We start from the raw sequence: 72,089 nt of genomic DNA, 5'->3' as shown, positions 1-72,089 counted from the left end.
CACGTTATGATAATTTCGTATCTCGCTAATTAGCTTGTGCCCATGTTACGGTTCCACGTTATGATAACTTCGGAATTTAATCGTCCATCTTATGATAATTTTGTTCTTAAAATTGGAATAGAAAAAGAACCACATCGAATTTCGAAAAATCGCTTCGAGGTGCACAGCCCCATGCTACAAACTAACTTTGTGCCAAATTTCATGAAAATCGGCCGAACGGTCTAGGCGCTATGCGCGTCACAGAGATCTGACATCCAGACATCCTCCGGACATCCAGACAGAGAGACTTTCAGCTTTAATATTATTGCTATCTTCATCGTATATACTAACTTTTTATTGATGTTAAGTTTTGTTGTGCAAAAATAGAAAACATTTTTACTCTACGGTTTTTTACTGTTTATTGAAAGTATAATGCTTCAATGCAGCTAAGGTTTTGAGGAACCCTTATTTGTCCCTCGTTTTAGTCATTTTGAGGTTTATCCACGATTTTTATTATCCGCGGCACTTGAGCCACCCAATTCCGTGGATAATCGGGAATTTACTGTATTTGAAAAACTTGGGGACACTTTAAAAAAATCTAGCGTAGACCCCACATTATTTCCTTTTACGACTATTGAAAAACCAGTTTTTAATAATTTAAAAGAAACGTTGTGTGTACTTATGTATGAATAGTAGAAGCAACACTTCTTAAATAAATAGATTTTTAGACATTTTCCTGCAAACATTAAAGTATAGTGAACGTAGAGAATTTTACTTTCAAATGTAAAGAGAGTTGATGTTTTTACTAGCGACTGTAATTTAGAGTTGCATAAAACTGCGAAACGTATAAAAAGAACAAAAATACATTATACTGTTTGACCATGGATTGTATGTAATGCGGCAATCTGCCAAGTAAAGACGATTCCATCTGAAAGAATCTAGCAGGGGAGAAGGGAAAATAGCGATGGGATTTAGATGCACGCTTTTTATAATGCCACTAGTGCCTTATTCATTTATTGCATTCTCTAAAATAAAATAAGGGGAAACAAAAATAGTTACCATGGAAACAACAAAAAGAAAAGAAAATATTTCCATTTCGTTCGGGAACGTAAAAGCACAGTGGTAAGCTCAAAAACTTTGTTGTGAATAAAAAAATCAATTCATTTTTGCCGTGAAAACATAGATCGAGTATACTTTAGATTTAAAAAATGTTGCTGTGAGCAAATTTTCATTTTTACAAAACTAAGGCTAAATAATAGAGAGTCAAAAGTGCACATCTGAAACAAACCAACTAACATCCCTATAAGCTAATAGATACGTCCATTTCCGCCTATAAACCGGATATTAGCCTTTCCATGTAAACGATGGTCATACAGTAATAGTGAGCAAGAAAACACTTTAAACGATTGCACCTTTAGTTTGTCGCGAGTCGATAAAAAAAAGTGTTTTACAGTTTTTTCTTCCAAATATCGACAATTTACTTATAGTTGGGGCAGACCTCACCTGGCGTGTCGCGATACTGCAATTGGGATCTGCGTAGCCTTGGCAATGCTGTCAAATGTCATTTCAAATCTAACCCAAAAGGGTGAACATTATTTTACCTCCCCCCCCCCTCACCTCCATAATTGTCGTCTCTCCGAGATTTAACCATCTCACTGGATTTAACCAGTAAACTTCCCTCGAAATTAGACTTGCTCGAACTATAGTTGAGAGGGTAAAGCCTATCACTGCACTGGGGCTAGGATAGAAAACTGGCTCTGGATGACAGAAAATGTGATTAAAACTTATTTTTGCATACCTATTGACAAAAATTGAAGGATCCCGAGGCACGATCTGGCTAGTAATCCTGTAATTAATGAAAGGCTCATGTAGTTGGCAGATTATTTTACATACCAATGGAATTTTTAACGCTATTTAATGTTTTTAAACTTATTTGCCGGATTATTTTACATTTCAATGATATTTATTCACTTATTATTTTTTTAATTTTGCGGATTATTTTAGTTTTAATCTTGTTCAATGACTTGCTTTAATTAAATGTACCCCACAAAGACAAAATAATTTACGATGCCGCCCAGTAAGCTTCGACCAAAGATGGCGGTAAATACAAGAGTTGCCATGCAGTCGTAGAACTTCGCCAACTAGAAAATTGTTAATTTCCAGTATAGGAATAAATCTACTACATTGTCAGTATACCATTGCCTAACCTACACTCTTGATAAATTGTTCTATCATTCCTCTTGTATTAATCAAACCATCTGTAATTTTATGGTGATTTTTCTGATGCCTCAAAAGTCCTTCTTTTCTATCACACACCAAGAAGTTATACAATTCGGACATCAGACATAATAGAAAAGGATGTCATCCGCCATCGTGAAAATGCAAACAACTTAAGGATTTAATTTCGGTGCGAAAAGTTTTGACAGCTCATTAGACGAAAATGCGATCTAGTTACGTAATATTTCACTTCATTTTCGCACAAATTGTCTCTTTCAGAAAATTCGTCGCGATGCAGCAAATCAGGGAAATAGCCACGTTTCCACGAGATTGGTCGTTGATTGCAAATCTTCTGATTGGCTAACGGCTAGCATTTGGGAGCGCTTTTTGAATTAATAATTTTAAATCGGTATGTCATGGCTAGGAACAGTATTAACATCTTTAATTTTCTTATTCTCTTTAATAAATTGGTTGGACAAATAAACATCATTTCTAGGATATTTTTCGACTTTAATTTTTTGTCTCATTTTCAATACGTTCACTTCTGACTGTATTCGGTATTTTCTGATTATTATTTCGTAATTTGAGAATTTTGAGAGACTTTTCTGAAGAGATGGTGAAGCAAAGAGAAAAATACTGGGGCAATTTTTTTAGGTTTTTTTTTATTGGAAACTTTATGGACATCTTACAACAGTACTGCAGTTTTTTTTTTTTTACAGTGTTACGTATAACCACTTTGCAACACCTAGACACTACGTTTATGAATATGGCTAGGGTAAAAGTGGGAGAGACACCGTATGAGGAGAGAAGTCATATCTTCAGAAAATCAATGTTGAAGAACGAGATAGCTATTTTTTTCTCACTGTTTTTATTTAGTCGCTAGCTGCGTCGCCCGGCTTTGCACGGTCTACCTCGAAAATAAAAGTTATGTCAAGGGACACGTGTCCAACAATCAGGTTTCAAATAGAGAAAAAAAATACTGCAAAATTTCCCGTCAAAATAATTATTCTTAAAGAAAGAAAACGGTAACTCAAAAATTCCCAAATGAATTAAACGCAACTCTCTATTAATACACCAAAATTCCTAAAAAAAAAAAAAAAGAAAGAAGTTAAATCGCCAAGTAATAATCAAAAGGGGAAATTTTTAGCTCGAAACAAAAACAAAATTTTATTTAGTCACAGTCGAGTGGCAACCTTCTGAATGGCTTTATTTAAAATGAGATCACGCAAATGATAATTTTCCGATATGAATTTCTGTTTCATTAGGCTTAGTAATGCTTTTAATTTTTTTCCCGGTGATTTTACAACACTGTCTTTTTTGGAAATTCGAAGGAATTAATTCAATTTCAGGGGTATTTTTCGCGGGCTTTCGAATGGTGCTAAATTTGAACTGATCGGATAGTTATTTCGGGTAGAAAGAGCCATTTAATGCCATTTTCGGGTTCTAAAACTAAAATTCAAACGGTTCGGAACTTATTCGGCATTTGAACTCACCCCTCCCTACGTTTCTTCCCGTATGCCCAAGTACCTCCCTGTCAAATTTGGACGAGATCCGACGTAAACTGTGGATTTGTGTATTGAATACACACACACACACACACATATATATTCTCTGTTTTATTTATATAGATTCGTAAACTTTTTAGTCTGTTGCATAAATTTGTAAAGTACACGTGTGGAAAAAATATGAAATAAACATTTTGATGTTCAGTTCTCTAAATTAACTAAAACTAAACTTTGGAGTTCGATAAGTGGGATCCTCGGCAGTTTTCTCTATTGTCGCCAAAGATTTTGACACCAAATACTAAGAGAAAACGCCTGAGGGCCAAAATATATTAAAATACAATATATTATACAATAAAAAAAGCAATTAAATAATTTGATATGTCATTGGTAGATGGCATATATTTCTATTCCAGATGTGATATACAGTGACTCCCAAAAGTTGTTCGTACACCTACGACTTTCAATGAAATAGGGCCCTATTCATTGGTTAGAATTAATATTTCAGAATAGGTATTTAATTATAGGATCTATGATCAATTTTCAACAAAACTACATGAAAGTTTTTTAAAAAATATTAAAACTTATTTTTTTTTTAAATCAAAAGCCAAAAAATGCCGGAAATTTTATCTCACAAAAGTTTTCGTACACCTTAAAAAATGTCTGTACAATATTATTGAATAATTTGACTTTTTACTAAGTTATTATTTAGTAGATTATTATGCAATATCAACAACACCTTTTAAACGTCTGTAGGAATAGATTTCATTCTTTTTTCATTCTTTTTTTTTGCGTAACTTCTGATCAACCACATTTAGAGTCTTACTGTTTCTAGCTGTATTTTCGTTTCAAAGCCGTATTTTCTTAATCTAGCCTCCAGATATCTCTTAATAAGTTACATTAAATTCAAATCTGGAGATTGAAGGGGTATTTTCTAAAATTTAAGACAATTTTTGAGGCACTAGACACAAACGTTGAAAACCATGTATTTCTTATCGTTACCTTGATAAAAAACAAAGTTTTTTTCCGATAACCAAATTTTTGGCTAAGAGTTTAAAATTGGTTTTGAAAATATTTAAATGAACAGCATGATTCGTTATTTCATCAAAAAATTCCAAACTACCAAGTCCTGATGCTGATACGCACCATCACACAAGAACACCTTCACCGTCTTGATCAACTGGTTCAACTAAACTCTTAAGATTAAATTCCTAATTTTTTCTTCTACTTACAACTATTCAACAATTTGACCAAAAATGTTGAATTCATTTTTATCTGTTTTAAGACGTAATTCCAAAACGTTTTGAGCTTATTTTATCATTGGTTTTGCGACGAAAAGCGTAGCTTTCTAATGTTCGCACAACCAAGAAAATTTCTGCGGGATGAGGTCCCATTTGATCCAGCTAATCAGAGAACTTGGCGAACAATTTTAGGTAAAATTAAATGTAAAAATTTTCATTTAACTTTTCAGAAACTTTTACAGCACTCAAATGTGTATTTTTCATAAATTTTTTAACTGTAAATCTCCGATCACGCTTTATCAACTTTTCCGGTTGAACTTTCATTAGCTTGTTTTTGGTCCGATTCTTTTCTTTAAAGCATTTTATCAAGCACTTTACTATAGAATGGAATAAATTAACCAGAGACTAATAATAAGAGTAGACCGAGCTATGACAACCCTTTTGCTGCTCATAAACCAAACCATGTGACTGGTGGATATCCTAGCAACAGCGGGCGTTGATCGTAGCAGACGATCAACGACCACGAGAAATAAAATAAATAGAATCGATGGAACACGGAAGAATGATCTTTTATGGAGTCCGATTTGTAAAATTGTTATTCTAAGTTGTAAATATTTTGTTAATATAGTGAGTTTTTCGTTTAGATAGTACTGTGCATTTTCTTTAGTCATTTTCAATAACTCTCTAAGCAATTAAAGATGCAAGCGCCCAAAAAGAATCGGCAAACGGTAAGATTTTTACCTACAATTTCAATTTAAGATACCGATTAGTACATTTTTGCGTTAACGAAAAACGTTTACGCCATTCCGTTCACGCTAACGCTAACGTAGGAGTTCCAAATGAAATAAAAGTTACTGAAAACTGTGATCAAAAACTAATTACTAATGTCGAAATAATTCATAACTAAAAGAAAAACAGTTCAATCTCTGCACCTGGAAAAAAATTATAATGAAAACACATTACGTCTTAAAATACATGTCGAGTGCCAAACTATAGATAATGTTGCCATCTAGCAACCATGCTGCAAAGTTTTCGCCAAGCCTTCCACCAGTCACATGATGTATCCCATGAACCAATTTTTTTCATCAGCAAGTATGAGAAAGCTCGGTCTACTCTTATTATTAGTCTATGAAATTAACTAATTTAGAGACATTTCAAACCAATTTACCGCTACTCTGAGGAAAAAGTTCAAATTTCGATGGGAATTTGTGGTTTTTACGAATACCAGCCATTTCAAAGTAATAAGCACAATATTAAAGAATAAATAAAGAAAAAATTAAGGCCAAATGACTTTTAAGGGTCAACACAACACAAAAATAATAAAAAAACGACATATGATAATTTTAATCATGAATTTATTCAAAAATATTTGAGTGATATGACGACTTTAGTGGGTATTATTTCTCTGTCTCTTCGTTTTTCGACCCATTTCAAAAAGATGATCCGTCAATATTTTGAAAAACCTACAGGGTTTTTATTTAGAATGACATAGGAATGATGTGAAAAAATAGTGAATTTCATATTCGATTTCAGTTTCGCGTTAGTTTAATTTTACTAAAAAATTTCAAAGTGTACGAACACTTTTGGGAGCCACTGTATATGCAAAAGAAGCTGAGATAAACTTAAAACTTATCGCAAGTCTCTGTCAATATCTTATCCAAGTGTTTAAAACCGACTGCAAAATTTCACACACAGAGAGAACACTAAAAATCAGAAAATAATTATTTAAATAATAAAGGTTTCAAGTTAACATATTTTCAAAACGGAATAAAAGGTAAAAAATAATTTTTCTGGACCTCATAGAGCTTTAAAGTTCTGTATAGATTCCGAACTCCTTGCACATTGTTCGGAAAATTTGCGATTGAGAATTTTTATTAGCTACATAAGCATTTGTTGGAATTAACAAGAAGTTCTGTCTAGAACTAAACGAGCCTACTTTCCCGTATACCAATATCGACTTTCTAGTATCTAATCAGTATTCTCAAAATTAGCTAAAATCGTAAATTATTTCAAACATATTTTTTTAATATTTTATGCTGATTTCGAGAAATAAAGTATGCCTCACTCATCTAAAGAAGTAGATGCGTAAAAAATAAATAAAAGAACAAATCAAATTGCAGCACCTTTTAACAAAGCAGCTAAACACATTTTTTCCATCAAAAAAAATCTTCAACCTCTTTCAAAAAGGAAAAAAAAAAGAATTCAAATTAAAAGCTCATTAAAAGAATCATATCAAAAAAAAATCGTTTTTTTTCCCCTGTTGCCAAAAAAATTTTTAAGAATGAATTAATGTACTTTCAAAAATAAGTAAAAACAATAAAATGTCAACTTAAAGAAATAATTTATAATTTTCACTGAAAAAAAAAATCGTCTGGTCATATCTTTATGTAGAAACATAAAATACTCCGAATTTTTCCGCCAAAAACTGAATACATAAATTAAAACTTTAGTTTGAAAATAAAATCAAAACATATTTAAAACAATTATTTCACGGTAAAAACCATGGCTATGGAGTCAGAGTCGGAGTCCATCTGATTTTGAGACAAAAGAGTTAGATTCGAGAGCCGAAAGTTTTAAATTCAAAGACTCGGAGTTGAAATCGGTCATTTCGCCAAAAAGTCGGCAAGTCTGCCAATATTTGCAGTGACGGAGTAGGACTTATTATTTGATACAGGAGTTAGAGTCAGAGTCGAATATCCAAGAGTCGGAGTCAGCCATTTTTCCTCCGTGCATAAATTTTTGCCAAAGCTACGACGTCAGATTCAAAGTCGGGAAGTCGGAGTCCGAGTAATTTTCGGGCACAGGAGTCAGAGTCGGAGTCAGGAGCGCCAAAATTGTCGGAGTCGGGAGTAGGTCGTCAAGAGCTATTTCCAACAAAGTTTGTTTGAAGTAAATCCGCCTTTACAGGCCAGTGCCGATAATGTTTAGACCAAAAAAATTTAGAACACGAAAAAACCAGTTCGAAAAGTAAGAAAATCTAATAACATTAATAGGAAAAATAAATTACGGACGAGCTGAGTTCGGGAAGGGGGGGTGTAGGGGGGTTTAAGCGGTGGAACGGTTTATCACGATTTCCGGAAAAACTAAGAGTCCTATCGAAAATAAAAAAAATTACAAAGTTGTTGGTAATAAAAAGATCTACAACTTTTGTATTTGAACTTTTTTCTATAAACTCAAAATATATGCGAAAAATTCAAAAACCGACTTTTTGGTTTTTTATTTCTATCTCCCACAAAAAAAAAAATTTTTTTTTTCACTAAATTTAATGAAAAGTTACCTTATTATGTCGAAATACACTGTAATTTTTTGGATTTAAAATATTTATTTTTTCTCCTTATTTTGATTCAGTAGTAAAAAAGCATCAGAATTTTCAATCGAAAAATCTCACGTCAAAATATCTGATTTTTTTAAAAAATCGGAGCAAGTTTTTTTCGTTGGAATCTCTACTTTTTGATGGTATAAAAAACAATATACAATACTATAGAAACTTTTCGCAAAAAATGAAGAAAATCAAAAAAACTCGAATTTGAAAAAAAAAAATTATTACTATGTAAAATTTTAAGCTATTTATTAAATTTACAGCAAACACAATAATTAACAACAAACACAATTGGAAAACTGATTACTTTTCATAATATTCAAGGTAACACAGTTCGAAATTGCTGAAGTAGCTCATTTATCCCATCCTACAGTGTAGCTTGCTATTCGTAACTCCAAAAAATTATAGGGGGCACTGCAGTCACCGTCTAATGGTGGATGAGAAGGGTAAAACAAACGCATGCTGTAGTTTGATTTTTAATTATTGTAGTATATTTTTATTTTCCGTTTGTGTCAATGTAACATGGAAAATTTCATTTTTCAAGTAATTAAAGTGTACATTTTAATAAAGAGCTTAAAATTTTTACATAGTTATGACTTTTTTTTTTTTTTCAAATTCGAGTTTTTTGATTTTTTTCATTTTTTGTGAAAAGCTTCCATAGTATTGTATATTGTTTTTTATACCATCAAAAAGTAGAGATTCCAACGAAAAAAACTTGCTCCGATTTTTTAAAAAAAATCAGATATTTTGACGTGAGATTTTTTGATTGAAAATTCTCTGATGATTTTTACTACTGAATCAAAATAAGGAGAAAAAATAAATATTTTAAATCCAAAAAATTACAGTGTATTTGGGACATAACAAGGTAACTTTTCATTAAATTTAGTGAAAAAAAATTTTTGTGGGAGATAAAAATAAAAAACGAAAAAGTCGGTTTTTTGAATTTTTCGCATATATTTTGAGGTTATAGAAAAAAAGTGCAAATACAAAAGTTGTAGATCTTTTTATTACCAACAACTTTGTTGCTTAGATTTTTTCGATAGGACTCTTAGTTTTTCCGGAAATCGTGATAAACCGTTCCCCCCCTTAAACCCCCCTACACCCCCCTTCCCGAACTCAGCTCGCCCGTAATTTATTTCTCCTATTAATGTTATTAGATTTTCTCACCTTTCTAACTAGTTTTATCCTGTTCTAAATTTTTTCGACTTTTTACCACTTTCAAAGCTATTGGCACTGGCCTATTAAGTTTTGAATCTGTATTAACTTTCAGTTTCCCCTTAGGCGCTAATATTAAGAGATTTGAACTGTTCAAAATTGAACGAAAACTTGTTCAAATCAAAAAGATATTTTCGATACATGTTTTTCATCAAAAGCTTTTCCTTACAAAGTTTGTTTGGAGCCACTTCGCTTCTAAGTTCAAGATTTATTTTTGATTTGAAATTCCCCGTAAGCGCTAATGTTAAGTTTTTTTTGAACTGTTCAAAATTGAGCGAAAAATTGTTCAAATCAAAAAATGAAGTAAGGGAATGCAATGTCCTCGCCGAGATCTTTCTAACAAAAAATCATTTGTTCGAATCGGACTATTCATTCAAAAGCTATTAGGGGGGGGGGACAGACAGACAGACCGACATACCGACAGACATTTTCCCCCATCTCAATACCCTACTTTCCAATTTTTAATTTTTCAATATTTATCTAACTATTTTATTTATTTTGACTTTTTTTTTTGTTTTTCTGGATATTTTTAAGATGTATTAAGCCTTCTTTCATGCTTTTTTCTCCTTTCTGTAACTTTTACTGGGAAAGTAGGCTAAAAAGTAAACATGAGGCATATGTAGGGGAATGTGTGGGGCAAAGCAAAATAGTGGGGCAAAGTGAAATGGTGAAATATTTTGTCTGCTTTTAGCTCAACCTATCTAGTAATATTTTAACTATGTAGTAACACATGTATTCCATTCCAGCCAAGAAAAAATTACTTTTGAAAATCAAAGAATGTGATAACACAAGAAAATTTTCAAAAATTAATACTCATATTGTAATATTTATTTGTAAGTCATAAAATATATTTACTAATAAATGCTGAGTATCAATTCAGACCTACTAATATTTAGTGCAGTATTTATTTATTTAGTATTAAGCTTATTTGTATTTTAAATGCTTTGCACAGTTTGTCAAGTCTATGCGGGGCAAAGTGAAATACTTCATTCTATTTCATTCCAACCTTTATCCTATTACTTACGTATTTATTTATTAATTATTTCATTTTCATTCCTTCAATTAAAAATTCCCTTATTTATTTATTTATTCGCCTACATATTTTCTTATTCATTCACTTATTTATATTTTCTCACATACTAATTTATTTTTTCGTTATTGTTTTATTACCTTTTCATTTACTCATTCTTTTTTTTTATTTACTCATTTATTTGAAAAAAATATTTTTATCAATCGAATTAGAACATTCTCAGTCCAAAAATATTTTATTTTTCACTTTGTCCAAAAAAAATAGGAACTCAAAATTTTCCACCATTTTTTGGCACTGCAAATTTACTGTCAAAAAAAAAAAATGTTTCACAGCAAGTTTCATCATAAAATATATTGTTCTTTCTTTTTCTTTTGTACTATAATTTTCAGAACAAATTTCCAATTTATTCCTATTGAAAAATATTAGTTATCTTAACTATTTCACTTAGCCCCACATTCCCCCAACTACATAACAGTAAGATGTGTAAAGAGTAGCAATTAATGAGAAAACATACATATCAGTTAATATTATAAGGAATTATATAAAATTGTTAGTCAAATTATAAATTCATTCATTAACTTTTGTGTGTGCCAACTTTTTGCCTTTCAAATCAAAACTTGGGTGCATACAAAAGATAACGGCTGCGTTTCTAATTTAATTAACCATTTTGTTGCAGTGCGAATAACCGATGTGTAAGTTTTCTCATTGATTGCTACTCTTTACACTTTTTACACTTACGTAGTACACGAGTCCCATGTTTACCTTCTAAATCATTCAAATATTTTGATAAATAATTAAAATTCACAATCATAATTTTTCCGGATTATTTGCATGAAATTTTTATGTATATTAAGGTTTTTTAAATTTACAAGATGCTTACATAGTAATTTTTTTATTTATTTATTTTTTTTTTTGCAGTTTAGTCCTTTTTAAAAATACGATAAATTAAAATTTTTTTAAATAAATAATTATTAACAATTTATGTTTATAGCCAGAGAAAATGAAAACAACTTTCAAACGTAATAAACTTGAAACATTTAAAGGAAAAAAATTTTTTTGATTCACCTTTTCTACTCATAATAATTCTAATAATTTTTATAAAGTACGCTTATAATATAAAATTTAAGTATCTGGTACCTCTAATTAGTAACAAAACTGATAAATACTTAATATCTTTTAAATGGCGATTCTCTAATTAAAATGTTTCGTAACGCCTAACTGAATTAAAAAGTCATAACTTTTTCCGCTAGAGAGCGCTCATCAGAGCTTGGAACTTGTGAAGATCCGGGAGTAGAGGAGTAACTCAGTCGGGATATCCGGGAGATGAGTTGAAGTTCGAAAGGAAAACTGACCGGATAAATTCACTTCGCGCATTGAAACTCTATTACGTTTACATAGTTTAAACACTTTTGCTTAAAGCATTGTGATTCGTTTCATTGAATGGCTGAACATTTATTTCAAATATTTTTGGTATTCTTCAAGATTACTTAATTTCCTTTCTGATAGATTTTTAAAAATACCAAATTCAGTTCATATTTTTGAGATTGTATAAAATATAATTAGGTTTATTAATTCCTTCTTTGCATTTTTTCGGATATTCTTCAGTGTTTTAACTTTAGGAAAATAAAATAGCAGTTACGCAATTATACAAAAATACAGTATTATTTGAAGGTTACATAAGTTACGTGAAACATATGGATTTTTTTTAAAGCATGGTAATAGTTAAGTAATGCAAATAATTAGTCTCTAAGTATTGAAAATATTTAAGTTTCATAGATTGTTAAGAAACATGGATTTCGTTGTAATTTTAAAATTATTAAAAGTTATCAAAATAAAACTTTAAGATTTTTTTAGTAGTTCTGTTACACATAGAAACTGAATTCAAAGGTTAATTTTGCAAAGAAGTGCAAGTAAATAAAGCAACAAAAATATTTTTGAAACAGTTCATCGCTCGTTTTTAGTGCTTTTCCCCCACTATTGCTTTGCGTGACAAGTAAGTTCAGTATTAATGGCTAAGAAATATAGATTTTTGGTAACTCTAGCCTCAAATAAATTTTAGTCGAGAGAACAAACTAAACGGTCTTTTATAACGAGGACAGTTTCTCAAGAAAGTCATGGATTTAGAAGCAGACATTTCATGGAACAATGTCAGTTACGAAGACAGTTACGAGGAATGTTTGAACATGACAATTGCAGAGTGCCGTCTGGGGCCCCCAAGATACCCGCTCTCGACTGTCATCCCTATGACAATCGTCTACGTAGTCATTTTAATGACAGGAGTCATTGGTAACATCTGTACTTGCATTGTCATAAACAGGAAAGGCTACATGCACACGGCGACCAACTATTATCTCTTCAGTTTAGCCATTTCTGATTTGCTGCTGTTAGTTTTGGGCTTGCCGGATGAACTGTACCAGCTATGGTACCGGTACCCTTACGCTTTTGGAGAAGCATTCTGTATCCTACGTGGACTGACATCTGAGATGTCCACCAACGCTTCTATTCTGACCATAACTGCTTTTACCTTCGAACGATACGTCGCCATTTGCCATCCATTAAGTGTAAAAACGAAAGCGAATCTACCAAGAGCTGTGAAAACCATATTGGCCATCTGGTTCGTGGCTGCTTTGTGCGCATTGCCAACTGTCTTGCAGTTTGGCATCAAGTACGAGGAAGGCAGAAGTGGGGAGATTTTATGGGACACTGCCATGTGTAGCGTGAAGAATCCCCTGCCGCATATATTCGAAATTTCCACCTGTTTATTCTTTGTTCTACCAATGATATTGATGTCTGTGCTCTACGTGCTTATTGGTGTTCGTCTTAAGCAGAGTAGTGGCGGGAAACATGGAGATAGTTTGAACGAAGGAAACTCTACAGTCATGAGACAAAAAATCAGTTCCAGAAAGTCCGTGGTCAGAATGCTAGGTAAGTAACGTTTTTGACTTTCAAAATCCTTTTTTTTTCTGTCCAATTTTTGTATGTTCCTGTAACTAAGTATCAGTGACATAAAGTAAACCTTAACAAATAATGGGTTGACTAATTTACTAATGGTCTTTATTTTGGTAGCTACAGTAAAGCTTCTAATGTGCGATACATACTAACATCGATCAGATGATTTGAAATTTGAATTAGTCACCTATGAAATTGCGGGATAAAAAATGGATGGAAACGGATGAACCAACTAAGTCTAGGGATGCCGCTCAGGGAAACACAGAGTTTCGATAAGTTCAAAGGTCTAAAAGTCACTAGTGACTTTTCGGTGACTCAGACTGAACTAGGAGTGGTTTTGAAATTTGCGAAAGTGATTCAATTTTTGAGGATATATATATATATATATATATATATATATATATATATATATATATATATATATATATATATATAGATATATATATATATATATATATATATATATATATATAATCTTAATATATAAAAATCTTCTGTGCGGACTTTTGTCACCATAAGGCTTTTAAACGGCTGAACCGATTTTGATCAATTTTTTTGTGTGTAATTAAGTTGTGGCAAGCATGGTTTCGAAGCGCGATGGATCGAATCGGAAACGTTTTTGTTAATTAATTAATTAATTTAAACATTGGATGGTTATATCTCCTAAATGATTTACATTTATTTTAACCTATTGTTGCTCGAGAACTGAAATATATATTTAACCCGCTGCCAAAGGACAATAAGAAAGCCAGTTCTGCTTTTTATAATGAAATTTCCTACTGTGATATGTCAATTGAGAATAGATAAAACGTAGAGAGAGAGAGATGGTGAAGCCTTCATTTCTTGGAAGCAACGATTTTATTCCAGTGATACATTTTAAAGTAATGTACTGCAAAGTTCACAGTTCACGCAAAACGTGTATTCTGTCGTCGTAGTTGAACCATGTGACCGGATCGGTGGTTTAGGTTTTCCTAACCAAATGATCAGAAAGTACCGTATCTAGCAACATTTGTTTCTCGGCTGAAATCCATCTGAGTTTTGGCACCAATGTCAAGAATACTTTAAGGATTATCCAACTAATCAGTACATTATTAAAGGAAAAGATGATGGAATTTAAAGAAGAAACAAATTTTATTTTCGTTCAGATAAATTACAACAGGGTGGTTCTGTACACAAAAGATCAGTGCAGTGGAAGATCTTTATCTTTAGTGGAAAGAACAAATTAGGCAATATATGAAGAAAAAGTTTTGGTTCAAAAGATCGGACCGCTAATCGGTCGGAGTTGGCTTCGCTCACTGATCGGCTGGATTACAGTAACGTGATGGCTTGGCGACTTTGGCTATAAACCATAGCGCTGCGTAATCATTTTTTTTACATTTTAAAGCTACTCGTTTTTAAAGAGTATTTAGTCATTTTAATTGAAGAATGTGTTTATTTTACATCGGGAAAGGGGGGGGGGAGATGAGCGATTCTCGCTTATTCAGAAAACTGTTTTTACCTTTATCATTTTTTTAAACGATATCCTTTCGATAGTTTCATTCTTTTTCATATGAGGGATGTTGCAGCGGGATTTCCCCGTGTGTTCTAGATGGGTTGTTAGATTTTTACACTCAATATCTGAGGACGCTTTTTACCTTTCGAGTATGGCTGAAAGAACAAACCATCAAGTACGAGAGAAAAAATAGTTAATAAAACAACTGCTCAGTGGGCATTAGATAAACTAAGTTGTAATAAATATACTTCTTGACACCATAGCAGTTTAAAACATTTTTTTTAGAAAAAAACGGTAGAAAAAAACGTGCACATATTAACATTATGTGTCTATCGAAAGCGCTAACTTTTCTGCTGAAGATAGCATCTGTTCGAAGTTTCTAAGTTGTATAAAAAATGAGTTATGAACTTTTTTGTTCTCTGTTCGAAGGCTTTCATCAATCCCAATTCATTATTTAGTGTATCATCTCAACTCCCAGTTGATAGCTAGAATTGTTGTATTGTTGAATATTTTTGTATTTCGTCTGACCTTTTGAGGCTTTTCTCAAGTCAAATCTTAAAGTAATGTTTTTCCACAAGATTGGCTAAAAATAAATGGATTGGCAGATCATTTTCCATTCAAACGGAACTTAAATGTAATTAACGGTTTTTTTTATTATTATTTATGCGGATTGGACACTTACTGTCTAACCACGGATTGTATGGAAAGGCAAACATCCGGTTTACACGCGGAAATGGAAGCATCTATTAGTTTTCAGGGATGTCAGATTTTGCAGATGTATGTTAGCCTCTAAATTAAGCAGAGTCTCAATCAAATGAGCGGAATACGGGCATAAAATTTTTTATTTTTCCCCTCATTCAGATGGAGTCGCCTTAACTGGATGTTTGCCAATTCCATATAATCCGTGGTCAAACAGTACTGTCCAATCAATCAGCAGAAATATCGCCAAAATTTTGCAGAAAGATTCAGTAGCTGATGCATTTGGTAGTTTTTTCAACTGTCGCTGTTTTTGAAGCCAAAGGCTACGTAATAATGTTTCTCAGCTTACACCATGTAAACAAAATATCGCCAATCAAAGAATCTTTTAACACTCCGTCGGGCGCAATATGTTGTAGAACACGATCGGGCGCATTGAGCCTGGGAAGCACACTTTGATCTACTGATCTTTTCTACGCATGTTTACATTTTCTTACGAAAAAATTGTCAACTACAAACACCAAAGAAGAGAAATAAAACAGTTTTTCATGATTTTCGAATGTAACATAAGTTTGAGAAATTGAATATACATTTTTCCATGAGCTATTGAGGAGGCGTGGCTAACTAAAGAGTTCGAGGTGTGCCTAATAGATCAGTTGCTCCCGACGGAGTGTTAAAAAACTTTTTTTACTGTGTAAAATAATCCAGCAACTAAATAAGGCTAACCATAAAGAGCAAAAAAACTTCCATAAATTTTTATTTTGCACAATTTCAAACAATCGTCAAATTTTACTACTTATTTTATAAACATTTCGGATGAAACCGTATAGCGCCATTTTATTTTGATCAAAAGTATCTCAGCATCTGGCGAAAATATTTCTATAATAAAAATTAGTAAGAGGGGGGAGTGTTATCGAAGGTGTCCCAAAATGATTCTCGCAAATTTGGTAACATTTTAAACCGCACTAAGTGCCCACAATAATTGAAATTTCCCAAAAAAAAAAAAAAAAAAACTAAAGCAAGTGTAAGGGGAACACGGGCTGATACATTTTTTAAAACAGTTCATACATCAATAGCCATACAGAGATGGTTTTAGATGTAAAAAAAAAGTACTATCAGATAAATCTTTTTAAACATGGGGGGCGGTAATCAAGCTCTTTTCCTTAGACAAAAGGGATGTAACTTATAGTATTTCACGGAACTTGTTGTAATTTATTTTATTTTACTTAGATATTAACCTTTAAAGTACTCTTAGATGGAACACGTATGATGCTTCAAATAATCAGGCATTATATTTTTATCTTTTCGTAGAAGCTTTGTTTCTTAGCATTCTGGCATTTGAACTCCTGATGAACAAGGTGAAAATATTTCCTTACACATTTACGAATATTTCTATGCCTGAATAAAGCAAATAAACAGAAATATGTTTTTCTTGTTATCAAAAATCCACCTTCTTACACAAGCATCCTTCACTAAATTGTTCATAATCCTCAAATTTTATAATTTATTTTACACAATATTACTTTTTTTTAATTATCTTACATATCTTAATTTTGTAGGAGTATGTTTTTTTTATTATTATAATGTGTTTACTACGCTTTTTATTTATTTGTATACTATTATTATTATTTATTATTGATTTATTTTTAAATCGTGATATTTTGAAATGTAAATTATAACTTTTTATATTCGCGGCACCCTTTGATGGATTTTTAGTGATACGGTTTTGAATATTTTTTATTTCACAAACAAAAATTATGACGACCACATTGACTATACGTAAAAGTTGACCATGCAAAACATAAAATAAATACGACAGTACAAATGAAATGATAATATCTTGAGTTCTTTCGTTGTACGCTTTACTCATACGAAACGAAACATTCCTTTTCTCTCATTCTTTTTCAGATTTTATTTATTGTCTTAAAATAGCTCTAATTTTTTAATGGCACCTTCTTTATGAGATTTTAAAAATATAAATTAAATATTTGGTTTCTTTTCAACAATCAAATTGCCATAATTAGTAAATAATCCTATGAAACTAAGTAAAATTTATCCAAGTACGTTTAAAAAAAAAGATAAAAAATCCGACTCGATTTCAAGCAAGATTTCCTTTTTTTTTTTTTCTTCTGAAGACATGTTCCGTCATATAAGCATAAAAGCTTGCTTTGAAATTCCTTTTTGATCTAAACTATTTTGTTGTAAGAAAATAATGGGGAAGGGTTGACGACAAAACACTAAAACCTTTTGACCATTCTTTGAATGGAACTAACTTACTCGGATGTTTGCGAAGAGGGGGAATATAGATTTTGGGGAATATAGACCTCCCAGTCAGTCTAGTTTTTCCTCACTCAGCTGGGGGCTTTTAGTTGCATGTACTAAAGTATCCTTTAGGGAAATAGGGGATTACCCGGAAGTTTTGATCTTTTGTAATCATTTATCTTTAAAATATTTCCCACGCTTAAGCAACTGATATCTGGGCACTCAGAAGGGATTTAAAAGTCATCGGAAATACGATAAAAAAACCGACCAGAAAAGGGATGTATCTGTGCTTATTGGTCGTTTTGAAGTGTCACAATATATCAAAAGACACCGAAGAATATTTTTATCCTCTTAGAAAATCATCCCACAGTTAAAGCGTTTTTGTCCATTCAATTCCTTTGCTCACAGGTTGGAGCGATCAGTCAATTGCTTGAATAATGTTTTGTTGAGGCCTTTTGAAAGATAGATTATTTTACATTTAACAGTAAAAAAAATGATATACTGAGATAAAAGCAAAAAGAAAAATAAATCAATAAAATAATTAGTGTTATGAAAATAATTGCTTTTTGTCCTATCCTCTATCGTTTATTATTTTCATGTTATGTACTGTGTAAATGTATGAATATTTCAGCACACATTAGCAACCTTGTATTTTATTGCACTATTTAATTCAGTGCTTAAAAACTAATAAAGCGAAGCGATTTTCGTATGCAAGCTGAACAGCAAAAACAACATTAAAATCCCGATAGCAAAATGGAGAGAAAAGTGCTATTACAACGTATCAAAAAGCAACTCCGTTTTCGTTATCTGCGGCATGCGCGTTAAGGGTTTTCGGGCTGGTCATGGAATGGGTTAAGGTTTTCCTATCCAAATGATCAGAGAGTACCGTACCTAGCAACATTTGTTTCTCGGTTGAAATCCATTTGAGTTTTAGCACCAATGTCAAGAATACTTTCAGGATTATCTAACTAATCAGTAAATTATTAAAAGAAAAGATGTTTGAATTTAAAGATGAAACAAATTTTATTCTCGTCCAGATAAATTACAACAGGGTAGTTCTGTACACAAAAGATCAGTGCAGTGGAAAATCTTTATCTTTGGTGGAAAGAACAAGTTAGGCAATGTATGAAGTTTAAAAAGTTTTCGTTGAAAAGATCGGACCGCTGCTAATCGATCGGAGTTGGCTTCGCTCACTGATCGGCTCACTATCGGATTACAGTAACGTGGTGGCTTGGTGACTTTGGCTATAAACAATAGCGCTGCGTGATCATTTTTTTACATTTTAAAGCTACTGTTAATGTAATTTATTGTATTTTTTGTTCATTTGGCGAAATATTTCAAACTGTAAAGAATTCTTTTTCGTTTTTAAAGAGTTTTTAGTCATTTTAGTTGAAGAATGTCTATTTTACATCGGGAGGGGGGGGGGGGGTGAGTGATTTTTGCTTATTCAGAGAACTGTTTTTACCTTTATCATTTTTCTAAACGATATGCTTTCGATTGTTTTATTCTTTTTCATGTGGGGGTCGGTAACGTACAAGTCAGCGAGTATTTGCAATTTTATCAAATTAGCAAGAATTTACTTGCTTATTTAAACAGCGTTGGTTGACATTAAACGTGTATTATAAAAGGTGACAAGTTTTTTGAAAACGCTGACATGTACTGTGCAACCTCCCAGATCTGACCTGCAAAAAAAGAGAACGCTGAAATCTTACCCATTCTATTAGAAGAACAAAAAACACCAAGAAATCGGTCATCGAGTTATACAAAATCCAGTTCCATACCAGTTCCGGCAATTGACCGAAGGCTCAGCATCCAAGTAAACATCTCCCTTGCAGAAGGTTTTGAGCGCTTCTTATCATTAAAGCCATCAGCGGACCTGTTGCCATTCGCAGTTATTTGGACGGAGACTATAATTGTCAATGTTTTATAAAAGATTTGCGGCAACAAATATTGACAACTCAACTTTTTGCTATTGAAATGAAGTGAGGCGCTACATGTTGTCATTGCGCCAAGTTACTCGCGCCTCGCACTCGTACGAATCACGTGTAGATAATCCTTGGAATTTCTTTACCATTTTCTTTTTCCTTCTTGTATTGTCGAAAAAATGTTTGAATAAATGTGTCACTTTTGTGTAACTTCGTTTTCTTCATGAACGTAACACGCCAACCTGCCTTAAATTGGTGACCTGAGGACTTATCAAAAAAAGTGTATGCAGTTAATGTTATCTGGATGCAGCCTTAAGAATGCCGTGTTAATGAAGCATTTGGCGTCATTGTTTTCCTGAGGACTTTGATTAGTAAGTTTTTGCATTTGGAGCTACTACTGTGAATTAGCGATGACTGCTCCCGATCGACAAAATCAGGTTGCGAAAGTTGCACTTCGCATCCCACCAAGTTTTGCCTCTGGCCCTCAAACTCCTGTTGGACAACTTCATTAATCAATGCCGCAAAGTCAAGCAGTCAGTGGAAATCAACCTCATGGGCTTGGTGTTCCACAAAATTTTAGTACAACACCTCACCCTCCTGTTGGTCACTCACCTGGTCCCCAGCAGCAGCAGCAACAACAACAGCAGCAACAGCAATCTCCAGTCTCTCAACAAGCTCAACAGCCCCAGCAACAACCACAGGCTCAACAGCAGCAGCAACAAGTATCGCAACAACCGCAGCAACAGCCTCAGCAGCAACCTGTACCCCAGCAACAAACACAACAGCCGCCGCATCAGCAACAAGCCGGATCCTAGCAGTCTCCCGCTAGCCAACAACAATCGAGCATACATTACAGCCAGACTGCTAATCACCCTCATCAGTCCCAGAGCAATTTCAATATTTCTCAGAGCACCACTCCCCAGCCTCAAGTGTACACTACCCAATCTGCTACATAAACCAATTACCTCACCGAGTGGTTCTTCATTGAAGCCTACAACTCTTTCATCAGAGGATGAAGCAACTGTTCAACCTAAGGCCCCTATATATACGAGCCGACGCATCAGCTTAAGATTAGCCTTTTTGGATCGGAGTGCGTGTTTGAGTGGTTGTCTTTTCTGGCAAGTTATCGCGTTTGGTGATTGTTGACTGTGAGCAATTATTAGCGGCACGTGAATTGTTTATTAAATAAAATTTTATTTTCGGCAAATTTGGCGAAATCCGAAACTTTGTTGTGGTAACCCTAGCAGTGCAACAATGCGAAATCCGATCCAAAATGGCTTAACTTAAGCTGATGCGTCGGCCTGTCTATATAGCGGCTCTAGTTCAACCAAGGACTACACGTTCTGGACGTCATGTGCATTTTCCCTCAAGGTATCGTTGACACTGGGAGGGGAGTATGCGGCAACAAATATTGACAACTCAACTTTTTGCTATTGAAATGAAGTGAAGCGCTACATGTTGTCATTACTCGCACTCAGGGCCGTGGTAGCCTGATCGGTAGGGCATTGGACTCGGGGCCGGAGGGCCTCGGGTTCGATCCCCGCTGGTCGAAGACCCACCGTCGTCATTAAAGGGGACTGGGCGACGTTAAATATGCTCGTGGTCTCAATGTCCTCCAAGTGAAACGATACCTCTGGGGGTGCTAGCACCAGGTAGCTATTAGCTCTTGGACTAGTTCTAAATTCTCATTAACTGTTCAATCGGTGATGGTGCTGCCACCTATCGGTATATAAAATAATGGAGGCAAGGCACTTAGTATGCAGTCCTCGACATAAATACAGTTGTAGTCAGTGTGACTCTTGAATAGAAAATAGAAAATACTCGCACTCGTACGAATCACTTGTAGATAATCCTTGGAATTTCTTTACCATTTTCTTTTCCCTTGTCCAAAAAATGTTTGAATAAATGTGTCACTTTTGTGTAACTTCGTTTTCTTCATGAACGTAACACGCCAACCTGCCTTAGATTTCTTGAATAAATTGAAATAAAAGAAGGTAATATTGGCAGGATAAGAATTGTAGTAGTACAAATTCACAGCAAATTTAAAACATTGTTTGTTAAAATGAACGTTGTTGTTACATATCTTGAAAAATCTGCTTAACTGTCCAATTATTATATCAATAAAAACTTTCTTATGCAAATTGCTAAACCAATGTGACATACTTTTAGTGAAAAAATTGAAATTATCCTTTTTATCGTAGATATCAGTGATAAGTCCAGAATTATCGATTTTAAAAGAAATGTCCAAAAAATTAGCAGATTGTATGTCTTCATTTGCTTTGTTTAATTGTAAGCTTTGTGGGTAAATTAGATTGAACTTTTCAAGTTACTGTTGAATATCAGGATATCGTCGATATGTCTAAAAATATTGTGTTTTTTCTTATGTTGAACCGTGTGCTTGAATTCGTAGAAAAATAGATATAAATTTGCAGCCGTGCTAGAGTAATTTGTGCCCATGCCAATACCATGAACCTGTAAAATCATTGAAAGTTGCGAATTTGTTGAAAAAACAGAAATGGCAAATACTGTCGAAAAAATTCTTATCGATTCCAAGCTCCTCATCAATATGAAAAGTATCAAAAAATTTTAACAGAGTTCTGTATAAATCATTGATAGGATTGTTACAAAACAAATTTTCGAAGTCAAAAGTATAAACAGATTTGGATATACATTGTAATTTTCCGATAATTTCAAAGCTGTTGTCAATACTCCAAAAGTAGCTAGTATGCATATACAGTGGCTCCCAAAAGTGTTCGTACACTTTGAAATTTTTTAGTTAAACCAAAATAACTCGAAACTGAATTCGAATATGGAGTCCAATATTTTTTCACATCATTCCTATGCCATTTTAAATACAACCCATTGGTTTTTTCAAAATATTAACGGATCTACTTTTTTGAAATGGGTCAGAAAACGAAGAGACAGAGAAATAACACGCCACAAGTCATCGTACACTCAAATATTTTCGAATAAATTCATGATTAAAATTATCATATGCCGTTTTATTATTATTTTTGCATTGTGTTGACCCTTATAAGTCATTTGGCTTTAATTTTTTGTTTATTTCTAAATATTGTGCTTATTGCTATAAAATCGCTGGTATTCCTAAAAAACCGCAAACACCATTCAAAATTCGAATTTGTTTCCCACAGTTACGGTAAATTGGTTTGAAATAACTCTAAATTAGTTAATTTATTTGTTTGTATAGTAGATTGCTTGATAAAATGCTTTAAACAAAGGAATCGGACCGAAAACAAGGTAAGAAAAGGTCAACCGGCAAAGTTGACAAAACGTGATCAGAGATTTAAAGTTGAAAAAATTATAAAAAATACACATTTGAGTGCTGTAAAGGATTCTACAGAGTTAAAAGAAAGATTTGACGTTTAATTTTCACCTAAAATTTTTCGCCAAGTTCTCTGATTAGCTGGATTAAATGGAGCCTCTTCCCGCAGAAATGTTCTTGTTCGCACGAAAAACACAAAGCTTACGCTTTTCGTCGCAAAATCAAGGATAAATAAGCTAAAAACATTTTAGAATTACGTCTTGTTCACAGGTAAAAATGAATTCAACATTTTTGGTTAAATTGTTGCATAATTGTAAGTAGAAGAAAAAATTAAGAACTTAATCTTAAGAACTTAGTTGGATCAGTTAATCACGACAGTGGAGGTGTTCTAGTGTGAGGGTGCATATCAGCATCAGGACTTGGTAGTTTGGAATTTTTTGATGAAATAATGAATCATACTGTTCCTTTAAATATTTTAAAAACCAATTTTGAACTCTTAACTAAAAATTTGGTTATTGGAAACAACTTTGTTTTTTATCAAGATAACGATATGAAGCACTCGGTTTTCAACGTTTGCGTCTAGTGCCTCAAAAATCGTCCTAAAATTCAGAAAAAAACCCTCAATCTCCAGATTTGAACTTAATGTAACGTATTTATAGATATCTATAGGTTAGATTACGCAAATACGGCTTTAAAACGAAAATAGAGCTAGAAACAGTAAGACTCGAAGTGTGGTTGAACACTTACTCAGAAATTACGCAAAAAAAAAGAAAGAAAAAGAATGAAATCTATTCCCAGACGTTTAAAAGGTGTTATGAATACTGTATGATATTCTACTAATTAATAACTTAATAAAAAGTTAGATTATTCAATAATAAATAGACATTTTATAAAGTGTACGAAGACTTTTGTGACATAGAATTTCCGGCACTTTTTGGTTTTTGATTTTTTAAAAATTAAGTTTGAATATTTTTTAAAAACTTTTCATGTAATTTTGGTAAAAATTAATCATAGATCTTATAATTAAATACCTATTCCGAAATATTAATTCTAACCAATGGATTGGGACCTATTTCGTTGAAAGTCGTAGGTGTACGAAGACTTTTACTGTATTTGTTTTTCAAAAAAAAAAAAAAGAACATAAATTTGTTTTAAAATAAGTTGCAACTTAATGTTGATATTTCTACCGAAACTTCCAGTTGTTGAGCAAATGAAACGGAATTTAATTGCTGATTTATGGAATTTGGGCGTCATAAAAATAAAAGGCAGAGATCGACAATTTGAGATGTGAAAGTTGTCGAAAAACTTGGAGTTGTTGAGTTTTTTGTGTGCAATGAACTGCTTTAGAATACTATCCAAGCTGAGGTTAGATTTAACATGATAGAATAAGGAGTTAAGTTCTTGCAAAGCTCTGTTGATATAAAATTGTTTACAGATGATAACATAGTTATTGGCTGCTTTGTCAATTGGAACAAAAATAAAACTTTTTTTCCAATTGTTTATGTATTCGATGTCATCTTTTTTCAAATTTTGGTAATGGTATTCTTTGCTGTTAATTTGTTTGGCAAAAAAGGTTTTAAATTCTGCAATTAACTGATTTTTCCATTCCTGGAAAGCCTCGAAAGGTATAGCGTGTGAATATGCAGCTTTCTTAATAAATTGTAAAACGTTTTCCCTAAAAACAAAATTGCTTTGCGAAGTTTGCAGGGATTTTTCAGTCTGAATTTAGTGCCGAAATTCATTAAATATCTGATATTTATGTTTGTGGTGATATCCAAATTATCAGTGATAACATGCTTGTAATCTGAATTAATGAAATTTCTAAAATTGACATCATTACATAAACATGGATTGTCATCATTGTGAGACAAAGCAACTTCACGGTAATTAAAGATTTTTTTGCAGAAGGGCTAAGGATATTTAAAGGCAGTTATGATGTTCTTATTTTGTATAGGAAAACAATATGACAACATATTTAAAATTTTATGAAAAGGAATATTCTCAAAGCTTTTTTGTTGAAAAGAAATTGTGAAATAAATGTTTTCTTTTGTCGTAAATTCAAGCTCGATCCTGAAGTTTATCAGATCAGAAATTAAGTCTTTGCATTGGTCATTAATGAAATTAAATTTGGAGAGATAATGTTTCAGTTTTTTAAGAGTAACAATTTTTAATTTGAAGATACTTAGAAGAATTAAATCTAATACGATAGACTCATTACCTCATCTCTCGTACTATGTCATATGTTTCTATGGCAGCATAAACTACCATTTTGTAGATAAGACACGTGCGGAATCAATAGATTTTAAATACTGAAAAAAAAAAAGAAGCGCAAAAATTCTCTATGTTCTTGAAATCTTTCGACAATTCTTAGGAAAAAAGGGCGTTCCGAAATTATCACAATCTATTTTAACAAATATCGAACAGAATGTCAAAAGTGATTTTATGTCAAGCAGGTAGTATCAAAAATTCAAATGCTTTTCATCTAATCAAGAGAAACTCTTGTTTCCGAGGTTTTTCTCCCAAGTTTGGCGACGCTTTTTCAGGTTTCTCCCATTTAGTAATTTGCAAGTTTTGCAAATCTTTCTTTCACCAGTCACATTCATTTATTGCCACTGAGGTATTTCCGAATAGTAAGCACGTGGCGAAAATTTGAAATCTTCTCAGATGCCGCTTTCTTGAATCTGTTATTTCATTCCATAAAAATTCTGGCATCAAACGTCATTCAACTATGCTCTTTCCAGTAAATTAGCCTACAATTTAAAACAAAAAGACCTGATTCCAGCCAATAGAGGTGTCTTAAATGAAATTATAGTTATTCATTGTACTGTCTGACCACGGATTGTATGGAAAGACAAACATCCGTTTCACAACCGGAAATGGACGAATCTATTATTTTTTAGCGATGCCAGCTTTTGCAGAAGCAGAGTCTCATTCAAATGAGCGGAATACCGGCATCGAATTTTTACTTTTCCCCTTCATTCAGATAGATTCGTCTTATTTGGCCCTTTGAAAATTCCATACAATCCGTGGTTGAACAGTAGTTCCCGGGTTATGGCAAAATCGATCGAGAGTGGTATTGGTTATAGACAGCTTGAACACCGTGGCCTAAGCGATTGCTTCACACACTTGAGGCGGTGGGCCCGACTCCCACCCTCGCCACGGACGTACCTTCCCCTCCCTGTGATGCGAATTCTTTCATGTGTTGTTTATATGTATTCTGTACGGAAATTAAAATATATCATAAGGGAAGCAAGATACTCACATTGTAAAACTCACCTCATCAAAATAAAAAAATCTGTGCAATAATCACCGAAAGAAAGAAAGAACGCTTGGACAACTCGTCAAAGGGCGACTAGTTTTAATAGCGGCATTTTAATTGTATCTACTTTTGACCTAAATGTCTGTGTGTGTCGTGTGTCATGTGTGTTTATGAGTAATTATTTTGTTTGCATGTGTTTATGAGAAACTCTGCTTCATAAAATGCTGTGATATTACAATTATTTTTTAAAGTTAACTTTTTTAGTTTATAGAATGCAATCATACGAATGAGTGCTTGTCTAATACTAAACTTTTGCCATTGTTACTTTATACGAGCTGCATTTTCTACATTTCAAATTTAAAATATACTGCACTAATTTTTACAAAAACTACTTACATAGCACTAACAAAAAAAAAAAAAAAATGTTTGCCTAAACAATAAACCTTTCATTTGAAACCCATTTTTTAGTTTTTTCAAGTCTGGGAATATGATTAGCAATTCATACTAATATTACCGCATTATGCCGGATCTAAAATTGTTAAATTAAACTATAAATCAGTTGTGGATGTGACAAATGTCACTCAAAAAACTTGAGCTCTAGTATTAGTAACATTCGATTTAAGGCAAAAAAGAGCGTCTGGGTTCGAGCACGAGGAGGAGGGATGTCCGATTTAGCTCAGACAACACACGATACATGGAAGTATCAGTAGGTAAATATTGACAGTTCAACGCCAGGAGGAAGTGTGAAGTGGAACCACTTCCTCCCCACCGCCTCCCACTTCCTCCACTTCCTCCGACCTTGGGGTTGACCTTGGGTTGCGCCTGAATCTTGAAGAAGGTTACGGGGGTTTTTCGCGCGTTTTTAGATATTTTCCCGCGTTTTCGGACTTAGAATATTTTGAACTTGTTGTCATGACAACCAGAGTTTCTAGTTTTCGGTTGGCAACACCTGTTCCTATGCTTTAACTTATGCGGTGTTTAACGTTCATGGCGCCATCTATTGAGAGGTTTATTTTTATTTTTTTTTATTTCTACGAATTTAATTATTTTTATTTTTACAGAGTGTTGAAGTTGGGAATCGAACACCCAAACTTTGAGTTAGCAAAAACGTATGCTAACCACTATGCTATATTTTTCATTACTCTTTCAGTCTTAATGTGAATCTGTACCATGACAACGAATATTACAATTAAATTAATTTTAAAACCATCAGTTAATTTACTCTTTAGTACTAATCATGGTATATCATTAACTGAATTTCAGCTCATAATTGAAACTATCATCATTATTATTATTATTTTTCATAATAACAAAGTTTTCACTTAAGTAAAGATTTATTTAAATACAACCCATTCGAGATTTTAGATTTATTTCAATGCTTTGTGGACTTGAAATATATTTTAAACTTTGATTTTCTTTTTCATGCATTTCAAACTTTATCCTTTTTATTTTTTCTAACTTGTTAAATTTTCTTAACTAATTTCTTTTTTCTTTGTCAAATTTACAAATAATTTTTCTAACTTGTAAAAATTTCGAAGAAATAATTTTCTTAATTTTTTTTTTTTTGACTTTCATACAACAAAATATTTTTTCTTATTTGTTAAATTTTCTAAGAAATAATTAGCTTAAATATTCTTTCATACATTTTGAACTTTAACGTTTTTTCCTGTCATTTAGCACTTTGATTTTTTTCACTATTTTAGCGTTTTTCAATTATTTTCAGTCTTTAACTATTTTCTTAGCTTTTTTAGTCTTTAACTAATTTCAAGCATTTCAGACTTAGATTATTTTTTCGTGATTTCGATTTTTTTTTAGTATATTTTAGAGTTTGATCATTTTCTCGCTTGTTTTTACTTTATCGTTTTTTTTTTTCCGATATTTTTAAACTTAGAAATTTTTCACAAGTAGTGACTGGAATCGAACCTTCAAATTTTTCGAAACATAATCATGTCTACAATTTTTGCAATCATGTCAAACTTGCAATCAATTTACTCTTAGTAATAATTAACACTTATCATTAACAAATTTTTACGGATTTTAAAAAATCAACTTAATTAATTTTTTCCAGTAAGCAAATTTCGCACTCAAGTTACATTTCATCACTGCATATACGTTTCAAGAGTTTCATTGAATTTATCACATCCCATTTAATTAACTCTAATAATTACTTTTTCATTAATACTTAACTTAATCATTTTATCATACATTTATTCCAGTTACAAAATTATGCTTAAAAGTTATTTATTTTTCTTAGCACAAGAGATTTTAACATGTTCCTACTAAAATGCTTTTCACTCTAGTTTGAGTTTACTAAAATAGCAACTCATTTACGATTTAGATTCATTTAATCGTCTTTGATTCTTTTTCATTATTATTATTTTACATTATCACATACGTTATTATTTTTATACATTTATCCATTTAATTTTCCAAAATCTACAATCAATTTACTCTTCGTATTAATTAACACTTATCACTATCAAATATTTTCATGAATTTTAAAAATTATCTTCTTAAATAATTTTTTACTGTAACCAAATTTCCCACTCAAGTTATATTTTATCACTACATATGCTTTTCATGAGTTTCATTTAATTTATCGCATTTCATTTAATTAACTCTAATAATTATTTTTTATCATCGATATTTAAGTTAATCATATTTTCCTTTATTTATTTTTCATGCAAACACTCTTGATGGAATAAAACAAAATTTTCAACTTTCATGAATTAAATCCCCTCTGACTATTTTATTTTACTTTACCATACTTTACTATTTTACTTACTGCGTTTTACTATTTATCATTCATTACAGCTTTTCCAAAATATTACTTTACAACCAACTAATTTCATTAACAGAATTTTCATTACAATTTATAAATTTCACTTTTATTTAATTATTTTTACCTACGCTAAAATAAAACACATCACATAAAAAAGTTAAACATCAATGAAGAACCCGAGAAATGTTAAAATTATAAGTCAAGTATCAAAACTTCATGTCAGCAAATTTTAAAAATAGACTTACCGAAAAATAACTTCTACTGAAATTCATTTCAAAACTTGGAATCAATTTACTCTTAGCATTAATAAACACTTATCATTAAGAAATTTTCATGGATTTTAAAAATCAACTTATTTAATTTTTTCCAGTAAGCAAATTTCGCACTCAAGTTACATTTCATCACTTTATATGCTTTTCAAGAGTTTCATTTAATTTATCACATTTTATTTAATCAACTCTATTAATTATTTTTGATTAGTATTTAACTTAGTCATTTTATTGCATAGTGTTTTACTTCATTATTATTATTTTTTTTTTTCATACAAGCACTCTTGTTAGAATAAAACAAAATTTTCAACCTTCATGAATTAGAATCACTTTGGCTATTTCATTTTCCCAATAATATTTTACTTTAACAACTAATTTCTTTAACAAAATCGATATCATTTATTTTAGTCTTTATCCTTTTCGAACGATACATTCAAATGGACAGCTATACGTTAAATTAAGAAACTTAATCTAAATTTTGACAAATTAAGTTATAGCTAAATACTGACTAAAATTAAGTACAAAAGACTAACCTTTTTGGGGTGAAATCCCTCAAGTACCAGCTATCGCGAAGTTATTTAAAAACAGTGAATGAAATTGTAATAAGTGGATTGTTAATTATAACTCAATCTCACAAAATTACAATTACACGCATGTTTTATTTGAAATCACTGCATACGGCTGGCTGCCCATCGTCGATTTGCAGAACGCATGCCGTGATATCGCAAATCAACTCGGCTGTTGAAAAAAACTACCGTAATGCTACAGCACTTCGGATCGTCCACACACACACCGAGGCGAATTGAGAAAATGACTTTATCAATATTGCTATCTACCCCTTTACCGATAACAGATAACAAACCCCACGTGCTAGTATTATTCACCACCTGGCCTACGTCTTTCAAGTGATGTCACTGTTTCTGACCAATTAAAATTAGTTCACGTTTCTCAAATATCAAGCACATAGATCGACAATAGCCTGATGTCAGGTTTTCCAAACAAAATTTTAGATTTTAATTCGTAGTTTCGAATTAATTTCTTTTTCATTTCAAACTTATAAAAAAAATTTCCAGCTTGTAAGAATATTTCTTTCAAAAACAGATTTTTGATTCAAAACAGTATTTTTTCAAACTTGTAATATTTTTCTACTTAGAAAATGAAATCAAAAATTTTTGTTTTCTTTAATCATATAAAATGTTTTTAAGAAATAATTTCTCAAACTTGTAATATTTTTCCACTAATTAAAAAAAATCAATTTTTTTTTTCAATCATATAAAAATAAATTTTTAATCTTACAACAGTAAATTTTTCTGCAAAAATATTTTTTCAAATCAAAATAATAATAATAATAATAATAATAATAATATTTTTGTAACATATTGTTTTTTTTTCCTTTCAATCTTTTTTTTTTTTTTTCAAAAATTTTCAAACTTACAAAATAAAATTTTTTCAACTGAATCTTCAAACGAAATGATTTAATTAAATTTAAAACTCAATATCACTTTACTCTTAGTATTAATAACCAATAGCACTTAACCATTTACTCTTTGCACTCTAAGTATTAATTAACACACACGCATTACAAATAATAATAATAATGTTTAAGATACTTACAAATCATTCACTCAAGCTTTCAAATATCCATCTAGCATGTTATTGTTCATTCGTGTGAGGGAACTTGTAATAAAACTTTACTTATCAACCGAAATTATAAGCGAAAATATCGCATTTTTTAGCACTTAATATAATCCTACAATTAACAAATTGGTTTTAACTTTGAATTTAAGAAAAATAAAAACTATTACACACTTAGTAACATATCTATCGATGTATATTATTTCATGACAAATCACAAATAGGTGAGGATCTTTTATCGATCATGTGACCAACTAAGTTAAGAAAGAGCGTTCTTATCTCATATGAGAATTTATAAGTCTTTAATATTTCTCTTTAATGTAAGTGTATTGATACGTACGAGTTTGTGTATGTGAATATAACTGTGTATTGTTTTCAAACCATTGTCATGTTTAAGCTTTACGGTTCTAATTTTGACTTTCCACTTAGCATTATTTGAAGTCCTTCGCATGCATTAAACTATAGAAATATTACAAAAATTATATTTTCATTCAGTCTTAATTACAAAACCATACAATAAGATGAAGACAACACCGATAGTATAAAGATTACTTACAATAAAGTGCATATAAAAAATATATGTAAGAGTGATTTCAAAGTATAATCCATCAACCATATTCAACAACTCAATCAAAACACAAGTCTCTTTTAAAATGATAAACACAATTTATTCACACACAGTAAAAGACAATTAAAAAAACTTTCATCCTTAAGTAAAACTCTTCAAAACTTTCAAGCGTATTTTTAACATCGATTGCATCAAATAAATCAGACACATGACATTTTAAACATGGACTATCAACATTCAAAGTAACGAAGTCACGAGTCAAGTTTTCCCAATTAACATTAAAAAGAGCCCGTTCGAAAAAAAGTGTCGAACTTTCGACCCCTTGTTAATGATTCACATTCATGCACTCTCATGTAAAAAATGAATCCATTTTTACAATACACACATTCTTTTTTAGAAAGGTAGTTTATGTTGCATATGAGCTCATCAAATAGTCACTTACGTAGAGAATCAGCCAGTTTACGAACTTCTTGTGATGTATATGTGCTGATTTTATCACATCGACAATCACAGGGATATTTTTTCTCAATTTCCGAAAGGATGTACTCTTTTAGAGTATAAGTCATAAGTTTGTCTTTGACACTACGTGAGATACAAGGGGACGCGTAGCACAATTTGTCAATCTGGCTTTCCAAAAGTAGAACTCTATCAGGCATCAACTGGAACACTTCTCGTTTCAGTTTGAACAATCTTTGCACACTAACACAGATGTTACCATTCGCACTCGACTCTCCTTTTTTATAACAAAAGCGAAATCACGGTCTTCGATTAATTTTTGATTTATATTTTTACGTAGGCTTGAAATAAGTGATCTCCACACATCTGGTTCTAAGGAAATACCATCCATAGTTGGTCGAAAAATACCATCTTTCCCACACGTATATCTTCTAATATGCACGCGTGTACGTTTCCGAAAAGTATTCACCTAAAGTGAAAATACAATCACCCAAGTGTATCATATCATCAGGCTGTGGAGAAGCCTCAATGTTCATTTTCATGTTCGTTGCATCCCATCTGTTCATCTTCAGGCTTCAAAGTTTCAGAATGATTTTCACCAGCGTTAGTCATTCTTAACTCTCATAGGATTAGGAGTCACAATACTAAAACAACTTCCTGTGAACTTAAAAAATAAATCAAACTAGGTTTTAACACTAGCTGGTGAAGAAAAATCCTAAGTACATAGAATAAAATTTCACGATCTCTTTCAAAGCTCAGAATCACCCTGAAAATGATTCTCCAAACATCCACTATAAACCAATGAATATTCACTTTAACCAATGAGAAGTGTACATAAATCTCTTGCTACTGACGTCATAGAATATCACATGAACTTTTGAGCAGAATTGTGTTGTTTTACACAGTATTCAGATTTTTAGAAAATACCAACACTTTGACTTCCAAATTCATCCTGACCTACTACGAGTAATTTTAAGATGGTAGCAGGTTTTCACATCACACCGAATGTCGATGACGGTTTCGCATCTCATGCAAATTGACATGATCAATCACGTGTAAGTGCTATTGGTTATTAATACTAAGAGTAAAGTGATATTGAGTTTTAAATTTAATTAAATCATTTCGTTTGAAGATTCAGTTGAAAAAATTTTATTTTGTAAGTTTGAAAATTTTTGAAAAAAAAAAAAAAGATTGAAAGGAAAAAAAACAATATGTTACAAAAATATTATTATTATTATTATTATTATTATTATTTTGATTTGAAAAAATATTTTTGCAGAAAAATTTACTGTTGTAAGATTAAAAATTTATTTTTATATGATTGAAAAAAAAAAATTGATTTTTTTTAATTAGTGGAAAAATATTACAAGTTTGAGAAATTATTTCTTAAAAACATTTTATATGATTAAAGAAAACAAAAATTTTTGATTTCATTTTCTAAGTAGAAAAATATTACAAGTTTGAAAAAATACTGTTTTGAATCAAAAATCTGTTTTTGAAAGAAATATTCTTACAAGCTGGAAATTTTTTTTATAAGTTTGAAATGAAAAAGAAATTAATTCGAAACTACGAATTAAAATCTAAAATTTTGTTTGGAAAACCTGACATCAGGCTATTGTCGATCTATGTGCTTGATATTTGAGAAACGTGAACTAATTTTAATTGGTCAGAAACAGTGACATCACTTGAAAGACGTAGGCCAGGTGGTGAATAATACTAGCACGTGGGGTTTGTTATCTGTTATCGGTAAAGGGGTAGATAGCAATATTGATAAAGTCATTTTCTCAATTCGCCTCGGTGTGTGTGTGGACGATCCGAAGTGCTGTAGCATTACGGTAGTTTTTTTCAACAGCCGAGTTGATTTGCGATATCACGGCATGCGTTCTGCAAATCGACGATGGGCAGCCAGCCGTATGCAGTGATTTCAAATAAAACATGCGTGTAATTGTAATTTTGTGAGATTGAGTTATAATTAACAATCCACTTATTACAATTTCATTCACTGTTTTTAAATAACTTCGCGATAGCTGGTACTTGAGGGATTTCACCCCAAAAAGGTTAGTCTTTTGTACTTAATTTTAGTCAATATTTAGCTATAACTTAATTTGTCAAAATTTAGATTAAGTTTCTTAATTTAACGTATAGCTGTCCATTTGAATGTATCGTTCGAAAAGGATAAAGACTAAAATAAATGATATCGATTTTGTTAAAGAAATTAGTTGTTAAAGTAAAATATTATTGGGAAAATGAAATAGCCAAAGTGATTCTAATTCATGAAGGTTGAAAATTTTGTTTTATTCTAACAAGAGTGCTTGTATGAAAAAAAAATAATAATAATAAAGTAAAACACTATGCAATAAAATGACTAAGTTAAATACTAATCAAAAATAATTAATAGAGTTGATTAAATAAAATGTGATAAATTAAATGAAACTCTTGAAAAGCATATAAAGTGATGAAATGTAACTTGAGTGCGAAATTTGCTTACTGGAAAAAATTAAATAAGTTGATTTTTAAAATCCATGAAAATTTCTTAATGATAAGTGTTTATTAATGCTAAGAGTAAATTGATTCCAAGTTTTGAAATGAATTTCAGTAGAAGTTATTTTTCGGTAAGTCTATTTTTACAATTTGCTGACATGAAGTTTTGATACTTGACTTATAATTTTAACATTTCTCGGGTTCTTCATTGATGTTTAACTTTTTTATGTGATGTGTTTTATTTTAGCGTAGGTAAAAATAATTAAATAAAAGTGAAATTTATAAATTGTAATGAAAATTCTGTTAATGAAATTAGTTGGTTGTAAAGTAATATTTTGGAAAAGCTGTAATGAATGATAAATAGTAAAACGCAGTAAGTAAAATAGTAAAGTATGGTAAAGTAAAATAAAATAGTCAGAGGGGATTTAATTCATGAAAGTTGAAAATTTTGTTTTATTCCATCAAGAGTGTTTGCATGAAAAATAAATAAAGGAAAATATGATTAACTTAAATATCGATGATAAAAAATAATTATTAGAGTTAATTAAATGAAATGCGATAAATTAAATGAAACTCATGAAAAGCATATGTAGTGATAAAATATAACTTGAGTGGGAAATTTGGTTACAGTAAAAAATTATTTAAGAAGATAATTTTTAAAATTCATGAAAATATTTGATAGTGATAAGTGTTAATTAATACGAAGAGTAAATTGATTGTAGATTTTGGAAAATTAAATGGATAAATGTATAAAAATAATAACGTATGTGATAATGTAAAATAATAATAATGAAAAAGAATCAAAGACGATTAAATGAATCTAAATCGTAAATGAGTTGCTATTTTAGTAAACTCAAACTAGAGTGAAAAGCATTTTAGTAGGAACATGTTAAAATCTCTTGTGCTAAGAAAAATAAATAACTTTTAAGCATAATTTTGTAACTGGAATAAATGTATGATAAAATGATTAAGTTAAGTATTAATGAAAAAGTAATTATTAGAGTTAATTAAATGGAATGTGATAAATTCAATGAAACTCTTGAAACGTATATGCAGTGATGAAATGTAACTTGAGTGCGAAATTTGCTTACTGGAAAAAATTAATTAAGTTGATTTTTTAAAATCCGTAAAAATTTGTTAATGATAAGTGTTAATTACTACTAAGAGTAAATTGATTGCAAGTTTGACATGATTGCAAAAATTGTAGACATGATAATGTTTCGAAAAATTTGAAGGTTCGATTCCAGTCACTACTTGTGAAAAATTTCTAAGTTTAAAAATATCGGAAAAAAAAAAAACGATAAAGTAAAAACAAGCGAGAAAATGATCAAACTCTAAAATATACTAAAAAAAAATCGAAATCACGAAAAAATAATCTAAGTCTGAAATGCTTGAAATTAGTTAAAGACTAAAAAAGCTAAGAAAATAGTTAAAGACTGAAAATAATTGAAAAACGCTAAAATAGTGAAAAAAATCAAAGTGCTAAATGACAGGAAAAAACGTTAAAGTTCAAAATGTATGAAAGAATATTTAAGTTAATTATTTCTTAGAAAATTTAACAAATAAGAAAAAATATTTTGTTGTATGAAAGTCAAAAAAAAAAAATTAGTTAAGAAAATTATTTCTTCGAAATTTTTACAAGTTAGAAAAATTATTTGTAAATTTGACAAAGAAAAAAGAAATTAGTTAAGAAAATTTAACAAGTTAGAAAAAATAAAAAGGATAAAGTTTGAAATGCATGAAAAAGAAAATCAAAGTTTAAAATATATTTCAAGTCCACAAAGCATTGAAATAAATCTAAAATCTCGAATGGGTTGTATTTAAATAAATCTTTACTTAAGTGAAAACTTTGTTATTATGAAAAATAATAATAATAATGATGATAGTTTCAATTATGAGCTGAAATTCAGTTAATGATATGCCATGATTAGTACTAAAGAGTAAATTAACTGATGGTTTTAAAATTAATTTAATTGTAATATTCGTTGTCATGGTACAGATTCACATTAAGACTGAAAGAGTAATGAAAAATATAGCATAGTGGTTAGCATACGTTTTTGCTAACTCAAAGTTTGGGTGTTCGATTCCCAACTTCAACACTCTGTAAAAATAAAAATAATTAAATTCGTAGAAATAAAAAAAATAAAAATAAACCTCTCAATAGATGGCGCCATGAACGTTAAACACCGCATAAGTTAAAGCATAGCAACAGGTGTTGCCAACCGAAAACTAAAAACTCTGGTTGTCATGACAACAAGTGTTGCCAACCGAAAACCGAAACTAAAAACGCGCGAAAACTATTCGTAACCTTTCACGGTAAAAACGCGAGCGAAAACGAGGAAGGGCGAAAACGCGGTGGTCATCTTCTTCAAGATTCAGGCGCAACCCAAGGTCGGAGGAAGTGGAGGAAGTGGGGAGGAAGTGGTTCCACTTCACACTTCCTCCTGGCGTTGAACTGTCAATATTTACCTACTAGTATCATACATCAACATCTTGATATTTTTGATCAGGACCAGGAGCCGAGAAACCTCTGGTCCAGCAGCTCTACAAGGGTTGATCTGAAATGTATACTTGGAGACTTTGTGAGACACAAAATATGAGTGATACAAAATATAAACTAAAACATATATCGCAGACCTATTATAACACTGCCACATCTCCAAAAAACTACTTTCCGACAAAAATCTATTTAAATGTAATGCGCCTTAGCTTAAACTCTCATAATAACACACCGGCACATTTCAAAAATAACAGAATTTTTTTAAAAAAATACCAAGCACTTTTCATAATGCACTCAAAAGGACAAAATTTTCTGGGTCAGAAAGGACAATTTAAGAATTCCTGTAGTTTTCGAAAATTCCAAGAAAATGATACCACAAACGAAGAAAAGTGCGGCTCAAGTCATGAAGAGAATTTCTCTTATCATTATCTAGCTTTCAATCATAACTTTTGAGTGTTGAAACATGCATATTTTTCTTATTGGGAAAGTTTGATTTGAAATGACTAGAACCGCACTTCTCTTCGTTTGTGGTGTCATTTTCCTTGAATTTTTGAAAACTACAGGGATTCTTAAATTGTCCTTTCCGACCCAGAAAAGTTATTTTGTCCTTTTGAGTGCATTATGAAAAGGGCTTGGTATTTAAAAAAAAAAAAAAATCTGTTATTTTAATTTTTTTTAGTGTAAATGTATTTCAGAAATAGAATAATTTTACCCTCACGAAACTTAACTTATTTTTTCATATAAATGCTCGTTACTAAAAGGGAAAAAACCTATATACGTGTCTAAAACTTTAAGCAGTTGGCACTAAAATTTAATCCTTGTTCCTCTCTAGGATTTATGCTTGCTAATTTCATACTTGCTTCAGAGAAGCTTTGATTCAAAATTTTCATTATTATTGCTTTTAACATTACTGTTGCAAAGGCAACAAAATTTGTAACGATAGGTTTTATATTTAAACGTTTAATAGGGAAATTACATGAAATTTGCTGTTTTCCATCCTAACTGAAATAATAATTTTGTTTTAGAGTTTTAATTTTTCCGCTCTAAGTTGTACCTTAAGATTAAGCAAATCATTTAGTGAAATCTCGAAGTCTCTAAGTGGTCTAGTTGCAGAGATCTAAAATGCAAAAACAGGCTAAAACATAGTGCAAAACCAGGCCTCAGATTTCTCAGTGTTAATCAGGCCAAATATAATAAAATTGCTTAAAAATACATACTTTTAGCTCTTTTCATAACTTTGATTTGTAACCAGGATCTCTTTTTTTTTCTTTCACCCTTATACGTTTGAAATCTTTTAAAAATGTGTGAAAAATTCTAAATAAAGACCATTCCATTTTGTTTGTGTTCTGAATTTCTCAACAATCGTTTCCTTCTGCCTATATTTAAGAGTAAGAATTGGTAATTCTAGAAATGATTTTAAGATCTGTTTGTATTTTCCAGTCACGTAGTCTTTTATTATTTGTGAAGGCAAATGGAATTTATCAAATTTTCACTCTACCGTGAGAAATGGCGAAATCGTGATTTGAAACGAAAATAACGTGATTTTGACTTGATTTAGAGAAAAACTCGAAAACTACAAACAGCCCCGAATAAAAATTGTACTAACCAGCAAATGACACTTAAACCGGGGGTGTTGAATAACAAAATAAATTATTTTATTCGAGCGAAATCGAGTTGTTGAAGTGGAAAGAATGTTAGTTCCTCTGTCAATTTAGATGGAATTCAAGATCGAGGCGCCAATTCATGGAGTTGCCAGAGGCGTATCATTAACACTCCGTCGGGCGCAACTGATCTATTAGGCACACCTCGAATTCTTTAGTTAGCCACGCCCCCTCAATAGCTTCAATCAATGTATATTCATTTTCTCAAATAAACTTATGTTACATTCGAAAATCATGGAAAACTTTTATTTCTCTTCTTTGGTGTTTGTAGTTGACAATTTTTTCGTAAGAAAATGTGAACATGCGTAGAAAAGATCAGTAGATCAAAGTGTGCTTCCCAGGCTCAATGCGCCCGATCATGTTCTACAACATATTGCGCCCGACGGAGTGTTAAGATTTCCTTTGCGTTCATTTGCATCAGTTTTTTTTTAATTATTATTATTTGTTTGTTTGTTTGCGTGTGTTCATAAATCTCAATGCAAAAACTGAGCCTCTAATTTTTTCGATAAAATGGACGGCGATTAGTTAAATCATTGATAATTATTATCAGACACGAAACTAATTATGTTGTGATTTCGCAGCAAAAAAAAAAAAATAAGCACCAGGAACATCATTTGGAGGGGGGGGGGGATTGTTGTGCTTTTTTGTTTGTTTTCATTATGACGACTAAACCAATGATGTTGATTTCTATTAATTTAGTTATCCGAGCATGAAACCCACTATTAGTGTAACATTTTTTACTTGTCGGAATGAAATCATTGAGAAGAGATAACATGGGAGTGAAGAGTTTCATTCGTGAAATCCAGATCCCAAGTCACGTGATATATTTTAAAGCAGAGCATTGGAAGAAATCAGGTTTCTTTGGCTTGTTTCATGCAAAACGTGCCAACCATTCGTCGTTGTTGAGTCACGTGACTTGGGCTGTTTGTGTCAGCTTTCGCTAAGCCAATGATTGGACTTGCTCCCTCCATTTTAATTCCTGCTCTAAGTGTGAAATGATACCAGGCCAAAGAGTCGAAACTCTAAGTCTTCGTGCAAGTTCGAAGAAGTAGAAGCTGCACTTAGAAAAAGTGACTCGCGTCCATCTCGATTAAATTACCTAACGCGATATTGCATATTAATAATTTTCTGCCTTGTTCTGTGAAAATATTTCCCTGCGGTTGAAATGAATGCGGGTCAAACTCTCAGAGCAAATATATACTCAATATGTCTATTTCTTCACAATAATCAACTCAGTTGTATTTTCTGATTAGTTGTGGGCCATGTAATAAACCGCTCGCCATCAACCCTCAACAAAATTAAGAGTATCTTATAGTGGCTCATTGGAGTCATATTTTAATATGCACCAATTAAACTTTCAAAGTATAAAAATTTATTAATAAACGAGCTGATGTGTGCATCACATGACTTCCTTTTGCTCCAATTTAATGTCATTTCCCCATTATTGGTAATTTTAATGTGATTCAATTGTTTACTCTCTAAATATCATCAACAGTGGACAAATTAAAACCAAATTTTAAAAAAAAAGAAAAAAAATCGCCAAATTTGTCGCCAAGTTGGCGACAAAACCTAAACACTGGCGATATATTCCCAAGTGTCCGACAAATTATAACACAACTTGAGTTTACATCGAAATTAACAATGATTTCCCCCCAAAAAGGAGCATAAGAGCCCCTTACGAACATCCGAATGCAACCAAAAGGAACAACTAGACTCCACTAGGAGTCTACATACCAAATTTCAACTTTCTAGGACATACCGTTTTTGAGTTATGCGAGATACATACACAGATACACACATACGCACATACATACGTACATACAGACGTCACGAGAAAACTCGTTATAATTAACTCAGGGATCGTCAAAATGGATATTTCGGGTGTCTGTACGTTCCTAGACATACATCCACGTGTGGTCGAGTTGAAAAATAAACTCAACATTCATTCGGGGGTGAGCAGAAGGAAATTAAGGCCGATTTTTGAGTGAAATTTTTTTTCGCGAATACAATACTTCCTTTTTTTGTAAAAGGAAGTGAAAAAGAATGACACATGTATTCTATTTCGTCATTTTAATACCTGGCAAAGAAGTAACGTGATTTTTGGCCAATAAGGTTGCAAGACAAGTGAAATCCACAGTCCTTTCAAATTGTCCTTTATTCGGCAAATCATTGTACCACTTCTAGCCTGGATAATCACAGCTTCTAATTTCTTCAGAGAGTATACTTGTGTAACAAGTGCAGTCTTCACAAAATTAAAAAAAATAAGTTTTAGTCAACTACATTTTAAAGAAACAAGCAAACAATAGCTGAAGAAGATTTTAATCATTTTATCTCAACAGGTTCGGTTAAAAAAAAAAACTTGTTTATTCGAAATATTTTACATGAACTTGTTGCTAAAAGTATGTCAATGATTCCTTCTGTTTGAGAATAAAAAATAACCTCCTTAGAAATATTCGATTGTTTTAGTACTTTGGTAATAAAAACATTTGAACTGATGGTCATTTTGGCACAATGCCCACTGAAAATGCATCGAAAATAAGTTTTACTCCAATTTCGGTTCGAAAACGAAATAAGCATATATCTCATTTTATTTTTTCTAGGAGAATCATTCTTCTGTGTCGTAAAATTTGTGTTCAAAATGTAAATTTTAATGCTTTAACAAATATACACTGTTAAAAATTCAGGAAGATTTTCTGGTAATTGTTACTGTAAAATGGCATCGCTAACGCATCGCTGATTTTTACGGTAATTTATACCGGAGAAATAAACAATCCCAGCGCCAATTGGTTGCTGTGGCCTACCGAGGAAACCGTAAAATTTTACAGTAACATTTGATTTTTACGGTAATAGTTACTGGCAACATGGATGCCAGTAACAATTACCGTAAATTTTCCGGAAAATTTTTAACAGTGTACGCTGATTAATCTAACGAGACTATAAATTGTATGATTAGGAAACCAATTCCCTGTTTACGCTGGCCAGTCGTCCCGGTTTTCTGACAAAATTCTGGTGTCCCGGCCGGTTTACTTCACCGACACGGTAAAAGATAAATTTGATTAAAGATGGTCAAAAAGTCTAAAAATAATGGGGTTGTTTCTATCAGTCAAAAGTAGTACTTTTTGTCACTGAAATTGATAGAAAAAAAAAAAAAAAAACATTTACCCAGAAAATACTTTGATTTTCCCAACAGTTATTTTTTAATTAATTTTTTAAATTGTCCGATTTTTGAAACAAAGCGTGGTCTTGATGGCGTCACAAATGATGCATTTTACCGCATCTTTCTACCGCGATTCCACGTTATGATAATAAAGAAGCGAATTAAAATTGCGCTCTACGATTGCTATCAACCATATCATAGCCAATACACGTGAGTAAAGATGCGAATTAAATATTGTGCTCTGTAAATGGCAACACAGAATGGTATTTTATCATATGTGATTTCATCGGACAGAAGCATAAACAATGAAAACGTGCTGATTTAAGTAATTTTTTTAAAATATTAAACTTAAACAAATTATTTAAAAATGGTCAGATCCTATGTTTTTAAGCATGCTCTTTCAGAAAAAAAAAAATACTTGCAAAATTTTGTAAACGACCCCTTTGTCTATGAAGAATTACTTAGGATAACTACTTTGCCATCTGAAACATTGACTTGTAAAATTAATATCGGATTAGCTTGAGAAGATTTTTACAAGATTAAAACCAAAAAAGACTTTCTAAAATAGTTCTAATCTAATGAAAAGTAGTGGAATGTGGGGCAAAGTGAAATAGCAGGGCAAAGTGAAATGATGAAATATTTACTCTGCTTAAACGTCACCTTTATGGTAATATTTTAACAATGTACTAATACTATGTAGTCTATTCCAGTGAACAAAAAACTCTCTCTGAAAATCAAAAAATTTGATAATACAAGCAATTTTCAAAAATTGGTACTCGTATTATAATATTTTGTTGTAAGTCAAAAATAATTTTTGTTATTATTAAATGACTAGAAAATCGCCCATCAAGGTATGATGGGCGAAAATTGCCTCTACATTTGAACGAAGCAATTGCCTGTTATGTGATATTTTGATAATTGAAATTTTAACCCTAACGCCAGTGGATTGACTCTAAACTCCAGTAGATAGCGATCATTGTTGACCACGTTTACGTTTCTTCCTTCTCCTAAAATGACAATCTTACCAGTAATAATACAGTTAAGTTACCAGAGCCAGTTCAGACTTGTCAAAATAAAGCATTTCCCTACATGTCAAACATTATCACAACATATCAAATAATCATGCCGTGGCGCGAGTTTCATTGTTGATGATGTTAGGAGCGTTACTCGGTCAGTGAATGCGCTATTATATATATAAGGATGAAGTTCTTGAAATTAGCATTTTAAACATCAATTGAGACCTACTAATAATCAGTGCAGTATTTACTTGTTTAATATTAAGCTTATTTTTTATTTCAAATGCTTTGCACAGTTAGTCAAGTGCCTGCGGAGCAAAGTGAAATAGCTCATTTCATTTATTTATTCATTTTTTTTATGAAATCACTTCCATATTTATTTATCAATTATTTTATTTACATTGCTTCATTTAACAATTCCTTTTTTATTCATTTATTCACTAATTTTCTTATTCATTCACTATTTTGATAACTGATTTATTTTTCTCATTCAGCAGCTTATTTATTTATTTATTCGTTTATTGTTTTACTTCCTTTTCATTTATTCATTCCTTTTTCATTTTTCATTTGATAAAAAATATCATTAATAATCGATTAAGAAATATTTCATTAGAAAAATATTTAATTTTTCACTTTGGCCCATGAAAAAAATAAGTGCAAAATTTCCACCTTTTTTTGGAGGTACAAATTTACTGCCAAAAATAAAGTGCCATTGCAGGTGATATTATAAAATATATTGTTCTTTCATCAAAAAGTAAGTTATCTAAACTATTTCACTTTGCCCCACATTCCCCCATATACATGTAAATATTGTTCAAATTTTTATTCCTCATTCACTATTTTGATAACTGATTTATTTTTCTCATTCAATAGCTTATTTATTTATTTATTTATTCGTTTACTGTTTAACTTCCTTTTCATTTATTCATTACTTTTTTTATTTATTTATTCATTCATATGATAAAAAATATCAATAATAATCGATTAGGAAATATTTCATTAGAAAAATATTTAATTTTTCACTTTGGCCCATGAAAAAAATAAGTGCAAAATTTCCACCTTTTTTTCGAAGTACAAATTTTCTGCCAAAAATAAAAAATAAAGTGCCATTGCAGGTGATATTATAAAATATATTGTTCTTTCATCAAAAAGTAAGTTATCTAAACTATTTCACTTTGCCCCACATTCCCCCATATACATGTAAATATTGTTCAAATTTTTATTCCTCATTCACTATTTTGATAACTGATTTATTTTTCTCATTCAGTAGCTTATTTATTTATTTATTTATTCGTTTACTGTTTAACTTCCTTTTCATTTATTCATTACTTTTTTTATTTATTTATTCATTCATATGATAAAAAATATCAATAATAATCGATTAGGAAATATTTCATTAGAAAAATATTTAATTTTTCACTTTGGCCCATGAAAAAAATAAGTGCAAAATTTCCACCTTTTTTTCGAGGTACAAATTTACTGCCAAAAATAAAAAATAAAGTGCCATTGCAGGTGATATTATAAAATATATTGTTCTTTCATCAAAAAGTAAGTTATCTAAACTATTTCACTTTGCCCCACATTCCCCCATATACATGTAAATATTGTTCAAATTTTTATTCCTCATTCACTATTTTGATAACTGATTTATTTTTCTCATTCAGTAGCTTATTTATTATTTATTTATTCGTTTACTGTTTAACTTCCTTTTCATTTATTCATTACTTTTTTTATTTATTTATTCATTCATATGATAAAAAATATCAATAATAATCGATTAGGAAATATTTCATTAGAAAAATATTTAATTTTTCACTTTGGCCCATGAAAAAAAATAAGTGCAAAATTTCCACCTTTTTTTGGAGGTACAAATTTACTGCCAAAAATAAAAAATAAAGTTCCATTGCAGGTGATATTATAAAATATATTGTTCTTTCATCAAAAAGTAAGTTATCTAAACTATTTCACTTTGCCCCACATTCCCCCATATACATGTAAATATTGTTGAAATTTTTATTCCTCATTCACTGTTTTGATAACTGATTTATTTTTCTCATTCAGTAGCTTATTTATTTATTTATTTATTTATTCGTTTACTGTTTAACTTCCTTTTCATTTATTCATTACTTTATTTATTTATTCATTCATATGATAAAAAATATCAATAATAATCGATTAGGAAATATTTCATTAGAAAAATATTTAATTTTTCACTTTGGCCCATGAAAAAAATGAGTGCAAAATTTCCACCTTTTTTTGGAGGTACAAATTTACTGCCAAAAATAAAAAATAAAGTGCCATTGCAGGTGATATTATAAAATATATTGTTCTTTCATCAAAAAGTAAGTTATCTAAACTATTTCACTTTGCCCCACATTCCCCCATATACATGTAAATATTGTTCAAATTTTTATTCCTCATTCACTGTTTTGATAACTGATTTATTTTTCTCATTCAGTAGCTTATTTATTTATTTATTTATTCGTTTACTGTTTAACTTCCTTTTCATTTATTCATTACTTTTTTTATTTATTTATTCATTCATATGATAAAAAATATCAATAATAATCGATTAGGAAATATTTCATTAGAAAAATATTTAATTTTTCACTTTGGCCCATGAAAAAAATGAGTGCAAAATTTCCACCTTTTTTTCGGAGGTACAAATTTACTGCCAAAAGTAAAAAATAAAGTGTCATTGCAGGTGATATTATAAAATATATTGTTCTTTCATCAAAAAGTAAGTTATCTAAACTATTTCACTTTGCCCCACATTCCCCCATATACATGTAGTAAATATTGTTCAAATTTTTAATCCTCATTCAAAGTCGTTCATCTTAATTAAATAACTTATGAATAATAACATGTTGGAGATAAAATGTTTAAATTTATCTGCTGGTGCTGTCTAAAACACTCTAAAACCAGCCAAGGGTATAATATATCCTTTTTATTACTCGCGACGCTGGGAGGAAGGGCATTCTAGTGCCCCGGTTGAACATTCCAGAAATCTGGCAAGTTTAATTATGTTGAATGCAATAATAAAAATAATAATAAAAATAACACCGTAAAATACACATTGCAAAGGTCTTCAAAAATGTATCGAAAAATAACGAAATGAAATTTAAAAACATTTTAACGGACAAATTTTTCCTAAATCAGAATTACGCAATGATTTTCTTTCTCATTAAAATTGTATTAAATATAATGGGGTTGTTTCCTTCAGTCAAAAGTAATGCTTTTAGTCACTGAAATGGATAGAATGAGCAAAAAAAAATTACATGAACCCAAAAAATACTTTCTTTTCCCAACAGTTTTTTTTAATTAATTTTTTTAAATGTCCGATTTTTCAAACAAGGCGTGATCTTTATGACGTCACAAATGGTGCATTTTGTGTGGCGCTTCTTTCTACCACAGTTTCACGTCAAGTAGCGAATTAAAATTGTGCTCTACGCTTGCTGTCAACCATATCGTTGCCAATACACGTGAGTAAAGATGCGAATTAAATAATTTGTTCTGTGAATGGCAACATTGAATGGCATTTCAACCTTTGTGATGTCACTCGACAAAAGTTTAAACAATGCAAATGCAGAGATTTAAGTAATTTTTTAAAAATATTAAACTTAAATAAATTATTTAAAAATATTTAGATTCTATGTTTTTAAGCATGCTCTTTCAGAAAAAAATATTTTTAAAATTTTGGAAACGACCCCATTATTAACGTTGTTTTCTCATTTTATGCGCTGTTACAGATTTGTCGTATAGCTTTTAATATGCTTTATTTTACCACTCGGTAAAATATGAATATGATGACTCACGTGGTAGACGTCTTCTAAGTCGAAGGTACGCAGTCCACTATTTATGTAAAGCTGATTAGCTTTTGTATGAATGAATGAGTCACGGCAAATGTATAAAATATCCAACTTCAAAAGATTAGGTATCTCATATCTTTAATATATTCATTATTTTATAAATTTGAGTTTGTTATACGTTTCAAATCTGTTAAATGAACCTTTGCTTTAATAGGCATAACATTATTTTCATGTTCATTGAATCATAAATGAGTTAAAATATTTCGAAATTGACTCCTGCGTAAATATATCGCTTTCAGCAATATTTCGGGCATTGAAGGAGTCACGTTTGGCCCTTTTTTAAAATGTCCTCAAGAGTCTTGGTGCAAGTTGACTTCTTCAAATATCTCAAAATAATTCCTCTTTTAGTTTTCAAGAAGGGGAATGTGAAGCGTATGATTGCAAAAGTAAGTGTCTCCAAAAGTACATTCTCTAGAAAAAAAAAATCACATATCTGTCACGCTTCAAAAAGATATGAGTTACAAAAACTATTCTTGTTTTTTAAGACTATTTAGGGAATCATTTTGAAGTTCTCTGACTATCTCAAGTTCAGAGCCCGATCATTCTGATATTGGACATGGGGCACATTTCTATTTCAGGGTCCCTCTAGGGTCCGACTAAGATTTTTGAAGACACTGGGCGTGAAATTCATTTTGCCCCCCCCCCCCCTAGTCCCGCTTATTCTGAAGCTATCAAATATTTCAATACTTAGAAGAAGCACAAATTTGTAAATTACGGCTTTTCATCCATAAGCTCATTATTTTTTGCATTGAAAAAGGCGTTCCCTGTAACGCCGAAACACGTGTCAGTCGTAATTTACAAATTTGTGCTTCTTCTAATGTTGTTTTGTCTTACTTTACTGTTCAGCACAAAGGTATTTATTTATCTTATTTCAATACTTGCTTATGAACACAACCATGCTAAATTCCGTGGTAACCTCCTATCACGTTTAAAAAGTAGAAGAGGCGTGGTATACGACGACTATATAAGATGTGGTTTAACTTTGCCAGTTTACGGTGAATATCAAAGTTATCTATGATATAACTTTTAATAGTAAATGTTGACTAAACTTGGAGTGGTTTTGAGATTTGCAAAGAGATTAAATTTTTAAGGGGAATTTTTATCAAAGAATAAGAGATTTTTTCCTTGTCTTGGCATTTGCAAAAATACCAAATGACATCATTGTACTCTAGATTCTGAGTGAAATCGTTATTTAATTTTTATCAGCATGATAAATTAAGGGGATTTTGGGCCCCCAGAAATCCTAAAAGGAGGGGCCTGTGCCCCACATGCCCCTGCTGTAATCAGGCTCTGCTCAAGTTGGTGGCTTACCTAATGTTGCATTATCTGTACACTGTTAAAAATTTTCCGGAAAATTTACGGTAATTGTTACTGGCATCCATGTTGCCAGTAACTATTACCGTAAAAATCAAATGTTACTGTAAAATTTTACGGTATCCTCGGTAGGCCGCAGCAACCAATTGGCGCTGGAATCACTTATTTCTCCGGTATAAATTACCGTAAAAATCAGCGATGCGTCGGCGATGCAATTTTACAGTAACAATTACCAGAAAATCTTCCTGAATTTTTAACAGTGTAGGGGGAAAAACGCATTTAAGAAACAATTAGATATACCTTCTTTTGCTGTTATTCACTTCATATGGGCTTAGGTCCATTATTAAATCTTTTGCTGTGTTTTAACAGTCGGTCCAACTAATGCTGTCTAATCTACACTGGCATTACTTTCTTATACACTAAAAAAACCGAAACGTTACTGATGGTTATTTCGGCGGAACGTTTCGTTTCCATTTTTTCACCAATTTCAACGTAAAATCAAGTATCTATTCAAAAAAGTTTCCTGAATTGCTATAAAGTGTACGAATGCAGACTTTTCACCCTTAAAAATATTTTTAGCTATCAGTTTAAAGATTGACTGAGCGTGTTCATTTAGTGTATCTGCTTAAGTTTGATTTCGGCTCGTCCAGATTGACTAAGCTTCCAATGAGAGCGAATAGGATAGCTTTGCAAGGCAAGAGATATGCTTGGTGTTTACTTGTAATTCTCTTTTAAGCTTTGGCCATGATTGCTCTAATGCTTCCTTAATAAATCAGGAAAGTTCTAACTTTTTTATTACGAACATGAAATCCATTTAATTTTTCGTGAAGAATCCCGAGACATGACTGGCTTTAACAGGGGAGATTTCCCAATTCTTCAGGAAGTTTCAATTATACTTTCAGAAAGTGTAACTGACAATTAGTAGAAAGCGTTCCTGATTTTTGCAAGACATGTTACTGGCAGAAATTGGGCTGCCCATTATTTTCCAGGAACGTTTCCGAATTGTTTTTACCGCGTATAATCAATCCTTAAAATGATTGTTTTAAAGAATTTATAAAATTACTAGAGGACCCGACAGACGTCGTTCTGTTCAAACTTTGTAAGTTGAAAAGTTAAACAATTTCAATAAACTATCAAGTGTTTGAACCGTTTTGTTGCAAAAAAATAAGTAAAAGGAAAATGTTTTAAGTTGCTTGGTGTCAGAATGCGTATATTTATTACAACTTGATTTATCTAATGCCCACTGAGCAGTTGTTTTATTAACTATTTTTTCTCCCGTACTTGATAATTTGTTCCTACAGCCATACTCCAAGGATAAGAAGCGTCCTCAGATATTAAGTCTAAGAAACTAACTACCCATCTAGAACAAACGGGAAATCCCACTGAAACATCCCCATTTGAAAAAGAATAAAACAATCGAAAGGATATCGGTTAAAAAAAAATGACAAAGGTAAAAACAGTTCTCTGAATAAGCGAAAATCACTCATCCCTCCCGATGTAAAATAAACATTCTTCAACTAAAAGGACTAAAACCTCTTTAAAAACGAAAAACAATTCTTTGCAAGTTGAAATATATCGCCAAATAAACAAAAAATACAATAAATTACATTAACAGAAGCTTTAAAATGATCACGCAACACTATTGTTTATAGCCAAAGTCACCAAACTACCACGTTACTGTAATACAGCTGATCAGTGAGCGAAGCCAACTCTGACCGATTAGCAGTCCGATTTTTTGAGCGAAAACTTTTTAAACTTCATATATTGCCTAATTTGTTCTTTCCACCAAAGATAGACCTTCCACTGCACTGATATTTTGTGTACAGAACTGCCCTGTTGTAATTTATCTGGACGAAAATAAAATTTGTTTCGTCTTTAAATTCCATCATCTTTTCCTTTAATAATGTACTGATTAGTTAGAAATCCTTAAAGTATTCTCGACAGTGCCAAAACTCAGATGGATTTCAGCCGAGAAACAAATGTTGCTAGGTACGGTACTTTCTGATCATTTGGTTTGGAAAACTTAAAGCACCGATCCAGTCCCATGGTTCAACAACGACTACAGAACACACGTTTTGCGTGAACCTTTCAGTCCTTTACTTTAAAATGTATCTCGGGACCTAAAATCATTGCTTTCAAGAGAGAGAGAGAGAAATGAAGGCTTCATTCTCTCTCTACGTTTTCATATCACAGTAGGAAATTTCATTGCAAAAAGCAGAGCTGGCTTTCTTATTGTCCTTTGGCAACGGGTTAAATATTTATTTCAGTTCTCGCTCAACAATAGGTTAAAATTAATATTAATCATTCGGGAGACATAACCATCCAATGCTTAAATTAATTAATTAATTAACAAAAACATTTCCGATTCGATCCATCGCGCTTCGAAACCATGCTTGTCAACTTAATTCCACACAAGAAATTTGATCAAAATCAATCCAGCCGTTTAAAAGCCTTATGGTGACAAACATCCGCACAGAAGATTTTTATACATTAAGATGTTTAATCACGAACTAAATAACGGTTATATTAACATTCTATCTCTATTGAGGAGTGAATCGGGCGCTTTAACACGCTTCAATTAACTTCTAATCAAAGCAAACTCCAAGCTCGTACGCATTAAGCGGCTAGCTTTACAATATTAAGGTTGGTGCGACTAAATCTAAAGCTAAATAACTCCGTTCTCTGCATATCATGGAACATATTCCCCTCGATCGCATGAGAAACTTGGCTGGGTGCTAACCAGCCAAGTTTCGGTATCGATCCGAAAGTGATGTAATAACTATTTGGAAATAGCTAATGGCACTTGTGGTGGATAATGACGAGAGGCGAGCAAAGGAAGATGAAAGCTTTTCCACCACGCACTTTAAAGATTAGCTGGAGCAAAGGATGGGGGGAGGGATGTTTATAGTGGGTGGCAAAACAATGGGAGGATTTTGGAGAGGAGAGCGAAATAACAGCTTCCTCCAGTTAAAATTAGTGACGCGAAGAACAATGACTTGGCCGAATATGTTTGGAAATGTTTATTCAGGCACATCGGGCTTTTGTGAACGTGAGAGCTTGAAAACATTCGATTTCAGCTATATCAGTGTTCTCCCATGAGGTGTAGTTGACATTGTTTATTATCCGAAAATGTCAACTATTGCATCAGTCGGAATTATGAAATATTGGACCAAAAATGTTGATATTTGGTACACAGTGTACTATGGTAAAGGGTATCGTACAGACAAAATTTTGAGTTTGTAAGTGAAAAATTAAAAGAGTTATGGCACGTTCAATATTCCGGAGTTATATTTTTCAAATCAATATTTCATATACAAAAACGATAAAATACCGAACAATCTTCATTATTAAATGTTCTACAAACAATTATAAAACATTATATAAGCGTTTGAAACGATTAATTAAAGATTATATATTTTTAAAAAATTCAGGAAAAAAAAACCTCGCTTTTCAGATGAAAATCCATGGTTGGAAAAATGAGCCACTCTCTATCTCTTAATCCTTATATATCAGTGTTGTCAATCCCAAAACGAAAAATTATTTCACAGATTATAATAAGTAGAATGTAAAGAGTCAACTACAAAAAAATCAACTAATTAAATCAATTATTAAATGATTAGCAGCTGTTTAAAGTGTATGTCCGGTATACCGGACACCAGGTCTGAAGGGGTTAAGAACACACCCCCTTAGTTTGAATACTATTGTCCCTAGGTCCCCATAATTTGTTGATAAATTATTGTATTTGAATTCACATTTATGTTTTTGCAAAACCTCTGTGTCAAAGACTGTTACTACGTCTATATGGGAAGCATTTAGACATTACTCAAACCTGTTTTCGTGCGGTGTTTTTTTGTGCGATTTTTTTTGTACGGTACATGAAACTTTCACACAAATTGGGACCCAATTGACTAACCTATATTTAAAACGAGTGCTTAATAGTGTGATTTGGAGCGAACTTTTTTTTATGCGGTCCCTATCTACAGCACAAAAACAGGTTTTAGTTTCTTGTGTGCGAAATCAATACCGAAGAGCTCCTTTAAAGCGCCCAGAGACTGGAGTTTCGCTTTTTTACTGCCCATCAGTCTGTTACAGACATAATCGAGCTGCAAGCAAATAGCATCATACAAGCTATGAGTATATCTTCACGCTGGTAGCTAAAAATATTTTCGACAACCAGCAAGGAGTCCGGAAAACTTGGTACAGCTTCAACTCGAAAAGAAGAAGATAAAAGCTACCATACTTTTGTGCGCACATTTTTAGGGTAAAACAACAACAATAGTTAGAATCTTTAAACGATAAAAGAGTTCTGTTAAAACAAACACAAAACATTATCTTTCAAAATATTAAATACATACTTAAGAGAATAATGACAAAAAAATACAGTATTTAGGAGATAGTAAAATATTCTAAATGTGTCTGACTTTAATTATGCATGTTTTAATTACAAATATAAATTCTGAGAATCAGTGTTCGAATAACTATTGCCGATAAACGTACGAACTAACGCATTAAACATATTTTACCCAATCTGAACTTGGAAAGACTTAACTGTAACTGTGTTCACCAAGAACGAAGAAAAAAAGGTTCTTCAGCGCATAAGGAAAATTAATTTGCATGTAAATTCCAAACTCACAAAGATAAACACTCGCCATTGAAACACAGTTGGAAGCATTCAATATCTCACTTCGCATAAAATTCTCATGATGTCATTTTACTGCAGTTTATCTCAACAAACATAAAAAAGTAATTAAGTTCGCATCTTCGCTCTTTCTTATCTGAAGCTAATCTTCCTAACTTTATGCTAATAAATAATTCAGTTACTCGATGGGGAAGTAAGATACTTTAAAAAAATATTTCTTACTGTGTTGAGTAGCGTGCTAGCTGCTCGGAACAGAAATTAATTTTACTCGAGATATCATAATTTCCTACACAAAGTATTTTTATAAATATTCCTATTCCTTATTTTCAGCTTGTAGTGGAATTTCAAATGAGCACAGATAATTAATTAATGTTATATCAAACACCTTAGCTATCAATGCAGTGCCATATCTCAACAGCATATTTCAACTAGTATGTTGTGGCCATCACGAAACTTTCTTCTATATTTTTCTTTTTTTTTTCCTGATCCCTCCCCATGCTTGACGAGGAAGCAATATTCCCAACAAAAACAAAATTTCACATGAAAAAACTTGACGACCATCCCAATGTCTGAATTATTGCAAAAGCAAAGCAAAGAGCGAAAATTGAAAGTTATTTTAAAAGCCTTGCTTGAATTAATTACAAATATTTTATTTGTTAACAAACATAAGATGGCAACAGTTAAAAATTTTAAATCATTGAGATAATATTTCCTATCATTTCCATACAATTAAAATCACGAGAAATACGCAGACGACAATCTATTACGATTTATCTTTCTTATTGTTGCATTAATAAAAATATTTTTATTCGCAAAAAAAAAAAAAAACTAGTATGTTGTGGCCATCACGAAACTTTCTTCTATATTTTTCCTTTTTCTGATCCCTCCCCATGCTTGACGAGGAAGCAATATTCCTAACAGAAACAAAATTACACATGCAAAAACTTGACGACCATTTCAATGTCTGAATTATTGCAAAAGCAAAGCAAAAAGCGAAAAATGAAAGTTATTTTAAAAGCCTTGCTTAAATTAATTACAAATATTTTATTTATTAACAAACATAAGATGGCAACAGTTAAAACTTTTAAATCATTGAGATAATATTTCCGATCATTTCCATACAATTAAAATCACGAGAAATACGCAGACGACAATCTATTACGATTTATCTTTCTTATTGTTGCATTAGTAAAGCTATTTTTATTCGCAAAAAAAAAAAAAAAAATCAACACCTCTTGGAGCGATTGGCGTCCAAATTGAACCAAAGCCTGTTTACGTATGGATTCACATATATTCCAAATTTCAACCAGAACGTAGCATTACTTCTTGAGATAGGGCACTCACAATGGAAAAAAAGAACGGGCGATTGCGCTACCCCCTTTTTAGCTGTTGACACCAAAATAAAATCAGCTCTTATACCCACTAAGGGCTACTTGTCAAAAAATTTTTGTTTGATTCCGTTCGTTATTTCTTGAGATACAGCAGTCACAATTGACGACAAAAAACGTTCTATAGCTCAACCCCCCTTTGAGTTATTGACACCAAAATTGAATCAGCACCTGCTCCTGTTAATGGCAACATATGGACCAAATTTTGTTTGATTCCGCCAGTTACTTCCTGAGGAATAGCAAGCACGCGTAACTCAAAAAACGTCCCATTGCTCCACCCCCCTTGGAGGAATTCGCGCCAAAAACTAATGGGCACAAGTTCACATACGGGCACATATGTGTACCAAATTTCGTTCGATTTCATGCGGTAGTTTTTGCTGTAGAGCGGCCACAAAAAACTGGTCACACACAGACGTGACACACATACATACACACACACATACATACATACACACACACACATACATACACACACACACACAGACAGACAGACATTTTCCAAAAATAGTCGAAATGAACTCAGCACACCTCAAAACGTTCGAATCCGTCAAAATTCGAAATTCGAAAATTTGCACGAATCCAATACTTTCTTCTATATATTAGATATAGAAGAAAGTAAAAAATCAACACCTCTTGGAGCGATTGGCGTCAAAATTGAACCAAAGCCTGTTTACATATGGATTCACATATATTCCAAATTTCAACCAGAACGTAGCATTACTTCTTGAGATAGGGCACTCACAATGGAAAAAAAGAACGGGTGATTGCGCTACCCCCTTTTTAGCTGTTGACACCAAAATAAAATCAGCTCTTATACCCACTAAGGGCTACTTGTCAAAAAATTTTTGTTTGATTCCGTTCATTATTTCTTGAGATACAGCAGTCACATTTGACGACAGAAACGTTCTATAACTCAACCCCCGTTTAAGCTATTGACACCAAAATTGAATCAGCACCTGCTTCTGTTAGGGGCAACATATGGACCAAATTTTGTTTGATTCCGCCAGTTACTTCCTGAGGAATAGCAAGCACGCGTAACTCAAGAAACGTCCCATTGCTCCACCCCCCTTGGAGGAATTCGCGCCAAAAACCAATGGGCACAAGTTCACATAGAAGCACATATGTGTACCAAATTTCGTTCAATTTTATGCGATAGTTTTTTCTGTAGAGCGGCCACAAAAAACTGGTCACACACAGACGTGACACACACACATACACACACACACACACACACACACACACACACACATACACACACACACAGACAGACATTTTCCAAAAATGGTCGAAATGGACTCAGCACACCTCAAAACGTTCGAATCCGTCAAAATTCGAAATTCGAAAATTTGCACGAATCCAATACTTTCTTCTATATATAGTCCAGGATCTGAAGGGGGTTGAGCATGCATGGAAAGGCTGACGCAATATTATTTCTGATTATTGTTACAGGCACGATGGTGATTATGAAACCACATGTCGTCGCCCCCCTGGGTGGTCGACAACCCCGGGGGAGGGGGGAAAGCAGTGGGGGAGCCGTTTTCTAAAACACTCATAACTCGCGAACTATTTGAGATAAAACATTGAAAAAAGTGGCAATCGACGCAACAAAACAAGGGCTTCATAAAAGCTAAATATGATTATGGACCTATCTTTGTTGGTTTCTGAGTAAAATTCCATTTTTCGAAAACAAGCAGAATTTTTGAACAAAATGCGCAAAACAAACTTTTTTTGACCAAAATAAATTCCAAATCAAAATTGTTTGATTTTTTTTTCAAATAAAGTCCAAAATATCGTTATTCAGTTTGTTAAAATCATTTAAGTACTGCTAACGCGTTGAAAAACAAAATGACAGTAGCAAGCTCGAACACGATTTGCATTATAGTTCAGGATCTGAAGGGGTATTTTGAGCATGCATGGAAGACCTGACGCAAAATTATTTCTGATTAATGTCACAGGCACTATAGTGATTATGAAACCACATGTCTTCGCCCCCCTGGATGGTCGACAACCCCGGGGTAGGGGGGAAAGTAGTGGGGGAAGCCGTTTGCTAAAACACTCATAACTCGCGAACTATTTGAAATAAAACACTGAAAAAAGTGGCAAAAGATGCACAGAACAAGGGCTTGAAAAACCTAAACATGTTTATGGTCCTATCTTTGTTGGTTTTTAGTTAAAATTCCTTTTTTAGCAGCCATGCAAAAATTTTGAATAAAATACGAAAAGCTTTTTTTTGAAAGATAAGTTCTTTTTAAAAAATTATTTAACCGTTTAGGGAATCAATAAAACGTGAAACTTCATTATTCAGTTTGTTTAAAACTACTTAATTATTACCAACGTGAGCGTTAAAAAGCGAAATAGAAAATGCAAGCACTTGCCTAAGTTAGCGCATTGAGTAAAACGGCAGTATGCTAAGGAGAAAAAAATAGCCTTATTATCCTTATGACGAACTATTCATTCTTCAGTTTACAAACTTATTTTAATTGCAAAGTATTCAACTATGGCTTTAATTTTGTTATATACTGCTTTAAATTTGAGAGGAACTAGGGAACCAGGCCCAGAGTAGTTTTAATTCAAATATAATTTTAATTTATTTCTATTAATTTATGTTTTCAATTTGCAAAAAAGAATATTGCGGGTATTGTTTTGCGGATATTGCTTTTTATAATTTACTCAACAAAGAACAATGATACTAGAAATAATATGTACTAAATAAATACAAAAAATGAGAAGCTTGAGCTTTTATGAAAACGAATATAAATATAAAATTATACACTAGAGTTCTAAAAAAACTAATTAAATAAAATTAGTAAAATAATGCGTATTAAAAAATAATTGTAGAACATCAATATGCATACATAAAGCACTAATATATCAGAAATTCTGAAAGCTTTATCATACTCTTTTTTGTTGACTTGTAATTGTTCTATTGAATCGTTCTCTTCCGAGTATTTTGTAGCTTATGGGTTTTTGTTTTAGCCTTAAAAGCACAGTATTTACAGCAAAATGAATTATTAATTAAAAAATTACAAGATTATTTACAGTTCTTGCCTGCGCAGGGTGGAATTAAACTCTCTGGTAACATTGGCTGAATCATAAGGTGTGGGGCTTTATTGTTTTATTTTCATTCAAGTGAAACCCAAACTTGGTTACATCTAAAGGCACTGCTAAGGTACATGGGAATTGATTCAATAGTAGAGTTGAGCAATACTTCTTAGCACATGTTGGGAAGAATTGCAGGAGCATGGTAAAGAGCTGATATTATATTTATTTCTGATGGAAATGACAAGAAATTATTGTGTGTGTGTGTGTAATGTATTTTCCGGAACATCTGGTTTTCAAGTTATGAAAACGACAGTGAGATGTACAGATCGTGTTTAAGGTCCACTCTTGTAGTTTGACTATTGGAGAGAAAATTTTATTATATTTTATTTGGAAACATGCAAAATCTTTGCTACATTTGAAAGTAGTGTTTGGGACATTATGGACCAGAGTCATTCCATCGATAACTTGAACTTTGTTCTTAAAATAGGGTGCTTCTTCCAGAGTTTAGTTGCAAGAAGTATCATTTTCAATTACATTCACGAAATCGGACCTCGCGCTTTGCTTCATAAAAACCATTCTGATGAACCTAACCTAGCATTGGGCTTATTGTATGGGAATGATTTAGATCTACTAACATCACTTTTGAGCTAACGTTTCCCAGGTTAAATGTTTTTTGGTTTTCTTTTACTGTTTTTGCAGTCGCTATTGAAGACATTGCCATTGCAGGACTTCTCTGGATAAGAGACTATTCACATTTTCTTTAACGTTCCACTGAAATTTTGATGCTGCTTATGTGGCAATAGCCTCGCTCACTATGTTTCATAACTCAGGTGTAAAATCTGCAAAAGGGTTATCCTGATCATTTATCCTTTCCGTAATTACTTCGTACTTGCAAACTTGAATGTTTTAATTTTTAAAAAAGTGCCGTTGTGACCCATACTAAGCAGCTATAATGCGGTAAAGGTTAAATAATTACTTAACTGGGACATTGTTTTGATAATATTACGAAATAAAACCGCAAAAACAGGAGAGCCACAAAATTTACTTTGGTTTACGTCGAATCTTCAAGGTACATCCCGCAAACTTGTTTTTTTTTTTTTTTCCTTTTGTGAATTACCTCAAATGTTTTTTGAGCTTGCTTTTATTTCACTTTTCAACGCTTTGATAATATTTAAGTAATTTTAAACTAACTGGATAATGATATTTCAGATTTTATTGGTTCCTTAAACAGTTAAATAATTTTGATAGTTTAAAAAAAAAATGCGATTTTATTCAAATTTTTTGCTTGTTTGCGAAAAATAGAATTTTACTCAGAAATTAACAAAGATATGATCATAGTCATATTTAGCTTTTATAAAGCCCCTGTTTTGTTGCGTCGATTGCCACTTTTTTCAGTTTTTTATTTCAAATAGTTCGCGAGTTATGAGTGTTTTAGCAAACGGCTCCCCCCCCACTGCTTTCCCCCCTCCCCCGGGGTTGTCGATCATTCAGGGGGGGGGGCGAAGACATGCGGTTTCATAATCACTATAGTGCATGTGACATTAATCAGAACTAAGTTTGCATCAGGTCTTCCATGCATGCTCAAAATACCCCTTCAGATCCTGAACTTAATGCAAATCGTGTTCGAGCTTGCTACTGTCATTTTGTTTTTCAACGCGTTAACTGTACTTAAATGATTTTAACAATCTGAATAATGATATTTTAAACTTTATTTGAAAAAAAAATCAAAAAATTTTGATTTGAAATTTATTTTGGTCAAAAAAAGTTTGTTTTGCGCATTTTATTCAAAAATTTTGCTTGTTTGCGAAAAATGGAATTTTACTCAGAAACCAACAAAGATAGGTCCATAGTCATATTTAGCTTTTATAAAGCCCTTGTTTTGTTGCGTCGATTGCCACTTTTTTCAATGTTTTATCTCAAATAGTTCGCGAGTTATGAGTGTTTTAGAAAACGGCTCCCCCATTGCTTTCCCCCCTCCCCCGGGGTTGTCGACCACCCAGGGAGGCGACGACATGTGGTTTCATAATCACCATCGTGCCTGTAACAATAATCAGAAATAATATTGCGTCAGCCTTTCCATGTATGCTCAACCCCCTTCAGATCCCGGTCTAATACTAGATATAGAAGAAAGTAAAAATCAATAAACAAACAAGTATAAATAAATAAAAAATATTTCTTTATTCATTTATTTATCTATATACTAGCTGCATCGCTCGGCTTTGCACGGTTTACATTGAAAATAAAAGCTATCTCAAGTGATGCGTGTTCAACCATCAGTCTTGGAAAAAAAAAAAATTAATTTGAATTTTGACATCTTGAATTCAAATTACTGTCTGGCCACGGATTGTATGGAAAGACAAACATCCGTTTTACAACCGGAAATGGATGAATCTATTATTTTTAGCGATGTCTGCTTTTGCAGAAGCAGAGTCTCATTCAAATGAGCGGAATACGCGCATCCAATTTTTACTTTTACCCCTTATTCACATAGATTCGTCTCATATGGACGTTTGAAAATTCCATGCAATCCGTGGTTGGACAGTATGTTTTTCGCAATCACGAGTGTGTGTATGTATGTGTGTTTGTGTGTAGGGGGCATGTGTACGTGTGTGTAGGCATGTGTGTTTGTGTCTGTGTGCTGGCATAAGTGTGTATGAATGTGTGTGGGGGGATGTGTATGTGTGTGTAGGCATATGTGTTTGTGTCTGTGTGCAGGCATGAATGTGTGGATAGTTGTGTGTATGTGTGTGTATGTGTAGGTGTCTGTATGTATGCGCGTGTGTATGTGTTTGTGTGTGTGTGTGTATTTGTGTGTGTGTATGTGTGCGTGTGTGTGTGTGTGTAGTTATGTATGTATGCGCGTGTGTGTATTTGTGTGTGTGTATGTGTGCGTGTGTGTGTGTGTGTAGTTATGTATGTATGCGCGTGTATGCAGGACACATGGATGCAACCTGGAGACGGCTTCCGCTATAGGAGCAGCATCGTGAGGAGCCGGTCGACGGTGACAGGGTGCGGAGGGTGGCGGTGGGAAAATAAAATGATAGGACGCCAAAAACAGTCAAGTGAAAGCAATAAGCAATCGTGATTACAAAAAAAAAAAAAAAAAATCTGTAAAATTTCCCGACAAATCGCGAAAAAATAACCAAAAATTAAAATTTTTTTAATCCGCCGATTGCAGAAAAGTCTCAAAACAAAGACAAGGATTTGTTTGTTCACAGTCGAGAAAAAAATGGCAACATATCCTTCTTCTCGATGATTTTATACACGCTAATTAAAACTAAGCTCGCAGCAGACAAGAACCGATTTAATACTGATGTTCCTTCTTAAAAATGCGTTATAACTTTTCTCCTGGTGATTTTAGCGCCTTGGTTTGTTCTGTTTTCTTGAAATTCGAAGGAATTATATCTACGTCAGGAGTATGTTCCGTGGGCTTTCGAATGAGACTGAAATCAGGACAATCTGATAATTATTTCGGGTAGAAACGGTAAAATTCAGGTATTGGTTAGGTACTTTTTTGGTATTCACCCCCCCCCCCCCTTACGTAACTTATCGGGTGCCCAAGTACATCCCTGCCAAAATTGGTCGAGAATATACTTTCTTTTAGAAAACATATCGTAAATGTTAGAATGGCATTGGAGAAAGTCAAAGTTACTTCAAACCAAGTAGCTTTTCAAAAAAGCCGAAGCTGACGCATTATGAAAAAATATACGTATTCTTAAATCTAAGGCCCCTATATAGACCGTTCTGGTATATATAGCGGCTCTGCTTAAAACTATCCTACAATCCTTCTATTGAAATTAAAATACGTGCACTTCCGCTTATTTCTCTTTTGTTATACGATAACACACTGTACAAATTTGTAGTTGTTGTACATTTTTTATTGCAATTTACGTATATTTTCAACATAATCCGCATATATTTTAGTTGACATAATTGCAATATACATTTTTTCGCTATGTGTGCCTTAGAAATAGAAAATAGCTTTGAACATCAAAAAACATTTGGTTTTTGTTGGATGTTCTTTTTTTTTTTTTTTTTTTTGAAAATGAGCATTTGTCGTGTCGTGTTAACATTTTAACAGGGGTGTTTGTGAGTTCATCAAAAAATACCTGAAAGTTTCAAAGCGAGAACGGGGGGGGGGGGAGGGGTAATCTTTGGCCCCTATTACTTAAGTGCACCTTTGCCAAAGTATTATATATTTCTGAGTCAAAATAGTATGTGTACATTTGATTAAGTTTTTAATAGGTTACAAAATTACTTTTGGGGTGGTGTTATACAAATTATCATGACATTTGTCCATCTTAAGGGATAGGTGTCCATCTTAAGGCTGTTGCAGGCATATTTGATGAGTATTATATAATTTTAAAAAATTGCGGAGGTAGGGAGATAAAAGTATAACCAAAAAAAAAAAAAAACATAATTCCGGTATTTTCGGACATAAAAATACCGGAAATACGCCCGAAAATACCGGAAATTCATTAAAATACCGGAACACAATCAACCCTGATTTTAAGAATCCTAACACCCGTTTATCGAATAAATATAGTCATGCGACATCATATGAATTTAAGAGAAATTCGCACTCGTCACATTATGACCGGTAATTTTCTAGATGAGGTAATACAAAGTAGGGTAACGGCACCAGTAATACATAAGGGCCCAGCATCAGACAGTCTTTCTACAGAAATGTTGAGCATTTATGAGAGCTACCGGCCACCATTTTTGATGACGTCATAGCAGGAAAATGTACCAGGTGGAAGATGTCCAGCCAAGTGAATAAATACTTTCTAGGACATCAATTAAACATTTTTGAAAAAAAAAAATCTATCTTCTCAAATTTTCCTGCACGTGTGCTGTCAGATTCTGGACTAAGTGGAGAAAATTAGAAGATTAAAGGGAAGTACCCGTATTTGAATACTGAACTGGTTTTCGAAAAAAGGGGAGAGAGTTTTTTTTATTGCAATTTGTGTTTCGGTATGTCTCCGTTAAAAAAAAAAAAATCATACTGGCACCATAGTGAGTTTTTAATCAAATCCTTTTGTACTTTACAGTTTATTAAAAATACTAGAATACAACTAGATAGAAAAATTTAAAGCAAGAAGGATGTGTGTGTGGGGGGGAGGGGGCATTTTGAAGTTTTGCCCCACCTCGGAAGCTTCCTAGATCCGGCACTAATAGAATATCCCGGTTTTAAAAATTTATATCTCATAAACTATTACATTTAGCACTATAAATGATACATAAAAATAAAAATAAACTGTCCAAGCTTTTTTTTCACTCACAAATGTTCGACGTGTGCTCCTTTCTTAACGTGACACACATCTAACATATATTTTGGAGTGTTTAAAAACAGTCAATTAATTTTTCGCAATGCTACACATATGCAATCTTTCAGTTCTTGCAGTGTTGTAGGCAATGGTTGTGTATAAACAGTCTTTGTTGAAACCCAGTAAAAAACTAGTATGTTGTGGCCATCACGAAACTTTCTTCTATATTTTTCTTTTTTTTTTTTTTTTCTGATCCCTCCCCATGCTTGACGAGGAAGCAATATTCCCAACAAAAACAAAATGACACATGCAAAAACTTGACGACTATCCCAATGTCTGAATTATTGCAAAAGCAAAGCAAAGAGCGAAAATTGAAAGTTATTTTAAAAGCCTTGCTTGAATGAATTACAAATATTTTATTTGTTAACAAACATAAGATGGCAACAGTTCAAAATTTTAAATCATTGAGATAATATTTCCGATCATTTCCATACAATTAAAATCACGAGAAATACGCAGACGACAATCTATTACGATTTATCTTTCTTATTGTTGCATTAATAAAAATATTTTTATTCGCAAAAAAAAAAAAAAAATCAACACCTCTTGGAGCGATCGGCGTCAAAATAGAACCAAAGCCTGTTTACATATGGATTCACATATATTCCAAATTTCAACCAGAACGTAGCATTACTTCTTGAGATAGGGCACTCAAAATGGAAAAAAAGAACGGGTGATTGCGCTACCCCCCTTTTAGCTGTTGACACAAAAATAAAATCAGTTCTTATACCCACTAAGGGCTACTTGCCGATAAATTTTTCTTTCATTCCGTTCATTATTTCTTGAGATACAGCAGTCACAATTGACGACAAAAAACGTTCTACAGCTCAACCCCCGTTTGAGTTATTGACACCAAAATTGAATCAGCACCTGTTCCTGTTAATACCAACATATGGACCAAATTTTGTTTGATTCCGCCAGTAACTTCCTGAGGAATAGCAAGCACGCGTAACTCGAAAAACGTCCCATTGCTCCACCCCCCTTGGAGGAATTCGCGCCAAAAACTAATGGGCACAAGTTCACATAGGGGCACATATGTGTACTAAATTTCGTTCGATTTCATGCGGTAGTTTTTGTTGTAGAGCGGCCACAAAAAACTGGTCACACACAGACGTGACACACATACATACACACACACACACACACATACATACATACACACACACACACAGACAGACAGACATTTTCCAAAAATGGTCGAAATGGACTCAGCACACCTCAAAACGTTCGAATCCGTCAAAATTCGAAATTCGAAAATTTGCACGAATCCAATACTTTCTTCTATATATTAGATATAGAAGAAAGTAAAAATCATATGGGGGTTAGGTTTGAGGATCTGGCTGGCCAATGCATAAAAGGAAAATCATCATCATCTGTACGGCCTATCCAGCGTTGCGGAGCGTCAGTAGAGCAGCAAAGGGGGGGGGGGGCAACACCCGCCCCCCCAGGTCTTGGTTTTAACATTGTTGCTAATCCTAATAAACTAGTTAATACGCGTGTAAGGACTATTGTAACCAAAAACACACAAAAAAAAAAAAAACAGAAAGAATTTTTGGCTGCGCTACTGCGGAACGTGCACGTTTACGTTCAAAAAATCTGACCAGCTTATCTTTATTTTTATGTATCATTTATAGTGCCAAGTGCAATAGTTTATGAGTTAGTTAGGTATTCTTTTATGTAAACTGTATTTACAGCGTATACCGTTATGGTATTTTTAGTTGTTCCCAATGTCCAAAGTCTCAATAATAAAAACATAAACAATTAAAAAACTATTTTAACAATATGTAAATATAAAAAATATATCCTATCGCGAAACAAATGATGAATTTATTTATTTATTTATTTTTTAAATATGTTAAAACAATTCCCTTTTTTTTTTAAATTAGTGTGTTAAATTTATTAACAAAACTAACTTTATAATTACTATTAGGGTAACGGCACCAGCAACAGACAAGGGTCCAGTAACAGAAAGTCGTAAGTTTGGATTTAAAAAAGAACTTTAGGCGGGTGAAACTGATGTTGCTGCGTTTCATGAAAACGGTGCAACCACCTAGTGTTTATCAGAGTGAATCTTATGAGCCAGTTGGTATTTACAAGATAGTGATGGAAGGTTCTGAACGGCCACCACGTGGTCAACCAGTGTTTCATGTTCATTTGAATTTAATAAGGTTTTAGATCTAAAAATAAAGAATTTTTGCACATTTTGAAATTAAAATGGGAATTATGTTCATTACTCATCCTTTCCTCATTATATCTTACTGGGTACCATCAGAATCGTCGGTGTCTGTTACGGGGGATCGGATCTTGTTTCGAAATTGAGCAAATTAAAATCATGGATGTAGAAATACTCCTACCTCTATGATAAAATTAGAATTAACTAATTCAGAGGATCCAGAAGCAGCCAAACGTTAGATAAGATGTAGTTGCATGAGAGAAAAATAGTTTTAAAAGTCTAAATTCATTGAAAGGCTCAGAAAATTAAGCTAACCTGAGAGCGATGTCTTAAGCATGTCTGTTACTGGTGTCGTTACTCTATTTCTTATTAACTTTGGCATCAATTAAAAAACAACTACGTCACTTTCATTAAAAGATGGAGGATAAAAATTTCAAAGCCCTCGCATAAAATTTTTCACTACTTTAGCATGACCATGAAAGTATATCTATTTGGCTACAATAGTTGGGACAAAGCTTATTTGGCATCACTGTGAAAGCTGCAGAAAATCTAACTAAAACATTATTACATTGCCAAGTTAGTTTTGATCCGAGTGTAGTTTCTATGATCATTTTTCAAATTTTGAAAGGTTATGGCAACTTATTTATTTTTCTTTTCAGATTTATTGTTTTTAGTTTTTTCCAAAAGCTGTATTGATTTCTCCTATTCATATTGTTATTTAGATGAAAATATTACTCAGGGGCTGTCCATAAATGATGTTCTGCCGTTTTTCACCATTCTGGCATCCTCCCTAACATTGTCACAAAGCGTCACACTTTACCTTTCACCCTCTCTTTGTCACATGCCAAGCTATTTCTCATAAACGTATTCTTATCAATAGCATGATGTTACACTTTTCGCTACCTCCTCCCTCCCCCTTGTCACAATTTCAAGGGGGAGTTTTAAGTTATTTTTTATAAACATATTCTTATAAAAGATCATGATGTCACACTTCTCGTTACCCCCTCCCTCCCCCTTGTCACAATCCTAAGGGACAGGAGGGGGGGGGGTATGTTATTTTTCATAAACATACACTTTTAAAAAGCATAATGTCACATTTCTCGTTACCCCCTCCCTCCCCTTGTCACAATCTCAAGAGGGAGGGGGGAAGTTTATGTTATTTTTATAAACATATTCTTATAAAAAGCATGATTTCACACTTCTCGTCACCCTTTCCCACGTGTCACAATTTCAAGGGGGGAGGGGGAGGTTTATGCTATTTTTCATAAACATATTCTAATAAAAAGCATGATGTCACACTACTCGTTACCCCCTCCCTCCCCTTGTCACAATTTCACCAACAATTTCCTCCCTCAAAGCGAAACATCATCTGTGGACAGCCTCAAACAAACTCCGACTGACTACATCTCCTTTATTTGCAGTTGCAGTTGTCATATCCTTCTTCATCTGTTGGTCGCCGTTCCACGCTCAGCGACTCCTTGCCATCTACACGGAGAAAGTAACCCCTACCTTGCTGCTCACCTTCACGATCCTCACCTACACGTCGGGGGTGACGTATTACCTCAGCGCCACTGTCAACCCCATCCTTTACCAGCTGTTCTCCGTCAAATTCCGACAAGCGTTCAAAGACACGTTCGCCGTCTGCTGCAAGACTGGGAAAGACAGTTCAAACCTCCAGTTCGAGAATTCTCGCTACAAAGTGAGTTGCAACAACGGAAACGATCCTTTTGCAACTTCGGCCAGCTGGGCTGCAGAAGCGACCAATCATCAAGAATTATAAAAACTCATTAGTTAAAAAAATACAGATATAATTGAATAATGTTACCACTGGAGCAAGAGACTGTGGAAAATTTCCTTCCTCGTCGACTCGCAGCTAAATTGTGGAAATGGATGTAACTGGTAGCTCCATCCTTCGATAGTCAAGCCAGTTGTCATCCTATTCAGAAGTCCAACTGCTCGAGGCAGTGGCATCACCCCCCCCCTTTCTCTAAATGGACACAACAACAACTTTTATAAAAGAATGGGTGCGTGTACTTAAGTACACGACTTACAAAGCAGGGTTGCGGAGTAGGAGTCGTTGTCAAAGAGTTGGAGTCTGGCTGATTTTGGGGCAAAAGAGTCAAAGTCAGTCATTTTTCTTCGAAGTCCGTAGCTCTGCCAGTGCTAACGGAGTCAGAGTCGGACTGATTTTGGGGTAAAGGAGTCGGAGGCTCTAAATTTCGATGAGTCGGAGCCAGAATTGGGTATTTTTGCCTTCGACTCCGCCGCCTTGTTCGAAAGAATACTTCTTAAATTCATGTATTTTTATGAATTTTCAGCTAAGCTGAAAGTGGATTTTGTATATAAAGACTGAAATTGTGCATGCACTGTACAATGGTTAGTTTTTAGTCAAAATTTCCATCCTGAGGAAAATTCATTAACACGATGAAAGAGGATACTTAGAGAAGTGACTTGATTTTTTTCGTACAGGCAGAATAATATGCATTTAAGAAAATTTAGAGTAAAAAAGGAAAAAATCCTGGGAAGTGAGAAGAAAATGGCAATAAATGAGTGATGAAGCGAAAAAATCCTTTATAAAATTGAATAATAGAACAGAAATTTTTAATAATTCAGAATAAAATTTTAAAAAATGCGGAAAATATCGAGTGATTTTCAAAACGATTGACAGTTTGGTGTCCTGACTTTTTCAATTGAATTTAATGTTAATATATATATATTTTTGACGTTGCATAAGCATGTAGTGAGGCATTGTTTTACTGTAAATTCATTTCACCTTTTTTTTCATAGTTGTAAATTAATAAGCCTTTCCTATTACTTTACTTAGCTAGTAATGGAAATTTCCTTGTTCAAATAGCTTGAGTGTATTCTACCTAGTAATGTAAATCTTTAGAACTCAGAACAAAACTCCAATTATTCTAGGAAAAAATCTTACGATCAAAGCACAAAAATTCCAACAAATAGGAAGGAATATACTAGCTAAAGGGAAAATCCCTTTTCTTAGGGGAAAAGCCTAAGCGTCTAGCAAGAATTCTAATAAAGAAAGGGAAAATCCTAAGAACCCATGAGAAAATTCTAATTTCTAAGAGGAAATCCTTCGAATTAAGGCACTGTTTAAATTCTCAGCACTTAGCGGTAAAAGCCAGAGGAAAAAATACTGACAGACAAGAAAAAATAGGGAAAAATCTCAACAACTGAGAAGAAAATTCCAAAGAAAAAAAATGTTGGAATAAAGCTTTAATTGATATCTGCCAATCTAGTTCATGTAAATAATTTTTGAAAAATGTTAGAATAAAGTTTTAATTGATATTAGTCAATCAAGTTCATGTAAATAATTTTGTATAATAAGTGTGTTTGCAGCAATTTCAGTTTTGGCTACTCTAAAGTTCTTTTGCTTAATTTCCGCAGATTAGTAGAGTAGTTTTTATTTTTATGATTGTTGTGTCGTTTTTACGTTAAATGCTTTCGATGTTACTTATTTGTTATTCTGTCTTACGTCAAAATAACTATGTTTTACATGAAAACACTTCTGAATAATCTAAAAGAAATGACAATAAAACTACGTGAAAAATCTCCTTTAAAAGGGTTATTACAATAAACAACGGGGAAATATAGTTCTTCCAAGTCCGAAAATGGCCTGCATATTGCATAAAACAATACCGAGAGTGCGGTTGTAAAACACGATTCTCTACTTGCACGTATTTCATAAGTTTGAAAATTTTATTTTTTGAAACATGTTTTGTGCGAAATGGAAAACGAAAACTCCCGGACTATTTCCTTTCGTTATTTATTTTTTAACACTAACGATTTCTTACTGGTAAAACCGAAAGGTCAAAAGACGCAGATAGAACAGAAGCGGACGGAAGAGGAAATTGGAAGTTTTTAAAGAATTGCAGTAAATGTGTATCTCCCAGTTTTCAATTCGTGCGGAAATAGATGGGATTTCCAGAACACTAAAAACAGACGTAAAAGGAAGATCAAGCCTTACGTGCAAACTTTTGAGTTCCTGAAAAAAGGAAAAGTCTGAATTCTTTCTTTAAGCAAGTTTTTCAGTTCGTTTACTGATTAAGTGGAAAACTCTGCCAATTTGCTCAAATCCGTTGTCCTTAGGGATTGGTGCAGAGATTGCCATGGATAATACAAAATAAAATTTCTCCCACGAAATTGATAGTCACTCAACTTTTTCACACATGCTTCATGAATAATTTGCCATTAAACTACACTATTTTAACATAATCTATATACAGTGGCTCCCAAAAGTGTTCGTACACTTTGAAATTTTTTAGTAAAATCAGAATAACGCGAAACTGAGTTAGAATACATAGTCCAATTTTTTTCGGATCATTTCTATGCTATTCTAAATAAAACTCAGTAGTTTTGGTTTAAAATATTGACTGATTTTAATTTTTAAATTTGTTAAAAAACGAAGAGACAGAGAAATAATACGCCATGAAAGTCATCGTACACTGTAATATTTTCTGATAAATTCATAAATAATATTATCATATGTCGTTTATTTATTACTTTTGCATTGTGTTCAGACTCTAAAGTCATTTCGCTTCAATTTTTGTTTATTTATTCCCCAATACTTTGCTTATTATTTTTAAATAGCTGACCATCGTAAAAAACAACAAACACCATTCGAAATTTGATTTTTTTTCCCCTCATAGTAGCGGTAAAGTGGTTTGAAATGTCTCTAAATTAATTGATTTATACCATTCTATGGTGAAGTGCTTGATAAAATGCTTTAAAGGGAAGAATCGGATCAAAAACAAGGTAAGAAGAGGTCCACCGGCAAAGTTAACACAGCGTGATTGAAGATTTACAGTTAAAAACTTTATGAAAAATACACATTTGAGTGCTGTAAAAGTTTCTACGGAATTTAATGAAACAATTTTCGTTTAATTTTCACTTAAAAGTGTTCACCAAGTTCACTGATTAGCTGGATTAAATGGGACCTCTTCCCGCAAAAATTTTATTGTTCGTGCGAAAAACAGAAAACTTTACGATTTTCAAGGAAACTCGTAAGTGTACGAACACTTTTGGGAGTCACGTACATAAATGGCTACTTCTGTATGTGTGTAAGTATGTCGGGGATAAACTTCAAAATTATTGGACCGATTTTAACCCTTTTTTCATTATAGATTGCTACATTATCAGGAAGAAATATAGGCTATAATTTTTTTCTAAAATACTTAGTTTAAAAAAGTTATGATGGAAAAGAGTAAGTTTCATGCTATTTCCTCATTAAAGGATTAAATATAAAACCCATTACTACAAAAATTTGTTGCCTTACAACAGCAATATTAATTCGGAACTCCAACGAACTATAGGGGGCATTGTAGACACTTTCTAATGGCGGACGAAAAAGGTAAAACAAACGAAACGTGGTAACGAAGAAAATGCTAATAAGCCTAGTAAATTTTGTTCATATATGCATGATTTTTTCGCTTTATTCTTTTTAAATTAATTTTCAAAGTCTTGTTGATATTCTGGCCCACGTAGAAAGAAATGAGAATTCAAGAAGCATTACTAAACGTCAAATATTAATGCAAACTACATAGTTCGTAGTTCTAAGCAGCCATTTCCACGATGTTGAATTCGATATTTATCAATTCTTGATAAAACTAAATAATAATTGTCACCTGACAAGAATAACAATTAATGCTAGAAAATTCAATATGGCATTACAAATTATTATCGAAAGAAGATGATACTTTTTTGCCTTGCTTGGCTAGCGCTTATTGTTTTGCATTTGTAGCTGAGTTATTTCTCTCAAATTCCCGAATAGGTTAATTTAAAAATTTTCTATTTCGATGTTTCTAATTTCTCAGTTATGATTAAATTATGTGATGCTATGCAAATAATCAACAGAATTCTTACGGATGTATGGTGGTAGTTTTTTTTCAGTTGATCTACCATTATTTCTTTTTACTCATCGAATAAGATCATGATGTTCTTAGAGACTAATAGTCTGTTGACTAGTTTGCAGTATGGTTTCAGGAAAGGTAAATCCTGTACTACTAATTTATTGCATTTCTACGACAAGGTTACCTCAGCTTTAGATAACAAAAAATGTGTGGATGTTGTTTATATTGATTTTCAAAAAGCTTTTGACAAGGTACCGCATGTTGCTCTTCTCAGCAAGTTAGCTGACATTGGAATAGGAGGAAAAACTTTACTTTGGGTTAGAAATTGGCTTACTGGTAAGAAGCAAAGAGTAGTTGTGAGAGGAAATCATTCTAATTGGAGTGATGTTTTAAGTGGGGTTCCTCAGGGATCAGTTTTAGAGCCTCTTTTGTTTATTATATTTATGAATGACATCAATGAAAATATTTCTGGAAGCATGAATTGTTTTGCTGACGATGTAAAAGTTATGGGGATTGTCGAAAATGAAGAACAAGTAAAACAGCTGCAAGAGGATTTAGATCATATTACCAAGTGGGCAGATAAATGGGGTATGACAGTTAATGTAGGGAAATGTCAAGTGCTACACTTAGGTCATGGAAATAAGCGTATGAGATATCGTTTACAGGGTTCAGTCATAAATCAGGCAGAAAATGTTATGGATCTGGGTGTCTTTATAAATCAGGACTTCAAGTATAGTCAACAGTGCAGTATTGCTAGTAACAAAGCCAACAAAATGCTTGGGTTCATCAATAGATCTATTTCAAACAAAACTAAGAAAGTTCTTCTGCCTTTATATAGGAGTTTAGTAAGACCTCATTTGGAGTATGCTGTTCAGTTTTGGTTGCCTTATCTGAAGAAAGATATTTTTGTATTGGAAAGGGTTCAAAGAAGGGTAACTAAATTAGTAAGGGGACTCTCAGATTTAGATTATGATACCAGACTTAATAGGCTTAACATGTATAGCCTGGAGCAAAGGAGAGTCAGAGAGGACATGATTCAGTTACTTAAATTTATCAAAATGAAAGATGTAAATGGATTAAATTTTTGCGGGGAAAGCAGGACAAGGGGTCATTGTTTTAAGCTATTTAAATCTCAGGCTAACTTGGAAATCAGGAAAAACTACTACTTTAGCAGGGTCGTGGGCACTTGGAATAGCTTACCGGAAGAGGCGGTAATGAGCAAGGGAGTGGATAGCTTTAAGAGGGCCATTGATCTTCATTGGGGACTAATTAATTGACTAGGACCAGCCTAGCTGGGCCCAGAGCCTGTTGCTGGTCGTCACATTTGTATTTGTATTGTATTTGAGTTCTGTAATCTTTCTAACATTTTATTCCACTCAGGATAAAAATCAAAACTGGAGGAATGGTAAACATGCGGAATCTCGCCAAGGGTACTTTGCTAGCACAATACTAAAACTATAACCCTAAACAAATTTGGTGAAACCTTTCAACTGAGAAAAAAAGCAGTAAAATAAATTATTTCTCGGTGAAACATTTTTCATTTTGTTCTACGATAATATATTCAAGAAAATATTTT

The 72,089-nt window shown here is 32.5% G+C and overlaps 1 protein-coding gene across 1 annotated transcript; it reads left to right on the top strand.

Moving 5' to 3' along the window:
* The first annotated feature begins 12,617 nt into the window (after nt 1-12,617).
* LOC129235136 (pyrokinin-1 receptor-like) lies at nt 12,618-66,426 on the top strand. The gene is made up of 2 exons (XM_054868827.1): nt 12,618-13,428; nt 66,068-66,426. Exons 1-2 carry the CDS (start codon nt 12,618-12,620, stop codon nt 66,424-66,426), a joined length of 1,170 nt encoding a protein of 389 aa, XP_054724802.1.
* Nucleotides 66,427-72,089: the final 5,663 nt, after the last annotated feature.

Source organism: Uloborus diversus, chromosome 2 (assembly GCF_026930045.1).
Source record: "Uloborus diversus isolate 005 chromosome 2, Udiv.v.3.1, whole genome shotgun sequence".
Lineage (NCBI taxonomy): Eukaryota > Metazoa > Arthropoda > Arachnida > Araneae > Uloboridae > Uloborus > Uloborus diversus.
The sequence above is the reverse complement of the archived record's forward strand: the minus strand, read 5'-3'. Positions and strand labels throughout refer to the sequence as shown.

Coding starts and splice junctions, on each gene's coding strand:
- LOC129235136 (XM_054868827.1), top strand. CDS start 12,618: ATGGATTTAGAAGCAGACATTTCATGGAACAATGTCAGTTACGAAGAC. Junction 13,429..66,067: donor GTCCGTGGTCAGAATGCTAG/GTAAGTAACGTT, acceptor CTTTATTTGCAG/TTGCAGTTGTCATATCCTTC.